Source organism: Pituophis catenifer, unplaced genomic scaffold, assembly GCF_029215685.1.
Source record: "Pituophis catenifer annectens isolate HBS135680 unplaced genomic scaffold, rPitCat1.0.hap2 SCAF_4, whole genome shotgun sequence".
Classification (NCBI taxonomy): Eukaryota; Metazoa; Chordata; class Lepidosauria; order Squamata; family Colubridae; genus Pituophis; species Pituophis catenifer.
The window spans coordinates 131,870,239-131,936,412 of record NW_027256884.1 but is presented as its reverse complement, the minus strand read 5'-3'; the positions used below and the strand labels follow the sequence as shown (position 1 = coordinate 131,936,412).

General features: G+C 51.8%; 3 protein-coding genes across 3 annotated transcripts; 2 read left to right on the top strand and 1 right to left on the bottom strand.

Annotated features, from left to right (window-relative positions):
* The first annotated feature begins 5,819 nt into the window (after positions 1-5,819).
* Positions 5,820-9,526, top strand: HPX (hemopexin). The gene is made up of 9 exons (XM_070943093.1): positions 5,820-5,884; positions 6,120-6,196; positions 6,587-6,813; positions 6,977-7,130; positions 7,291-7,503; positions 7,722-7,838; positions 8,156-8,286; positions 8,526-8,670; positions 9,219-9,526. The coding sequence occupies exons 1-9, from the start codon at positions 5,820-5,822 to the stop codon at positions 9,500-9,502; spliced, it is 1,413 nt and encodes a 470-aa protein (XP_070799194.1). The 3' UTR covers positions 9,503-9,526.
* An 8,443-nt stretch (positions 9,527-17,969) lies between these two features.
* Positions 17,970-30,134, top strand: APBB1 (amyloid beta precursor protein binding family B member 1). The gene is given in 16 exon segments (XM_070943092.1): positions 17,970-18,012; positions 19,457-19,547; positions 19,968-20,071; positions 20,073-20,580; positions 22,612-22,793; positions 24,633-24,689; positions 24,771-24,853; positions 25,271-25,334; positions 25,671-25,808; positions 25,958-26,085; positions 27,016-27,130; positions 27,383-27,467; positions 27,986-28,069; positions 28,804-28,919; positions 29,049-29,225; positions 29,516-30,134. Coding segments are annotated over 14 exon segments (1,992 nt in total). The 5' UTR covers positions 17,970-18,012; positions 19,457-19,547; positions 19,968-19,987; the 3' UTR covers positions 29,687-30,134.
* A 348-nt stretch (positions 30,135-30,482) lies between these two features.
* Positions 30,483-38,934, bottom strand: SMPD1 (sphingomyelin phosphodiesterase 1). The gene is made up of 6 exons (XM_070943086.1): positions 38,684-38,934; positions 35,256-36,016; positions 33,230-33,401; positions 32,962-33,038; positions 31,540-31,685; positions 30,483-31,440 (listed from the first exon to the last, which is right to left on the bottom strand). Exons 1-6 carry the CDS (start codon positions 38,876-38,878, stop codon positions 31,037-31,039), a joined length of 1,755 nt encoding a protein of 584 aa, XP_070799187.1. The 5' UTR covers positions 38,879-38,934; the 3' UTR covers positions 30,483-31,036.
* Between the last annotated feature and the right edge of the window lie 27,240 nt (positions 38,935-66,174).

The window sequence follows — 66,174 nt, the reverse complement described above, 5'->3', positions numbered from 1 at the left end:
CTTCTTGAGGAGGGGCCTCACCGCCGCCTCTTTCAAGGCGGGAGGCAAGAAACCCTCACTCAAAGAAGCATTTATAATCCTCTGGAGCCAGCCTCATGTAACCTCCCAGGTAGCCAGCACCAGCCCGGAAGGGCACGGATCCAATAAACATGTGGTTGCATTCAACCTCCCCAGCATCCTGTCCACGTCCTCAGGAGTCACAGGGTCAAACTCATCCCAGATAATATTCTCAAGACCCGCCTCGGACATCCCGCCTGAACCCACCCAGTCAGAGTCCAAGCCTTCCCAGATTCAAGCAATTTTATCATGCAGATAATGTGCAAAATCCTCAGCTCTCCCTTGCAAGGGGTCTTCCAGTGTTCCCAGATGGAGAAGGGAGCGGGTCAGCCTAAACAGGGTGGCTGGGCGATTGCCAATGCGATAAGAGCAGAAAAGTAGTTACACTTTGCTGCTTTTATCGCCACTAAGTAGGTCTTGATATAAGACCTCACTAGTGTTCGGTTGGATTCGGAACGACTAGCCCTCCAACTACTCTCTAGGCGTCTTTTCCGGCGCTTCATCTCCCTCAGCTCTTGGAAAACCAAGGAGCTGGGCAGGTTCGGCGCCGGGTCAGAGGCCGCAAAGGCACGACCCGATCTAAAGCACGAGCGGCCGCCCTATCCCAGGTGGCCACCAGATCTTCTGTCGAGTCGTGAGCCAGAGTCTCAGGGAATGGCCCAAGCTCCATTTGGAATCTGTCAGGATCCATCAGGTGCCTGGGGCGGAACCACCTAGTCGGTTCCGCTTCCCTGCGGTGGGGTGTAGCGGTCAGAAAGTCAAGCCTAAGGAGAGAATGGTCTGACCATGACAAGGGTTCGATGGCTATATCCCCTATATCTAGACCATTCAACCACTGAGCAGAGACGAAAACCAAGTCCAGAATGTGTCCTCCTGTGTGAGTAGGGCCATGAATTAACTGGGTCAGGTCCATGGCTGTCATGGAAGCCATGAACTCCCGAGCCACCTCAGACGTTTCACCGATGGACAGCAGGTTGAAATCCCCCATGACCAAAAGCCTGGGGCTATCAACCGCCACCCTGGCCATAACGTTGAGGAGCTCGGGCAGGGCCGCTGCCACGCAGCAGGGAGCCAGGTACGCAATCAGCAAGCCCACCTGCATCCCATGGCCGCACTTCACAAGGAGAGACTTACATCTGGCTATCTGAGGTACAATGGCCTCCCTAGGATCAAGCCCTTCCTTTACAATAACCGCCAACCCCCCACCCCTACCCTGGGCCCTCAGCTGATGAAATGTGCGGAAACCTGGTGGGCACATCTCAATGAGGGGGACCCCCCCTCCTGGCCCAACCAGGTCTCTGTAATACCCACCAGGTCTGCGTCCCCCCTCCTGAATCAACTCACAGATGAGGGGGGCTTTGTTGACCACGGACCTGGCGGGCTCTGAGGCGCTGGACAACCCAGGGAACGAGGAGAGCATTGGGGGCCGGAGCACGTCACCGCTTGGAGACAGCGGGTGCGTGCCCCCACAACACAATATGGCCCCCTGCTCCCACCATATCTGCCCCTCCCACCCACAGTCCTGATGGAATCGCCCTCCTCCCTACCAACACTAACCCCCTCAACTCCCCCCTCCATACCTCCCCTGACGCGACCGTGTGTCGGGCCTGTCCCCCCTGACAAATCACTCTCCCTCTCCTTTGCCAAACAACCCCCCCCAAAACCCCTTAAAAGATTGGCGAAAGATTTTGAACCAGTTGCATTCCCCCTTGCTATCCCCTTTGCCCCTCCCTTGCAGATCAGACCCGAGTCCAGGCGGGATCCTCTCTTGGCCTGATTCCCCCCCCCCCCGGCGCTCTCCCATCCAAAGCAGCGACGAAAAGCCGCCTGCAGCCAAGCCCCAAAGACGGCGCAGTAACCACCCGAGAAGCCCTGCTCCCTGTCCTCCATCAGTGGGTGACCTGCCCCTTTCGCACAGACCCCTTCTGCCTCCCAGGGGAACCTGACACCCAGTTTGGGGTCCTCTGGGAGAGCTCAAGGGGGATGCACCCCGATCTCCCTGGGACCACGGAAGGAGCTGGCAGATCTCTCCGGGTGGGGGGAGGAGGGCGCGGGGCTGCCTTCTTGCACTAACCCAGCTGGTGTTGGCTGGGGAGAGCTGCTGTCTCGGCATAAAATGGATTGGTCAGAAGTTAAGGCTGAGTGGGTGGTTCTCCAGAGAAGCAGCTGGGAAGAATCAAATCCGCCTCTGGGTACCTGGTGTCTCCTTCCCCGGGAAGAGGAGGCCTTGACAATTTCCCGCTATTGACCGGCATGCCAGAGGAAGGCAAATATTGTCCCTATGTGCAATAGTGGGGGAGGGGGAATCTGGGGCAGCGCCAGCCTGACTCTGGGACTGGCATGGCTCCTGAGGGGGCCATGGGCCGATGGAGCTGCCAGCCTTAAAAGCTGGAATCTCTAAAAGGCCAAGAAATGGGGCTTTACGTTCTGCTGAGCCCCTGCAGAGTCCTCAGTTGAATTGTCACCTGAAATGTCACAGAATAGCCAGTGGGCTTTGGAGGTGTGTGTGTGTGTGTGTGTGTGTGTGTGTGTGTGGGAGGGAGGGAGGGAGAGAGAGAGAGAGAGAGAGAGAGAGAGAGAGAGAGAGAGAAGGGAACTCTTCAGCCCCCCTGCTGGAATAATCCAGAGCACCCCCCAAATCAGCCTGGCAAAGCTGGTGCTCCTGAGAAGGAAACTGCACAAGTGGGCAGAAGTTTCCGTTCCTTGGGAATAGTAAAGGAGCAGAGTGGGCAGCCGTTTGTATCTTTGCCGGGAAATGGGGGGAAGGACCCTCTTTCCCTCTTTTCCCCCTGGACCCCTCCTGACTGAGGACCCAGGGATGGGTGCAGAGAGTCTTGCACAACCTGGGATAGTCCTGGGGATTACCTCATAGTTGGAGGCCCCACTTGGCTGCTGCTGCCTCCTCCACCCACTGACCCCCCCTCCACCCCCCACCTGCCAGTGGTGGTGTTGTGGTGTTTGGCAGCTTCACTCTGCAAGGGGTGTGGAACACAATGTGCTGCTGCCTGGTGTTTCAGAGCTTCTGGGAACCCTGCTCGTCATCTAGAAACAGGAATGTGTTTTACCTTTCACCATTAGTCTGATCTGTGGATGTTTGCACAAATTGGATTAAAAATGCACTGAACTTTAATTCCCCTCTAAATCCGCAGCTTTGGGGCAGCAGTGTCTACAGCGTTTGTGTGGTGGGTCTTTGCCCATTTTTCTGAACACAACAAATGTTTCACAGTGCGTTTAAGACTGCAACAATTAGGGGGGAAATCCTCATTAATGCAGTGGAGGGTGGTCTTTGGATGTACTCCTTCCCCCCAGATGCTTTAGAAAAGTTGCTACAGAAAAGTTATAAGTGCCCAAGAACATCACAGAGCAGCACACTCAAATTATAGGTAGGTCTCGACTTACAACAGTTCATTTAATGACCATCCAAAGTTACAGTGGCATTGAAAAACACGACTTTTGACTTTTTTACACTGATGACCATTGCAGCATCCCCACTATCACATGATCAAAATTCAAACACTTGGAAACCGACTCCTATTTATGACGGTCACAGTGTCCCAGGGTCACGTGATCCCCTTTTGCAATCTTCTGACCAACAAAGTCAATGGGGAAACCAGATTCACTTAACAACCGTGTGACTAACAATTGCAGTGATTCGCTTAACAAGTGTGGCAAGAAAGGGAACCTGCTTTTCTGGATGCAACACCAAACTGTGTTCCACCTTTCTGCAGATCTTTTCTTTTTGCAGATAATTATTATTGAGCCCAAGATGCCCATCCTAGAGTTCTGCCCTGGCCTTTTCTCTTCCAGCCAAAGGCCACCATGCTTGTCTTGGCCAAATTTCATTCCGTCGCTTTCACCTCTTCGGCTTTTATTTCCGTCTTGTAGGCTGTTGGTTTTCTCACCCAAGTGTGTCTCCTCCGCAGGTTTGATAGCTTTGCTTTCTTCCTTCAAGCCGTTTGTAATGATTCTGAAACCCTCGTGGGACCCATTTCATGCCTTGATAGGATGATTGCTGACAAAATATAAAGACATCACGTCCAGGGCTCTGAGAGTGGGGCTGTTTGTAATTTTGGAGGTCATCATTTTTCCTGTAACTAAGGAGTCCCCTTAAATTTGGTAAGCTTTCATCCAGTACTTCTTGTCTTGATCTCCAAAGCACTCAAGGGCAGGACAAGAAGTAACAAGTGGAAGATCATTAAAGAGAGACCCAACCTAGAAGGAAGGGGGAATTTCCTGACAGCCATTCCAATCCAGCAATGGAATGGCTTGCCACCAGAAGTTAGGAGTGCTCCATCACTGGAGGTTTTTAAGAAGAGATTGGACAGCTGGATTTCTGGTTTCGCTCCCATTGAAGGAAAAACTTGCAAGGTTTTAACCATATGGCTGCTTTGGCCTTGGATCATTCCCTGCTTGGAGCAGACAGCCAAACAACCCCCTTCCAGGGAGGGCTTGCCATCCAGAGATTCTGGGGAGGTGCGGGTGGGGGGGTCACTTTCTGGAAGCCTTCAGCTTGGCAGACAGCTTGATAGAGGAGCAAGGGAGGTGGGAGAGGCAGCAGGGGCATTCCTGAGCCTGGGCTCTTGTCCACAGAGTACACAGAGCAGATATGCAGAGCCTGTCCGTCCGGCTCTTGCCCGGGGCCAGCTGGGCCGGTTGGGGAAGGGAGCAGGCAAGGCGTCTTTCCCCTCCTTTAGACCTCCCACTCAATGAGCCCAAGGATACCCCTGGGCCTCCCCCCACAGCTGCCTCCCCCCAAGGTTCTGCATCTGCTTCTGTAGTAGCACTGGGGTGTCTCAGGATGGGGGCGGGGGGGGCGACGGCGGCTGAACTTCACCCAGGCCATTGAGAGATTCCCAGGAGCCAGGCTGATCTTTTTCTGGTGGTGGTGGTGGGAACTGATTCCTGGGGGTGTGGCATTGATTTTAGCAGCAGATCCAACTCAGCTGTTTAGTCTGGAGTGGGGTGAAGGTGTGTGTTTGGGGGGCTGTACTGCCCTCTAGGGCAGTGGTTCCCAACCTTCCTAAAGCTGCGACCCTTTAATACAGTTCCTCATGTTGTGGTGACCCCCAACAATAAAATTATTCCTAAAACCAGGGTGGATAAAAATCAATGATTTTTTTAAAAAAATCAAAAAAATCAATTTTTTTTATTTAAATTGGATTTTTTTGATTTAAATAGGATTTTTTTGATTTTTATCGAATTTATATTAATAAAAAACTTTTGGGGTAAAAATCTATCGTAAGATAGTTTTCTATTTAAGATACATAAATAATTTCGTTTATTCAGCATGAAATGGAGCTTAGTTATGTAGCATGAGGCTGTATATTCTGCCACACTGGGACTATCGGTGAGTCAACAGTGGGTCAAAGGAGTAGCAGAGATGACAGTTGCTCTTTAAAAATTATGATTTAAATCGAGTTGATTTAAATCAAGCCTTTTTATTAGTGATTTAAATTGTGATTTAAATTGTGATTTAAATCAACTCGATTTAAATCAAATCCACCCTGCCTAAAACCATTGAAAATATGTGTTTTCCGATGGTCTTAGGCGACCCCTGTGAAAGGGTCATTCGACCCCCAAAGGGGTCCCGACCCACAGGTTGAGAACCACTGCTCTAGGGAGTAGCAGCCATGACAGGGTGCAAGGGGTTAAAGGGGTGGCCCAGCTTAAGCAACGTGCTGGGTGCTTTCCCCAGTTGGGAAACATCCAGCTGCCCTGATATAAGAGGCCGGGCACCAGGGCTGGCCTGGCAGTGCAGCAACATGGGTGGCCTCTCTGCAGCTCTCTGCCTCAGCTGGGCCCTGGCGCTGGTGGGCACCCACCCCTTGTGAGTGGCTGTGGACCAGGAGGGCACGGGGGAGGGCATGGGGAGGACAAGCCCAGTCCTTGGAAGAGGCTGGAGGCTGGGCTCTCTGCCTTGGTGCTCAGGGGGCCATCCATTTTCTCTGAATAGTGGGGGCCTTAAGACAGATCTAATTGGGGAACCCTTTTGGCCCTTTGATTGTGAGAGGGGATGCCCTGACAAGCCAAATGCTAACAGGAGGGGGGGATTTCTCTGGCAGGGGACACGGCGGCCATGGCAACAAGACAGTCGGCGCCTGGCACCACCTGGGCTCGGAGCCTCCAGCCAACAGCACTGGTAGGTGGGCTGCCCTCTGGGCAGAAGCAGAGCCTGCAAGCTGCTCTTTGCTGGGATCCCACCTGGGAAAGCCTGCTCGCCCCAAATCTCCCTCTCCTTCCCTGAGGGATAGGGGAAGGGCAGAATTTTTCCCTGGGAAGCCCACTGCACCCACCCTGAAGTTTTCAACCAGGAGAGCACTAAGGAATGGCCAGAAGAACTGGGGCTGGGAGGAGGGAGCTTCGGTCCCTCTGACTTTCACCCTCAGCCAGAGAAGTCTCCTGGGGGGGGGGGGGCGCTGCTGTGGAAATGATCCTCCTCAGCAGAACAGGTTGGGAGGGGCTCCTGCTGAGGGGACCATCACTGCAGGGTGGGTGTGTCACTGACTGCTACCTCCACTCTTCCGTCCAGAGTTAATACAGCGCTGTGCGGATGAGGAGGGCTTTGACGCCGTCACGCTGGATGAGATGGGCACCATGGTCTTCTTCAAAGGCTCTTCAGTCTGGAAGGGCTTCACGGGTGCTGCGGAGCCCATAGAGGACTCCTGGCCTGAGATCCAAGGCCCTGTCGACGCAGCCCTGCGGATCCACTACCATGACCATCCAGACGGCCTTCACGACAATGTTTTGCTCTTCCAGGTGCTGCCGACTCGCAGGCGAGCTTTGGAGGGGCAGCTGGGGCAGCCAGGGAGGGAAGGCTGTGACAGGGAGGGGTTGGCTGGCTCGGGCAGAGGTGCGTCCAGGGGCACGGATGGGCGGTTGAGGAGGCTGTGCAAAATGGCAGTCTTGCATCCCCTCGCAGGGCAAGAGGGTCTGGATGTACCATGAAGGGAGGCTGAGACTTGGCTACCCCAAGCTGATTGAGCAGGAGTTCCCGGGCATCCCAGCCGACCTCGACGCAGCTGTGGAATGCCATCCAAAGGAATGCCCGTCTGAGACCATCGTCTTCTTCAAGGGTAAGAAAGGCTCCCTCGCTCGAGGGTCCAAGGCAGGTCTCTGTGCCTTGCCCGGTGGAGGAAGCCGTTTGCTCCTTTGCTCTGGTGGCTGCTGCAGCCCTTCTCCTGGGCTCCCATCCCGGCCTCCTCCTGCACTGACCCACCCACCATTTGCCTGCAGGCCCAAAGGCATTTACCTATGACCTGCGTACAAAGGCAGTGAAGCCACGTGCCTGGCCAGCAGTCTCCAACTGCACCGCGGCTGTGCGCTGGCTGGAGCGCTACTACTGCTTCCAAGGCATCCGCTTCCTGCGCTTTGATCCACTGCGGGGTGATGTGCCACCCCACTACCCGCGGGATGCCCGGGACTACTTCATGCGCTGCCCTGGCAGAGGTAGGTCACCTTGTGGCTGCTGGGAAAGACGCAGCTGAGCCCAGGACAGGCGGCTGGCCTGCAAGAGAGGGACGCAGGAAAACTTTGGTGCCAGGGAGGGCAAAGTCGTGGGGCTCAGCCCTGGTCCCTGAAGGAGGCGGGTGGGGGGGTTGTTGCTCTTCCTGGCTAGGAACCAAGTGGTGGCCTCTGCCTCACTGCCTTCCCCTGCACCCCGACAGGCCACGGGAGGGAGTCCCGGAGGAACGCCACGCTCTGGGGCATCCTCGACGCCTGCAGTGGGCGTCCTTTCCCGGCCTTCTCCTCTGACGATCCTGGTCGCATCTATGCCTTTCGTGGTAAGCAAGCAGGCCAGGGTGGTGGTGGTGGCGGCAGGCAGGGGAAATGTTGTGTGCTGCAAAGGGCAGCTCAGCCAGGGAGTGTAGTGGAGGAGGTGGGTGAATTTGGACTATGGCCCTGAGTTACCTCTAAGCTAAACTGGCTGGGAGTTAAGGGCGCCCCACTGGTCCAGGTGCTGTGTGGTCCGGCCAGAGGGCATGAGGTGGCGTATCTCTGCTTCCAGGGGAGGGTTGGGCTGGGGTGCCTCGTCCTGGGAGCACCTCAGCTGAGGGCTGGTGGGGCCTCCAACTGCTGTCGGCTCTCCTCCTGCACTCAGGCGGTCACTACTTCCGGGTGGACTCTGTGCGAGATGGGCTGCATGCTTGGCTTTTGAACCACACCTGGCCAGGGCTGGAGGGGGTGGTGGACGCTGCCTTCAGCTGGGCAGACAAGCTCTACTTCATCCAGGTGAGCTACCGAGGGAGGCTGGGCTTTGGCATCCTTCAAGAGATCCGGGGCTCTGCCCCATCGCAGGGTGCTCCCTTTGGGGTGGATAAGCAAGCGGTGGGTCACCACCAGAGCCACAGAACAAACCGAAACATGGAGCAGCAAGCAGAGCATCCTGGGGATGTCAGTTTCGGAGGTCAACTGGGATGGGGGGGCATCTGAGGCTCAGCGACTGACCTTTCTCTCCCCCCTCCCTGCAGGACTCCCAGGTTACCATCTATAGATCTGAGCATGGCTACAGCCGGGTGGAGGGCTATCCCCGGCCCCTCATGGAGGAGCTGGGTGTGTCCCAAGCAGACGCTGCCTTCACTTGCCCTCACTCCTCAGTGCTCTACATCATCCAAGGTGTGCAACCAAGAGGGGGTGGATGGTCACTTTTCTTGGTAAGGGGGCTCAGAGGGCAACCCCTCCCAGGGACATGCCTTCTTGCTCTAGCTAGGCCCTGATGCCACTTAAATTCCAAAGCAATCTGAGATTTGTGTTGCAAGTGGCTTAGACCCCTGATGGGCTAGAGAAGGAACACAAAACACAAACACAAAAACAACCTTAACTCTAGTCCTAACCCAAAAGGCAGGTGAAGAGGCCCCCGCTGCCAGGTATTGATCTGAAACTGTTCCCTTCACTCGGGAAACACCTGGCAGTAACAGGGAGGTGCAAGCCCTGGAAATCACTCTTGGGGCTGAGCCAGATCCCATCCATATTTTAGATGGGTATGTGCATTCAAGGAAGTTGTGCAGAGAGGAAACAGATGAGTGAAGGCGGCTTTGGAGACATGGAAGGGGGGCATGAAAGTCAGGGGAAGACAAGAGGACCGTCTCTGTTGATGGCCAACCCCACCCAGCCTGGCATCCCAGATCAAGGCCCCCTCTGACCACATAACCCCTCCCTCCCAGGAAATCGCCTCCAACCGATTGACCTGCAGCAGAGTCCTCGTCGCCCAGGACCACCACGGCTCCTTCCCCATCCCCGCGTGGACAGCGCCATCTGCACCACCAAGGGGGTCTTCCTGTTCGTGGGGGCTGACTTCCACCAGTACCAGGACGTGGCCCAGCTCAGTGCTGCTACCGTCCCGGCGCCAGCCCAGAACACGGCAGCCGCCTTTTTCCGCTGCTCTCCCTCCGGGGCTCCCAAGCCTCCTCCCCGGGGAGGGCACCACCCTGGAGACAACCCTCAATAAACCTCGTCTCAGCCGTGGTGTCAATGCTGCTTCGTTTGTGTGTGTGTGTGTGTGACGGCCCCTCGGCAGGGATCGCTGCAGACCAGCAGGAGTGGGGGAGGAGGGGGGGCTTGACCAAGATGGTGCCGAAGGCCGTCCCTCCCTCCCCTGGGCGCAGCTGTCATCGGCTCAGAGGGGACGGGGGCGCAGGAAGGGCAAAACGAGTCCGGTTCGGTAGAAGAGGCTTTTATTGCAGGCCGTTTAACTCGGCTGTTAGCCAGCCGGGGCCGCTTCGTGGGCTTAGGCGAAAATGCAGACGGTGCCCGAGGCCAGGCGGTGGTGGTACTCATGCAGGAGGCTGGCGGCCAGCGGGAAGCTGCTCTTCATTTCCAGCTTTCCTGGCACCACCAGGAGGGTGACGCCGGGCCCCAGCCCTTCGGCCAGCTTCTGCAGCATGCGGCGGGCCAGGTAGCCGCGGGCGCGGGCCGGCTCGGCCTCCAGACTGGCGTAGACCTCGGGTGGCGGGTTGGGCAGCTTCCACTCCAGCTCGCCGATCAGCTGGTTGGTGCGAGCCCTGTCCAGGGCGGAGGGGCTCTCCCGGTAGCAGGCCACCAGGCGGAGCCCCGCGGCGGCCCGCGCCGTCACGAAGCTGCCCTGGGCCAGCACCTCCCCACTGCCCGCCTCGCCCTCCGCCTCGCCCTCCGCCCGCCAGGCCATCACGGCCCAGCAGAGCCAGTCGTAGTTCTGCTCCAGCTGGCGCAGGAGCGAGGCGGCCAGCTGAGCCGGGTCGGGAGGCGCCGCCTGCTCGAGGGCGCGCTCCACGTCCTCCTGGGCCTGCTGGCGGAAGTAGCCCTTGCACTGGGCCAGCGCCTCCTTCATGAGCTTGTGCAGCGCAGCCACGCGCTGGTCCCAGACGCCCAGCAGCAGCGCCGGATCGCGCTTGGCCAGCCCCGCCTGGCACAGCAGGCACAGCAGCCCGGCGCCCAGCACGGCGTTCAGCTTCTGGCAGAAGAGCGCCATCTGCGGACGGCGCGGGCGGTGACGCTGCACGGCCTGCTCCAGCAGGGGGCGCTGCAGGGTGAGCACGGCGTTGCCCTGCAGGCGGCGCCACACGACCAGCAGGCGGCGCTCCAGCTGGTCCCGCACGCAGCCCTGAGCGAAGAGCTCGGTCTCCAGCGGCGCGGCGGAGGCCGCTGCCCGCACCGCCAGGCACAGCTGTCCGAAGGCGGCGGCCACGCAGTCCTCGCAGGCGTCCAGCCCGCCGTCTTCCAACAGCCCGGGGCCTGCCGCCAGCTCGCGCTCCAGCAGCTCCACCTCTCTGCGCACGAAAGCCAGCTCCTCGGCGGTGGCCGAGCCCTGCAGGTGGGACACGACCCCCAGGGCCAGCGAGCGCAGCGATTGCAGGAAGCCCACCGGCTCCAGGCACTGGGAGAAGAGCGCCATGCCGCGTCCTGCAAGGAGAGGCGGGAGGGCTGAGGGGGCTTGCGAGACGAGGGGTCGGAGCCTGGGACCCCCGCCACCTTCCCGAGGCAGCGTTGCTGACCCTCCAGCCAGGCAGCCAGTACTGCGGGTCTCGCTCCTTCCTGCCCGGCCTCGTGTGGGGAGGGTCTGAGTGGCCCACGGAGGGATTTTCCTGGCTTCTTTGGTTGACTGTGGAAGGCCTGGGCCAAGGGGCTTTGGAGGGGTCCGTGGTGGCAGAGTAACCCTAGACCGGCCCCTGGTCAGAAAGGAGCAGACCAGGTAGTGGATGAGACTAGTTGAAGTTCTGGGAAGTGCGTTAAGAAGTGACCGAATTCTTGGAGGTTTGGCCTCAGGGCCCCATGGGGGATAAGGTGGGGTGGGTGGCTGGGTGGAAAAGAGGCAGAAAGGGAAGAGGTAGGCAAGCCCCCTCCCCCCCCCCCTTCCTGCCTCGTGTGACATATCTCCCAAAAACGTTTAATTTTCTGCATTCAACCCGAAGGGAAGCCTCCCCAGGCTTAAATGGAAACAGGTGGCTAGTTATTACTTCATTGATGAGCCCTACCCCCCAAAGAGCACAAGCCACAGGCAAGTCTAGCTGAATTGAGCTCATTCTCTGGGTGATCCAGGCTGGTGATCCTCACAGCAACTCTGCCTTCTCCAGGGCCAGAGAAGAGGTTGGAGGGGCCCGTCTGGCCCAGGCTGTGGCTCTCTTGGGAAGCTGGGCAGGACTCATCCTCAGGACTCTCTGCCCTTGTGCTGCCCTCCAGTCGGCCGCAAGAGGAGGAGGAGGAGGAGGAGGAGGAGGAGGGGCCCGCCCTCCCAGCCTGTGCTGTGAGATCGCCAAGGGCATCGAGGGCCTGGCTCACCTCCTGAATCCTTGGCCAAGCGCTGCCAGGGGTCAGCCGGGCATGGGGGAAGAGGGGCAGGGCCGGTTCCCAGGGAAGGGGGAGTTCAAAACTTTGTCAAGGTGGCTGAGAAGAAACAGGGTTTTCACCTTGGTCAGCATGTCCGCCCACCAGCATGCAGTCCCATGGATAAATAGTCTGGCCTGGTGGGTCAAGATCTCATTGGGTAGGGGTGGGGGCAATGAACAGTTTGCTCATAACCCAAAGCCCTCTCCTTAAGGGCAAGGGAGCCAAATGTGGATCCCCCTGGGGCAGGGAGCCTCCCCTTTCTGACCTTCCCCCTCTCAGGTCTTTCCCTGGGATTCTGCCTGCCCAGTTCCCTGCTAATGGCCTCAGAGATGCCACAGCTGGGGCTTGGGCTGGGGGGGGGTGTCTGTCTTAGCCTTACCTGTCAGCCTGGCTCTTGCAAGCTTCCACCTGGACTGTGCACCTGCTGGTACCTGTTGCCTCCCTGATAAATCCCCAATTTATCTTGGCCCCGCCCACCTGAGCCACGTGCTCAGAGGTTTTGCCTTGGGCCTCCTGGACCCCCTCCAGATTCTCTGTGTGGGGCGGGTGGATAGGTGGTGTTCTGGAGAGAATGTGGAGGTGACTTTCATGCCTTCTCTTAGGGGTTTCCCACCTGGTTTTCTGCCTGTTGGTGGCTTTGCAGGAGCCGTCAGGTGGAGGCACCTTGAATCCCAACCCTTCAAACAGCCTGTGCTCGATGGGCCTCTGTCCCCTCTCTCTTCCTGGGAGGGAGGAGTCCTATTTATTTGGCTCTGTCTTGTCTCTTTTTAAGGCCCTCTCCCCATCCAAGGAAGGGGGGCCTGCATGCTCTAAAGCAGTGGTTCTCAACCTGTGGGTTGGGACCCCTTTGGGGGTCGAACGACCCTTTCACAGGGGTCGCCTAAGACCATCTGAAAACATTTTCAATGGTTTTAGGAATAATTTTATGGTTGGGGGTTATCACAACATGAGGAACTGTATTAAAGGGTCGCGGCATTAGGAAGGTTGAGAACCACTGCTCTAAAGGCTCCGGAGTTTGCCCTGCTTGGCTGGTCGGTGCCCAGCTGCTTTTGTCCATTTGGCCCTGTTGAAAGGAGATACCCGCCCTGCCTTGCAGCCTTGGCCCTGGCCCTGGCCTGAGCAGAGCCCCAGAGGCAGCCCCTCTGCTCTGGGACAGGTAGCGACTTCTATGCCCCCTCCTTGGAACCTTCAGGGCAGCCCCTGCTTCTCTTTCACTGGACTAGGAGACGCCCAGCCAGAAGAGCAAGGGTTAAACTGCGGGGGGGGGGTGTTTATTGGCAGGCATGGACTCTGGCACAGGAGCCCATGGATGCTGGAGGAGATTGGCAGCTGCACAAGACCTGAGCCCCTTTGCCAGTGCTGGGGAAAGAGGGCGCTGCTGCAGGCTGGGGGTGGGGACCCAGCTATGATCTGGGATGGCAGCCTTGTCTCCCTTCTAGTTCTCTCTTACACATGGCATCGTACTTACACAATCTTGGGGAAGAGGTGGTGCAAAGTGGTATAAGATGGGGGCTGTTGCATTGCTCCTCTTGCTGGTGCCCTGCCCCTGCCCGCCTGTTGAGCCTCTTCCTCGCTGCACTTGGGACCCAGGATGCTTTGATGCTTGCCCTCTTAACCCCTCAGAGCTTCAGAGCATCATAGCAGTCGTGGTTGCAAAGGACTCTGAGTGGCACCCACAGCCACCTCACGTTGACCCAGGATTTGGAGGCCTACCACCTGGGTTAGAGCCTGGCATGCAGACCTCCCAGATGTGTCATGCCTGAGCCCTCCTGCCCAGTCACAGCCTGGCGTCTGAGGCAGAAACCCCACTCTGCTGCTTCTCTTTTGTTTTCCCGTGAAGGACTAAATGAAGGACCAACTTCAGGCCTTTTTATAGATTTTTAATTCAAACATGGTCTTATTCTAAGTATATAAAACATTAACAGTGCTAATAATTTTATTGTTTTTTTCCCATCTTCTGCACAAACTCTTGCTCTTTTAATATTGTATTATTTAAAGTCCATCTAGCTCTTCTTTTTTGTCTTTTCCAAGTTATCATCACCGGGTTATGATCCGCCCATAAATTAGTTTTTATTTCCACATGTTCTATATTCAACAATTCCATTGTTGACCATATCATGTCTAACCTAGACCACGATAAATGTCTGTCTGAATAAAATGTATATTGTTTCTTTCCTTTATTTCTTTCTCTCCATATATCTTTCATATTCATTTCCTCCATCATCTTAAAAAAGGACTTTGGCAATATTTTCCTACTGTGCTTTGTTGCTTTATTCGTTTTGTAGTCCCAATTTTCCTCCACAATTCCATTAAAATCTCCCATCATGCATATGTTGTCATAATCCATTTCAGTTTCTTTATTGTGTAGTCTTCCATAAAAGTCACTTTGGTTTTCATTTGGAGCATAAATTGCTATTTTATTGTTTTATAATTTGCAATATTTCCTCAGCAACTAAACTCCTGCCTTTCTCTGTCGCACACATTTCTTCTCTCCTGCCAAGATGCCCATTTTAAGCCCTAGGTGGGCATTTTCAAAAGTTTCATTGTTTGCTCCATAGTAGTTGCTGTAGGCAGCCTACCTCCCCTTCACCAACGGTGCTCCTTTATTGGTATGTGGCCCCAGGGGAGCCCCCTGGCCTTGTGCAGTAGGCCTCTAGAGACCCTGGGTGATGGGTGGGTGGGCGGGCTGGCTGTCCATCATGTATAGCAGCAGCTAGAGTGGCACAGAACAGGTACCTTCATTGCCTGCAGGAACGAGTGCCACTCCTGTGTCCTTGCCCCAGTGCGACCAGGGACATAACTTGCTTTCCCAAACCTGGAAGGGGGGGGGGCGGCGACCTGAAGCCTTGAATGCATCAGGGTGAGTAATGTATATAGCACAAGCCACCCAACCAGGCAGAGGAAATAGATGGACCTTTTGCTATACGGTTAAATGAGGTGCTGCAAGAAACATGCCACTCCAGCAATGGGGGACTTTGTCCTGACATCAGCTGGGAAACAAACTCTGCAGCAAGTAGGAGACCAAACAGGCTCCTGACCTGCCTGGCTGACAACTCTTGTTACCCAAAAGGTAGAGAGAGGAACCAGGGAGTGAGCTACACTCAACTTAATTCTTACTAACAGAGATGAAATGATAGAAGAGGTGGAAGTCACAAGAACTTTGGGGGAGGGTGACCATGTATACTAGAATTCACCATAATACAGGCACAGGTAACAATGTCAGACTTTAGACATTAAGAGAGCTGACTGACTTCAACAAACTTAAGGGGGGAATAGAAAAGATTCCGTTGACAGAAATCCTAAAGGGTAAAACAATTCCAAGATGCTTGAGAAACTGAAAAATGAGAAATGAAGGCCCAAAAAAAGGACATCAGACAAGATGTCCTGCGCACGTTTCGTCGTGCTCTCAAAACTTTTTTATTTCAGCAGGCTGGCCTGGCCTAACTCTCCTCTTTTAAATTTTTAATTTGTTTGATTTTATAAATTGGGTGTTTTAATCTGTGTTTCGGCCAAAATATTTAATAATTTTAAGGGATTTTTAATATTTGTATTATCTGTATTTTATCTTGGCTGTTCACCGCCCTCCCTGAGTCCTCCGGGAGTAGGGCGATATAGAAATTTGATAAATAAATAAATAAATAAGATCAGAATGGTTGCATAAAGAGTGCTCTGACAAAATGAGGGATAAAAAGGACAAGTGTAAAAACTGGAATGAGGTGTCCATAACTAGAACAAAATATCAGCAGATAGCCCAAATCTACAAAGAGGGTTTCAGGAAAGCTAAAACACACAATGAGCTGAAACTTGCAACAAATGCCCAAAATAATGAAGTTTTTCCACATGTAAGGAATAAGAAGAAAATCAAGGAAATGGTTTGCTACTGGAGGAAGATGGCAAGAAGGTGACAAGCAGCAGGGAGAAAGCAGAACTGCTTAATTTCTTCTTTGAACCTGTTTTTACACAAAAGGAAAAAAATAGCCCAACCTACCAAAATTGTTGGAGACAAAACAGGAAAGCAGGTCAAAATAGGCAAAACGGTAAGAAAACACCTGTGCACTTTAGATGAGTTCCAATCACCAAGATCGGATGGTTTACATCCCAGGATTAGAATTGGGGTTTGCTATCCCTGTGAAAGATGGGCTCAAGATTCACAAGGATCTTGACAGACTTGAGCATTGGCCCTAACCAACAAGATGCAGCTCAGTAGTGAGAGAAGTCAGGTCCTGCCACTTGGGCAAAAAACAAGCAAGCAAGCAAAAAACCAGGCCCTGAAGAGGCACTGCCAGGCTCAACAGCAACTGCGAGAGTCCAAGCACACCACCACTTAAGTATCAGCCAGCAGTGTGCTGCAGCAGCCAAAAAAGCCAACCCAGTCCTGGGCTGCATCAACAGAGGGACAGCCTCAAGTTCATGTGAAGTGACAGTACCCCTTTGTTCCTGCACTGGTGAGGTCACACTTGGAATTCTAATCACGAGGACAGAAAAAAGATCCTAGAGAGAGAGCAGAAAACCAAGATGATGGAGGATCTGGAGGCTAAAACATACAGTGAATGGTTGAAGGCACTGGGTATGTCTAGTGGCTCTAGCCTAAACACAGAAGGATTTTCATTGTCTTAGAATTCTTCTCTAGAGGTTGAGTCTCTGCCTCCAGAGAAAAAGAAAAGATTGTGCCAGCAATGAAGAATTTAGCATGTAGAAAGTTTTGAATTTACTACAGCTCTTGTTGCAGGTTTAACTATTCAAGACAATAGGCTATAAATGCTGGTGCCAAATAAATTCTAAAAATTAATAAAGGGATATTTGAGGAATTTCTATTCATTATGGAATACATATTTGGACACAGTTCTATATATTTACAGCCAAATACCTTTTCATTATAGTTTATTAGATACAATAGATTGACATATATCTTGCTATATCCATTATCCATAGCACATTTAAAACAATGTTTTATGCTGTAATTTTACTTAAAGCTTATCAATAAGAAAAAATATATCAAATAGCATTCCGACGACATGATGGCAATGTTCCAATATTTGAGGGGCTGCCACAGAGAAGAGTGGGGCAACCTATTTTCCAAGGTACCCGAAGCCAGACAAGGAATAAAGGATGGAAACTGAAGGAGGAGAGATTCAACCTTGGAGACATTTTCTGACAGTGAGAGCAATCAACCGATGGAACAGAAGTTGCCTTCAGAAGTTGTGGGTGCTTCATCTCTGGAGGCTTTGAAGAAGAGCCTGGACAGCCACTTGTTAGAAATGATCTAGAGTCTCCTGCTTGAGCAGGGGGTTGGACTAGATGACCTCCCAGGTCCCTTCCAACTCTGTTATTCTGAATGGGTGATATGATGGCAGTCTTCCAGTACTTGAGGGGCTGTCACAGAGAAAAGGGGGTCGACCTAGTCTCCAAAGCACCTGAGGGTGGGACAAGAAGCAACGGGTGGAAGATCCTCAAAGACAAATCCAAAAGGAGGACTTTCCTGACCGAACAATTTGCCTCCCATCGCTGGAGGTTTTTAAAATTCAACATTCATGTGACCAGGATGCTATAAGGGTTGGACTACTAGCCGTCCTCCAAGGTCCTCTGAGTCTAAGCCCAGGATTTCCCCTCCTCCCGCTGCGGCCCTTTCTTTCCTGGGGGTGCAGGGCCCGCAGCGCCCGGCCTTCTGCCTTTGGAAGGTCAGCCCCGCCTGCCTGCTGGCCGAGACCCGGAGCCAGGGAGCTGGCAGCCCCCGAGGGGAAGCAGGCCGACGGGGGCTTGGCGGAGGTTTGCTTATGCGGGCAAAGAAAGCAGGCGTTGGCCTCCGGGGAGGCTCCTCCGGCCCGGCTCTCCGGCCTCGCCCAGGCTCAGCGCCCGGCCCGGGCTGGGCTGGAGATCCGCCTTCGGGCGCCCGCTGCCGGTCCGCAGCCGCCGCCCTCCCTCCGGCCCCGGGCGGCAACGGCGGATCCCGCGGAAGGTGCTGAGGACAGCGGCGCCTCCCTGCCCGGGGCTGCCGGCACCTCGCCCCCGCCGGGCCAGCCGCCCCTCGCCCCCGCCGGGAGGGGCTGCTCGGTCTCGGAAGCGGAAACGACGCCTCCCCCGACCCCCCCCCACCCCCACCCCCACCCCCACCCCGCCGCCATCGCCAGCCTTCCGAGAGCGGCGCTGCAGCTGCAGGTACCCGGGCAGGGAGGCGGGGGCCGCGAAGTCTCCGGAGCGCCCGCCGGGGCTGAGCCTCGAGCCGGCCGAGCTCCGGCAACGTCCTCCCCGCCGCCGGACCAGGCGAGCCGCGGCCAGAGTCTCCCCGGTCCCGCCCGGCCACCTCGCCGCAAGGGGCGGCCTGGCCGGGAGGACGCGATGCCCGCGGCGGCCGCGCTCTTGGCGACCCTGTCAGCGGGGCGGGCAGAGGGTTCCGGGGCTTCGGGTGCCCCTTCACGCAGGCCGGGGGTGGGTGGCCCGGGGGGGGGCTAGGTGGGGCCGGCGAGCGCCCCAGGCCTGTCCAGATGGCCTCTCTGAGCCCCAGGCCCGACGGCGCAAAGGAGCCGGCCAGAGTTCAGGGAGGAGCCCAGCCCTTCCTGGGGGAGCGGGCTGCAGGCCCTCCCAGGGGCTCAAGGAAGCGGCACCTTCTCCAGGGCCAGTCGGGGGCATTGAGGGTGGTTCCGGTTGGCGTGCCTAGAACAGGTTGCAAGGAAGCCGGAGGAAGCCAAGGCAACCCAAATAATCAAAGGGGATCAGCTGCACCGGTGGGGCTGGAATGGGCCAACTCGCCAGAGGACAATTGAACAATTCAATTTAATTATTTAAAATAAATCAAAAAATATTTTAATTTTTGCCATTCACATTTCATTTTTCCATCCTTTTGCACCGTTTCTTTAATGATTCTATTCCACCATTTCTTTGATATTAATGTAAGTCTTGTCCCGCAGCAAGTTGGCCCTGGCGAGTCAGCCGTGGAGGATTGTCATAGACCCCCCTGGGGCATTGACTGCCAAGGGGGTCCATCTCAAAGGCTCCATGTTGCTTCTGGGTCGGAGAGGGAAGCCAGGCTGAGAGGGTCCCTGGCAGCATCTCCTGTCCCCCAAAAGCTTCAGTTTGGCCCTTGGGAGGAGGGGGCCAGCCAGCCAGGGCTGGGCTGATGGGCCACAGCGTAGGATGACGCCACAGCCACTAACCTGAACTGCTTACCCGGGGAACCAGAGTGGCCCAGGGATGACTCGTAGGCTCCCTGCTGCTTCTCTGCTGGGGCCTCCCAGGGGAAAAGGGCAAGACCAGAGCAGGCTTCTGGTTCTGCTGGAAAGCCCCCCTCCCCCACCCGGCCTCCTGTGGGCCACGGCAAGGCAAAATGGGTCTCATCCCCACCCAGGAGGCTGCCCTTAAGAGGTGGCACTTTGGAGGGCCTGGAGTCGGATTGGGTCCATCTAAGAGTTTCCCTCCAACTGCCAGGGGAAGGGAACAAATAAGCCCCCCCACACCAGCCCTCAGCGACATCTGACTGCCCAGAAGAGACTCAGGAGACCAGACCAGGAGGGGCCCAGCCTGGTCCAGCTGAGCCCCTCCAGCCGCTCCTCTGTCCTAGGGCTGCCGGGGTGGACTGACCCCTGCCTTTCTGTGTTGCCCCCAGGAGCTGAATGTTGCCCAGCCTTCCTTGGACTGCCCCCCCCGGGTCCCCCCGAGGCATGTAGCTGCGCTTCTCTTCCTCTGGCCCAGGATTGGTAAGCACCTGGTGAGGTCTTGCAGGAGTCAGGTCTTGACTTGGGGGGCAGGGATGGGGGGCTTGTGAGAAGCAGTCCAGAACTTTGGCACTGAGGACGGGGTGGATGGAGGGGGTTTTCTGGACCTCAAGACTGTTCCTGCCTCTGATCTCTGACCCGCTTCAAAAATCGGTCTCCCGCTTTCATTCCAACAACGGAAGGCCAAGCTGGGCCCACCCAAACACTTTAGTTGGGTGACCAGATTAGATCCTTTCTCTACATGGCAGGCTATACTTACCAATCAAAGCCAGCCCTAACCAGGACCCTGCTGGCCTTGAGGGACCCCTTCCCCCCAAGGAGAGTGGTGAGGGGGTGCATGGGAGTCGGGGACTCATGCGGGTTGCTCTCTCATGACGGGTCGCTTCCTCCCCTGCCCACCAGTCTTCCCCAGCGCCCAGACCATGTCCAGCTCGCTGAGCAAGCGGAGCAGCCTGGCCAACGACAACGGCTGCCTGGGCCTGAGCCTGGCCTTGGTAGCCCCGCCGGGGGGGGGCGGTTCTGCCACACAAGGGGCGGTGCGCCTACAGCTGCGGGGAGCTGCAGAGCATCTTGGGGCTGCCGCCCTCCACGGAGGAGCCCTCCAACAGCAAGTGGAGGAAGGAAGGGCAGAACCAGCTGCGGCAGGCGGTGGAGCGTGGCCGCGACCAGAACCGCAATGAACTGAGCCTTCCCAGCAAGGAGCTGAGCGCGCTACTGGTCCCTCTGACGGGGCAGGAGGGCAAGGGCCGAGCGGAGGACCCAGAGGCTGAGGAGGAAGAAGAAGACGAAGAGGAGGAGGAAGAGGAGGAGGAGGAGGAGGAAGGCTCCACCCCGGTCCAGAGTGAGCCTGTGACTGAGTCAGAGCAGAGCTCGGAGCGGGCACTGCCTCGAGGGGAGCAAGGCCGCAGTGCCAGCCTCCTCTTTGCCACTCGCAACAGCACAGCCAGTGACGAAGATTCCAGCTGGGCCACGCTCAGCCAGGGCAGTCCGACCGGCAGCTCCCTGGATGAAGCCGGTAGGTGACTGGGGTGGGGTGGGTGGGAAAGCACAGCAGATGGTAGGAGGGACCATCAGTGGCTTGCTGGAGGGGAGCCCAAAGGCAGAGAGGCACACTGCCACTTGTCTGTGCCAAGCAGAACCAGGTGGCTTGGACAAGTCACATGGGAGGGAATGTGGGGGGAATCACCTCTGGCCCCCTCTTTCCTGCATGTTGAAACTGATATTTGGGAAATTTTAAGAGGGCAAGCGCAGAGGTTCTGGGTTGGGGGGTGGTGCTAGGCAGCTTGGGGCTGCTTTCTAATATGCTCCCCTTCTCCCCCCCCCCCGTCAATTGGTGGTATTGCTCCTGCGCTGGCTCAGCTAGGCTCCGAAGGCCCCTGGGGGAGCAGTGATGTCAGCAGGTGCCTGGCACAGCTCCCACCCCTCAGCCCCAGGGACTGCCCAGTGCCCAGCAACCAGCCCTGGGATGCTCCTCTCTGATCCTGCCCCCTGCAGCTGTGGCTGTCTCCAGCAGCCTCCCACGGGAGAGGAGGCTTTTTACCCCCTCCCTCCGTTCCTCTTAGCCCTGGGGGAGCCTGGTTGCTGCTGCTTGCCTAGCGAAATGCACTTTGCCTTGGAAGAGGAAAGAGGGCTTTCGGGCTGGACGGGGAGTGGGCTGAGCGACGTGGACTGGCAAGACGCTGGTGGGCCCTGGGGCTGCAGAGGGTGGGGGAGGGCCAGCTATTTTAATTATCCTGGGTTGAAGTCTGTGAAGCATTTATTTATGTCAGGCTGCAAGAATAGCTCCTGTCTGTTGCTACCAGTAAAGGATCACCGGCTGACTGTGCTGCAGCTGGCCTTATTCTTGGGGTGGGGTGGGGGAGCCGCTGAGTAGTGGGGCGGGAGGGCTAGGTGGAACTGGGGAGGCCAGGGGAAGGAGGTAAGGAGCTTGGCAGGTGGGGGGAGTTAAAGGGAAATTAAGGACGACCTAATGGAATGATTGTACTTTTAATTTGTCTTTCTGTCTTATCCTGGGTGCAGAGAGGAAGCAGGGGCTGCGAGGGGAGGTTCCATCAGCAACAGAATGGAGGGGGGCGCTTAGGGGACAAAATCCCTCCCTCCTTCCCTCCCTTTCTTGTGACTCAGCCCCTCTTGCCTTGGTTTTGCCCCTCTCCCAGGGAAACATGACTGTCAGCTGGCCTTTGCCTTTGGGGTGGGAGGGGATTGTGGCTTTTCTGCTGGGGAGGGGAGTGGGGGTGACTAAGGAGGCTGGGGGCTCTTGTCTGCCTGCCCACTGCAGACCAGAGTTGCTGAAGAGGAGGCAGAGTTGGGGAGACTGGCAGGCTCTCGGGCGCCCTTTGGGGGTCAGTATGGAGGGCTGGGCTTGGTGTGGGGAGACCTGGCGGGATTTCCGGCAGGAGCCAGGGGTCCCTCTGCCGCCTGTGGGGATGGACCAGGGCTGGCAGGGGGAGTTGAGAGGGGTCCCCTGCCTGGTTCCTCCCCAGCTGCCCTGGCTGATGGACAGTTTGGGGTCCAGTCACGCTGGGAGTGGGAGGGTTGGGGCAACAGCCACCGAGTCCATGATCCCCGGCCCTGCCTGGGGCAGCAGTGCTTGGAGCACCTTGTGGCCCTGGAAGAGCCTCGTGCCAACGCTGCCTTGGCACAATTAAGCCTGGGCCTTTGACACGGGCAGGCATGTATCCACGTGGGGGGGTGGGGGAGCTGTGTGTCATGGCAAGAAGCAGGGTCCAGGAAGGCTCTTTCATGTCAGTCCCGGGGCCAAGGCAGAATCTCCCGGCCTTGAGGCTCAAGGCTCCCTGCAGGGGTGCCTTGAAACGTTTCTTCCCAGGCTGGGCTGAGCTAAACGGCCAGGAGACTCGCCTTCGCTCCCTCCCTCTGGCCTCCCCACCCCCACCATGGGGTGACAGGAATGGCATCCCCTCCTCCATGGGGTGGCAGGAGTGTCAAGGGATGGTTGCTTTGCAGCCATGCCCGTCCCGGGAGATGCCTTATCGGGGACCCCACTGCGGACCCCCACCCCAGCCTACCTCGCTCCTTCTTTTACCAGATTCCTTCTGGCTGTGTAACTCCCTGGAGACAGACTCTGACCTCCCAGCGGGATGGATGCGGGTTCAAGACACGTCCGGCACCTACTACTGGCACATTCCAACAGGCACCACCCAATGGGAGCCTCCCTTGTGCAGTGGGAGGGGCGACTCGGCAGGAAACACCCCCACCCGGGAGACCCAGGTAAAAGGCTAGGGGGCTTGGCTCCTTTCTGGCACAAGGGCCCCTCATCAGATCCCTGGCCTTGGGTGTCCAAGGGGTTGGGCCAAAGGGGCCAGGAGACATCAAGAAGGGCCTCCAAAGCAGCCAACGGTTTACTTACTTATTTAGTTAGTTTTTATTTTTATCCAGCCCTTATTATTTATTATAAATAACTCAAGGCAGCAAACATACTCCTTCCTCCTTTTATTCCCCCCCCACCACCACCACCTTGTGAGGTGCATTGGGAGAAACTGACTGGCCCAAAGTTACCCAGCTGGTTGACTTTCATGCCTGAGGCGGGACTAGAACTCCCAGTCTCCTGGTGATTGGCCTAGTACCTTAGCCACTAGACCAAACAGGTGACTCTGGGTCATAGCAGCCCCTTCCAGTAGTTGAAAGGTTACCCCAGGACTGGTGCTCAAGAGGGCAGGACTGGGCACCAGATACAGGATGGCAGGCACTGAGTGCCCTGGAGAAGGGGGGTGGGTGGGAGGGGGCTCCCGCCAGCAAGCAGGGCTACCTGTGAGGGCTCTTCCTTTGACTGGGAGGAGGGGCTTTGCCTGGCAGCTGCCAGGGGTGGTTGTGTGAACACAGCCAGGCCATGGGAGCCTGTATTTCCACTCCGGTAGCCTCATTCCAAGGGGAGCCTTTGCTGACCTCTCTGCAAAGGGGGAGGCTCCTGAGAAGCTTTCTACTCTGAGCAGCAGTCGGGCGTGTATGTGTGTGTGTGTGTGTATGCGTGCACGCAGCTAGGAGCCTCTGGTGTCACTCTTCCAAGCCCCCCTCCCCCTCGGTGCCTGTCAGGGCCTCCAGCGGCATTCCCCCCCCCCGCTCCAGCCAAGCAGCTCTGCATATGGCGCTTGGTGGCTATCGGAGGGAAGGAGGGTTTGACTGGGAACCTCCTGCAGAGTCGCTGCGGTTCCTCTAAGCCTTGAAGGTGGGAGAGTGCTTCCCACTCATGGTTGTGTGTGTGTGTGTGTGTGTGTGTGTGCAGTCCTTGTGCTTGTCCACTGCTCCTGGGGAGGCCTGGACTGAGCACAAGAGGGATCTGCCCACACAGGTCTGCTGGGCATGTTCCTTCCGGCAGGGAAAGATGGGTACTTTCCAGACCAGTTGCCCTGAGGCCGGGCGGAGACTCTCTGGGGCAGTGGCTGAAGGGCTCTTCTCTCTCCTGGCAGGGAACGGCCCCAGGGAAGCCCCCACTTCCCCTCTCACTGCAGTTGGTTTAGTGATTAAGGCCCTCCCCCTCCCCGGCTAGAAACCAGGAGATGGGGAGTTCTAGTTCTGCCTTGGGCATGAAAACCGGCCGGGTGGATGGTGACCAGTCCCCTTCTCTCAGCCCAATCCAGCTCGCAGGGTGGTGGTTGTAGGGAAAACAGGAGGAGGAAGGAGTGTTAGGTATGTTCGCTGCCTTGAATTATTTATAATAACTGAAATATATTTATAACAGCAAGGCAGGATAAATACTGTATGAGTAAAATGATAAATAAAAAAAAGAATAAAAGAAATTGGCAGGTTTTTTACACCCTCAGGGCAGAGCAGAGCAGAGCAGAGCAGAGCAGAGCAGCAGGAGGGGGCTGCCAGCAGGACTTTCTTGGAAGCCGGGTGGGGTGGGTGGGGTTGGGGGAAGGGCTGGCGCAAGGGAGATGTGGAGAGCCAGCTTGGTCTGAGCTGGGCTGCCTAGCAGGGGCGGCTGGAGGAGGGCTGCTTGGTCCCAGGAGAGCCACGAGGGCGGGAGTGTCAGGACGTGCACATGGAGGGAAGTAGGAAGGGGTGTCCATGGGCGAAGGGCTCTCTGTTCACCCCGCTCCTTCCCTGCAGCACACCTGGATGGACTTTGGGCAGACAGACCCAGCCCCTAATCCAGACTTCTGGAAGGTGAGTGGCTGCCTGGGCTGTGGGGGTGCAGAGGCACGAGGGAGGGGGCTTCAGCTGCTCCTCATGGCTTTCCTCCCCCAGGAGGTTCCGCCGGAGGGGGCAACCCCCGAGTCTCAGTCGGATGAGGGCCCGCCCAGCTCAGCCTTGGGATCTCCCGTCATGCGGTGAGTGTGTTTGTGGGCATGTCTCGTGGCTGTGGTCCTGGGAGAGGCTCTCCCTCGAGAGTCCAGCATAGCTCAGAGACCCTGTGGAGCCCCAATCTGGGCTGGTCCCCACCCGCCAGCATCCCTGCATCAAAAACCGCCTGGCACCTTCCTGACAAATCACATCAGAGGGAGGGAGAAAGGATGTGAAGGAGGGTTTGGGGCACTGCCAGGCTGGAGAGGGTCCTTTGCGGAGAGCCATCCTGCCTCCAGGTCTCTTTTGTTCCCCCTTAGGGGGCATCAGGCTGTGTCTGCAAAGCTGCAGCATGTGGGGTTTGGCCTGAGGAGACTGGGCTGCGGGTGGCCCCTGGATGGTGCTGGGGGAGCATGTTGAAGAGGCAGCCCAACCGATAGCACCCTGGGCCGTTTGTCTTCCAGGTCTTCCCTGGAAGCAGGAGGGGAGGAAGCAGCCGGGCTACTGGGCCTTTCCCCGGGATCGAAGGTAAAGCTGCCTGGTGCCACGAGGATGGCAGGCTGGCTTCTGACCCCCTTGCAGGAGGAGGCCCTCCTCAGTCCAACTCCCACCCCCGGATGGGGAGGATCCAAGAGCCTCAGGGAGCAGGAATTGGGCCAGATGCTCCAACCTTCACGAATAATGGCACAGCTGCCTGGCAGAGGGTCCTGAGGAGGGGAGGCTCCAGGGAGGGACCCCTGGTGCCCCCTCCTAGGCGATGCCCGGGGCTGCCCCTGGGTTTCCTCTGCCGCCACTTTCACCCGGGGGAGGGGAGATCTTCAGCCTTGCATCCCCAGACACACACGTCTTCACTGCTTCCCACAGTGCTTCTCTGTCCACTCACTGGGCTGGGTGGAGATGGCCGAGGAGGAGCTGGCCCCCGGCAGGAGCGCAGTGGCCGTCAACAACTGCATCCGGCAGCTGGCCGGGCAGGAGCCGGCCCTGGGGGGCTCCTGGATGGAGGTGAGCGGCTGGTGGGGCGGCCAGGGGAGCAGCCAGATGGGCGGGTGGGGTGGGGGCTAGGCTTCTGGGGACTCTGGGCCAGCTGAGGGAGGAGAGCCCTGACGGGCCTGAGGGAGAACCGAGTGGCAGCTCCCCCCCATCCCCCCCAGGGTAAGGCCATGCTGCTGGTGCTGGAGAAGGAACTGCTGAAGCTACTGGAGCCCCAGGAGCGGAGGGAGCTGCACTGCCTGCCCATTGCAGCCATCCGGGTCTGGGGCGTTGGACGGGACAGTGGAAGGTAGGCAGCCGTGGTGCCAGAGGGCTGCTGGGTGGGGGTTTCCCTGGAGGATCCTTTGCCCAGGCCAGGTGAGCTCCCAGCTGGCCCTCCTCCTGGCTGTTGCTGCTCCACAGGAGGCCGGTGGCGGCTGAGCCCCCTGGGAAAGTGCCACCTTTGCACACTTACATCTCTTGCACGCAGGAGAAATGTCCCCTTGTGGGGTGTCTGGGGAAGCCATGCCTACATCGGCTACTAGTTGTGCCAAGACCTCTATTGCCTCTCAGGCTGGCCCAGCAGTGAGGCTGGGGTCTCCTCTCAGCCTGGGGGCTGTGCAGATCTGCAGTCTGAACCAGCTACTTCTTTGGCTACCTCTGCAGGAGAGTTCCACCCCCTCTAGTTTCGGGTGGGGGTAGAGGCTCCCCATGTATGGCCTGGGGACCTCCTGGACACATCCTACTCGATGCAGGGGGAGTGGGGGCAGGTCTTCCCAAAGGCCAATCGAGGTCCAGGGTGTGTGTGTGTGTGTGTGTAGCTGGCCTCTGCTTGGGGCCTTGCTGCTGCCACTGGCTGGCTGCCCCCTCCTCCACTTGGTCAAAGGAAAGCTGAGCGACTGATGGGTGCCCGTGGGGGGGGTGACTGTGGGCTCTATTTGAGAAGAAAGGGGGCTGTCATAATCGGACCAGTGGCCTGGGGAGTGGAGGCTGTCCTGCCCCCTGCTAATCCTCTGGTGCCCGGCCTTCTCTTCCTTTGCTTCGTCTCGGGACCCAGGGAAAGGTAAGCCCTGCACCCCCCCTCCACCCTCAGCTACAGCTTCCTCTGATGGGAGGAACATCGGAATGGCCATCCGTGGCGCCCACTTGGCAGCCTCCCCACCTGCCCGCTGGAGAGGCTTTGCCCAGCACTGACCTGGCATCCCGTGCCCTGCTTTCCGACCCTCTGCCTCCCCTGCAGGGAGTTTGCCTACGTGGCACAAGACCAGTTGGCTCAGATGCTGAAGTGCCATGTCTTCCGGTGCGACAGCCCTGCTAAGAATATTGCCACCAGCCTCCATGAAATCTGCTCCAAGGTCAGGGCCCGCCCCCTCCCCCCCTCCCCTCTTCCTTGGGGATCTCTGGCGCTCGGCCCGCTCCCTCCCGCCTCCTCCGGAGCATCCCACGCAGCTCCTGGGAAGGTGGGCACAAGAGGCAGCCTCCCTCTGGGGTCAGGCACCATCCTCAGACCCACTGCACCCCCGCCCCCCCGTCCTAAGGCCATGGGGCCTGCAGGATTGTGGAGGCGGCCTGATGGCCACTGGGGGTGATCTGCTCCTCTCCTCTAGATTGCGACAGAGCGGCAGAGCGCCCAAAGCTTGCTCAGGGGGCTCTCCCTGGACCCGTCCAAGATGGTGGAAATCCCCTTCCAAGGTAGGGGATGGGAAGGGCAGGAAGGCCGGGAGGGAGGGGTCTTGGGGGTGCTCCTTGCCTTCAGTCCCTGGGCTGCAGGTGGGGTGCGAAGCTCTCGTGTGGAGGGAGGGGGCTCATCAGGGGGTCCCTCAGAGCCTGCACCCACCCTGGGGTTTTTGGCAGGAGGGCAGCCATTCAGGTTCAGGTAAGTCCTCGGCTTACAACCGTTATTGAGCTTGTCAATTAAGGGTGTGAGTTGTGACAGTCACAGAGTGAGCCATCATGCAACTGACCTGATTTTATGACTCATTGTGGCAATCGTAAAATGACTGCAGGGGTCATTAAGTGAACCCACTAGTCACTAGAAGGAAGCGTCCAGAAAGCGCTCGTGTGACCATGGTGGGGGGGGGGGGGGAGATGTGACATTGGAACTTTGAAACGGGGGGGGGTTGTCTCTCATGATTTTGAACGGTTGCTAATCCGTTGTAAATCGAGAACTCCCTGCGGACTGCCCTTTGCTCCCTCTTTCTTTTCTCCAGTTGAGTTTCCGGCACCCAAAAGTGAATCAGTCCAGAAATTCCAGGTTTACTACCTGGGGAGCATTTCCGTGGCCAAGCCTGTGGGTAAGAGAGGCGTGGGGAGAGGTGGGGCAGAGACCCCGAGAGGCGGCATCCCAGGGGACCGGCAGTGGAAAGCAGGAAGGGTGGCAACCTTGACCAATTTCATCTTGACCACCTCCTCATGAGACCCCAAAATGCAGCGGCCCCCAACCTTTCTGGCACTCGGGGCAGCAGCAGGCGGCAGTGGCTTTGCATGCTTGCCCGCTGCTTGCGTGGCCCAGTTCCCAACAGGCTATGGGCCGGTCCCGGTCCACAGCCTGGGGGGGGGGTTGAGGACCCCTGCTCTAAAGGACCTATCCTTTCTTCGACAGTTGTCCTGCTATTATGACCAAGGAGACCCTCCTCGGCTTCCTCCGCCCCTTCCCCGTGTCTGGGCGCTCATCAGCCCCTGGGTTGCATGTCCCTCCCTTCCTCCCACCCTCCCTAGACACGGCCACCTTGGGGAGGGGGGCTCTTTCTGCTGAATTGCCAGGATCTTTGACCTTCTTGGCTTCCCCAAAGGCATGACTCTGAAAGGGAGGGTCAAGGGTGAAGGGCCCAGGCCAGCCCGGGTGGAGATGCTCTGCTTCTCCCTCACCCCCAGCGGATCCCAAAAACCGGAACCATCATCCTGGCTTAGCTGCTGTTGGGGCCCCCGGGACCCTGCCTTGCTGCTTTTCCCATCAGGACCGGGCTTAATCACAAGCTTTGGCCCCTCGCCTGCCCTGGTGACGCCGTTCCTGCCTTTGCTTCTCCAGGCATGGAGGTCATCAACAGCGCCCTGGAGGCGGCCCTGGCATCTGGCAGCAAGGAGCAGTGGGCACCCGCTCAATTCAGCGTGGCACCAGCCACCCTCACCCTCACCCATCAGCAGGTAAGGGCGTGCTTGGCGGGGGCAGCTGGGGATGAGCTCTTGAGAGTCAGGGATGGGGAAGCCCTGGGAGGGGCCAGAGCAGGCAGCTCCTGCTCTGTGGGTCTGTCCCGACTCCCGCCTTCCCTGCAGACTGACACCGTGCTGTGCGAGTGCCGCGTGCGCTTCCTCTCCTTCATGGGCATCGGGAAGGACGCCCGCTCCTTTGCCTTCATTATGGCTGCGGCTGCCAGCAGCTTCTCCTGCCACATGATCTGGTGCGAGCCCAACGCTGCGGGGCTGAGCGAAGCCGTTCAGGCCGCTTGCATGGTGAGTTTGAGGCGCTCCTGTTCCTCCTCCTCCTCCTCCCTCCCCCCCCCCGCTTAGCAGAGGCTCTGCCACGTTGCCAAAAGCTGACTTTGCCAGCTCTGTGAAATCTGCTGGCTGGCCATTCCTGCACCCCCCACCGAGCAGTCCGTCCCACCAGTGCCTAACCTCCCACAGTCCATCCGTGCCCTGCTGTAGAAGGCCAGATCGCAGGGCATGGCTGGGAGGATCCTGTGCCCCAGATGCCCATATTGGCACCGATGCCCTGTCACCCGCTCATCCCTCCTTTTCAGCTTCGCTACCAGAAATGCTTGGATGCGCGACCCCAGTCCACCGGCAGCTCCTGCCTCCCGGCCCCTCCTGCTGACTCCGTGGCTCGCCGCGTGGGCTCCACGGTTAGGAAGGGCATCCAGGCCCTGCTGGGGACTCTCCAACCCAAGCACCAGGGGTCCCAGACGCCATGAGCTCCAGGCAGGAGAGAGGGGCACCTGCCTGCCCACCTGGACCCTCCGTGCCAGCTGTGCCCCTGGCCTCTGCCAGCCTCACAGCGCTTGGCTTGCCCTGGTGCACGGTGCGTGTGTGTTCTGCATGAGTGCAAGGTGTCTATTTATGAGGGATGCGTGGATCTCCGCAGGCGCGTGACCTTCATGCCAGTGGCAGAAGGGAGGGAGGAGGGCTCCTCTTTGGGCAGCTGTACTGCGGCTGCCAGACCTGATCCCTTCCCCCACCAGCCTCTCCCCCACCCCAGGCCCTGGCATTAACTGCCGCAGAGGACCTTGGTGGCATCCGGCCATGCATTGGGGAGGGGTCAGGGTCCCAGCAATCTCCCCATTTGGCCAGGAGCAGAGGGGGTGGGTGGGGGAGCTGCTGCCTCTGCTGTTTGTCTTGTACTAACCCACAAATAAACTCTGTTCCAACGACCCCCCGTCCATCTCTGGCGTGGTCTTGTGATGGGAGGGGGGAACTGCCAACATCCCTCTCCCCACCCCAGAAGCTGCTGGAGTCCATCATCTGGGGATGATGGGTGTCTGGCAGGGCTGGGGAGTGCACTGGTGGTCTGATGGGTGCAGGACAGCCTCCCGTGCCCCTCCCAGGATATGGCATAGGTAAGGCGGAGCTTTCTCCTCCCTCCTGCCATAGGGAAGATGTTGTGCCCATGTCTCCCTGTCCTCTGGCCTTGGGGGCAGCCAGCTGGTCATGCATGGGGGAGCGAGCCCAGAGGATCCAGGCGAGCTGCTGGGTGAAAGAGGAGCCTTCTGCCAGTGGAGGAAGCCGTTTATTGCCGGGGGAGGGAGGGACAAAAGAGAAGAGGGGTGCCCCCTGCCTGCTGAGGAATCTCCTGCTGGCAGAAGCTGGGCCGAAGAGTCTGAGAACGGACCCTGCCTGGTTTAGCAGTGCAGCTCTGCGGAGAGTCCTGGCAACAGCCCCCAGCATCCCCGGCTGTTTGGGCATCTGCTCCTCCTCTGCGGATGGCACTTCAAACATGGGGGCAGCAGGGTGTGCATGTCTTGTAGGCCTGCTTTTCATGCCCACACAAAGGGGTGGAGCAGGGGTGGAAGAGAAGAAGCTGCCAAGCAATAGAGGGAAAGAACAGCCAGGGCACCCCACCCTCTCTTAAGAGTCTTGGGGCCGTGGCCGGGCCTTTTCCACATCTCAGGGGGGTGATTTGGAGGGCTGTGAGGGCTTGTCTGGAACCTGAGCCCCATGGAGTGCCCGAGAGAAGGGCCACCATGTTGTGCCCATGCCCACAGAGCCTGCTGGAGGGCAAGGCCACAGCATCCCTTGGAACTCCGAGGCCTCAACTTGGCCCCCAGCTAGCAGAACCTCTGTTGCCACCACCAGGCCTGGATTTCTGGGAAGGGCAGCTTAAGGGTCTGGCAGAGTTTGGGATCGGCTGCCCGGCCGGTGCGGAGAGCGCAGAGCGTGGCCTTCCTGCAGGCATCCCCGCAGGGCTTGGCAGGCGGGTGGCCCTTGAACCTCAGGTACCAGAAGTGCTGGAAGAGCCGCTCGTCGGCCTGCAGGCGGTCCAGGAGCCGGTTCCAGTCCTCCGGGAAGGCCACAGGCAGCCCATAAGTCTCCCGGGCCCCGTAGAGGCGCTGCCACCGAGCCACGGCACCGGGCTGGTTCGCCTGCGTCAAGTTCAAGATGAACGTCTCGTGGTCAAGGACCATGTAGGAGCTGCCAGAGCGGATCCCGTCCACGTGGTAGATCCGGTACCCTGGAAGGCAGGCAGGGGTTACTGGCTCAGTTCAGGAAGGGCCACTTGCAGCAGACAACATGGGAGGGAGGGAGGGAGCAGAGGACAGCAGCACCTCACCTGGGTTGAGTTTGATGTAGGTGGTAACACTGGGAGCCAGGAAGGCAATGCCCACCGGCCGGGAAATGGTCTCCTCGTCGTAAAAGATCTCAAACCCGTCCAGGTGAGTGTGGCCAAAGAACTGCCCGGCTACCGTGCCCTCAAACCTGCAGGGAGAGACAGGGCTGAGCAGGGGCTGCCCAGTTTTGCCCCGGCTGGGCAGCTAAAACGGGCTGAGCAGGAATCCGGCCTTGTGTTGGGTGCCCTGAAGATTGGGGGGGGGCAGGGGGGAAGAAGAGGCAGCCCCGGGAACCCGAGCACCACAGCTTGGCCTCCCTCTGAGAGAGCTGAAATCACAAGGCTGGCAAGGAGGCAGCCAAGTCTCAGCCCGGGCCCTTAAGGAGACGCCCAGGAGGTCAGCAGGGACCCCCAGACGGGGAGATCCCCATTCAAGGATGCGACTGGCTCCATGGCAAGCGAGCAGAAGCCTTTCCTTGGTGTGCAATTGTGCAGCACTGTTGGTGCCCAGGACATAACCAGCCTGGCATGAGGCCTTATCAAGGGTGGCTGGAGAGAGCTGGCCTTGCCCAACCACGAAAGGCTGAGCAGAGCTGGGCCTGCTGGTGACCAGACTGGAGACCCACCAGGAGCCCCCACATTTGTAGAGTGGAGTACAGAATTGAAAGCCTCCCCAGAAAGCAGTCAAGAGGCCCTGAGTTCCTGGTGATGAGCAAGGAGACAGGGTGGTATAAGGCTCCTGCCTTCAGCAGGGAGTTGGACTAGATGATCTCTAGGGTCCCTTCCAGTCCTAGGATTCTATGTTTTAGGTGCTCAGAGAGTCGTCAGGAGCTGGTCTGGGCCTGGGAAGTCCCCCCCCACCCCCCCCCCCCCCCCGGCAGGCCCTTCTGGGGGTTATCTAGGCTGTGGTGCACATAACCCCCCCCCCCCCCCCAGGAAGAGAGAGCCCCCTGAACCATGAGAACTCAAACTATGGCTGGCATTAAGGAACCTTTCCTCATGATATACACCTAGGTTGTGTGAGAAGGCTCAAATTCCATCCACCCAAAAAATTCCCCAGATACAAAACATTTTCTCATTAGCTTTGGGAATGGAAGCCCCCCCCCCCACTGTTCCCCCCCCCCCCTTCAGGAATCATCCAGGAAACCTTCTGGGGGATTTGATGGGCTGCTCACCCAGCAAATCAGAGCAGCAACAACTGTGACCCACGGCTGAGCAAAGTTAGTGATGGGGGGGGGGGGGCTTAGCCAGCGACCGTCTTTGGAGGGAGGAGACTCATCGAGGCTGGGACGGGGAAGAGGCACTGGCCTGCGGGAGTCTCTGCAGTCAACCTGGCACAAGCACTTGCTGGGGACGCCACTTGCACGGGTGCCACGCTTGGGTGCCGGGCTGGGCAGGGCAGGGCAGGCAGCTGGCACTTCGTACCTGTTGATGATGTGGTAGTAATTCCAGCCCCAGCTCCGCAGGCAGTGGGAGGGCGGGATATGGCCGATGATGTGGACCTGCAGAAGGGGGAGGGGGGGGTTGTCAGCAGGGGCAGCAGCAAGGGCACCCACCGGAGACGGGTGCTTTCCTCAGGCTCCCCGCTCGCTCTTTGCCCTGCTTCTGAGGAGATCACCTCATGCTCTGGGAATGACCTGGCCCAGCCCGGCCCAGTTCCTGCCCAGTGCCACCCCTGCCCGCCCCAGCTCACCTTCTCGCCACTTTCCTCAGCCTTCTGTAGGATGCCTACCAGCCACTGGAGCTGCCCGGCTGGGTCAGTGGAGTTGATCAGGAGCCAGAAGTTGGCCTCAGAGCAGAAGTTCATGTTGAGGGAAACCAGGCGGAGGCCCCGCCAGATGGGGAGGGTGTAGAAACCCCCCAGCCTGCCAGGGTGAATGCAGGAGAGTCTCAGGGACAGACAGCCTCTCAGAAATCCCGCCTCCACCCCCCCCACCCCGGTGGCCCCAGGGCCCTGCCTCTCTCCCGGGAGAATCCAAGGGGACCAGCACCCTTGGGGAGGGTCTCCTTCGTCCCATCGCCATCAGCCAGACCTCAAAACCTTCAGTGATGGAGCCCCCATGTCTCCAGAGCACCTATGGCAACTTCAACTCCCAGAATCTCAGCCAGCAGAGCAAAGCGCAGAATTCTGGGAGTTGAACTCACAGTTCATACAGTTGCCTTAGTCTCCCAGCTCTGTCTGTGCCCCAGGGCAGAGGCCGCCTGACTGGTGCCAAGGGGCTTTGCCACCGCTGACGCCCAGGCCGAAAAATTCTTAACCAAGCAAAGGAGGCGGCCTTCCCTCCGAAGAGGCAGGGCTCCCGTCTCACAAGCAATTTTAACCCTGCGGGCCAGGAGCAACTTGCCTCTCCGATGGAAACATGGCAGAATTAAGCAGCTCTTTGGGCCCCATCCTGACTTCCCCCCCCAAAGAAAGCCAGCTCCCACTGATGAGGCTGCCCAGTTTGGGTCACAAAACGGCTGCAAGGAAACAACCCAGCTCAGGGAGCACCTGGGACCTTTCAAAGGCGGCTTTGCACATTGCAGAAAAGTTTGCAGAAAAGTCAACAGAATGGTCACAAAAACAGCCCAAGCTGCCTCACAGGGCTGCTGTTATGAGGGAAATAGGCAGAGATAATAGATATGTTTGCTGCCTTGAGAGGTTTATAAAAATAATAGGGTGGGATATAAATAAAATAAATAAAAGCTCCCTGTAGGCAACAATGCAAGGGCAGAGGGAAGGGGAAGAAAATACCACGTACACAACAACCCCACAGAAGACCCTGGCTTCAAATCTCTAGTTTCCATAGCATTCAAGGTGGTTTTAAAGCAGGTGCGTCCAACCGTGGCAACTTTTAAGACCTGTGGACTTCAACTCCCAGAATTCCCCAGCTGGGCAGATGAGGAATTCTGGGAGTTGGAGTCCAGGGGTCTTAAAAGTTGCCACGGTTGGACAGCCTTGTTTCAAAGCATCTCCTGAGCCTGGCCACAGAAACGTAGCAGCAGCAGCAGCTGTGAGGCTCTTCCTGGTGAACCCGGCAGCCCTAATTCTCACGCCTGGCTAAGCCAGATGTTTTGCTGAGCACGAAGGAAGGCAACTGCCTGAGCGGCTGGCTGCTTTGCAACAACATCCAGCCCAGGAAGAACCAGGAGAGCAGGTTACACCCAGCCCAGTCAGGACTGCAGCAGAGGCAAAACTTTCTTGCCACGAAAATCAATCAATCAATTTGATTTCTGTGGCCACCCAGCTCAGCCAAGTGACTTGTGGGTGGGGTGGGGGCTTACAATTCTAACATCCAGAATCCTGGAGTTTGGCTCCACCAGCTGGCCTTCCTCCCAGACAGCTGTGGTTATGGGCAGCAAAGAGGGAGGGAGGGAGGAAATGAAATAAACATCAGAGCTGCCAGGGGGAGGGAAAGAAGGCCACTGGAGTCAGGCGGCAGGTGAATTTTATTTATTGTTATTATGTCTTGGTAACACCCAGGGCAGGTCCCTGCCAAGGCCACCTGGAAAATGGGGAAGGGGGAGTGAGGATCTGGTTCCCAGGAAAGGTGGGGGAGAGCCCAGCCTGGACCCCCAGGAGAGTAAATCACCTGGGTCTGCAGGGCAGAGGGCACCCTGGCCAAGGCTGCTCTGCCCCCACTTGAGGAGGCCTCCTGACATCCCTCAGGCAGCCTTCCTTTCCCCCCCACCCTCCTTGCCTTCCTGGTGCCCCCTGTCCGCCAGACCCTTGCTCTTACCTCAGGGTTTGCAAGGCTTCGGGGGGCAGCCACTGCTGCCAGGCATCGGCCATGGCATCGTACAGCCAGGCGGAGGACTGGTTCCCAGGCACGTAGGGCGGGGGGAAGGCATTGACGGGAACCGATTCGTGGTTGCCCACCGCTGGGTAGACGGGCAGCGGCCCCAGGTACTTCTGGATGAGGCTGGTGATGGTGGTGAGAGCGTGCAGTTGGTCTTGGCGCGTCTGCTGCCAGACGTTGTGAGCTGGGATGTCGCCCGTCCAGTAAGCGGCATCGAACGGCCCGGCAGACGCCAAGTGCTGCAGCAAGTTCTCCAGGGTGTGGAGGGGCAGGTCGCATTTGCTGTAGGAGCCCCAGTAGCCGGCCCCGGGGCCCCGCGGCTGCCCCCCCCGGCAGCAGAGGGGGTCCTTGCAGTCGGGGTCGCTGCCCGGGGTGTACTGCCGGTCCCAGTGCAGGTCCGTCAGGAAGAGCAGGCGGGCCGTGGGGGCGCCGGGTGGAGGGGGCACCAGAGGCTGCAAGGGTGGCTTGGGGGTCTTGGGCAGGGTGACATTCCAGCTGGAGTAGATGTCCCAGTGGCCGCACTGAGTGCCCACCAGCAGGCCGCAGATCTCAGCCGGGCGTAGGACGGAGCGGACCCAGGCGGTCACCAAATCTTGCCCAAAGATACGGATGATCTCCTGACACACCTCGGGGGGTGCCAGCTTCAGTGTCACGCAGACCTTGGCCGCCAGCTGCTGGATGTGCTCCACGCTGGTCTCCAGCTGCGAAGCAGAGGGGTGGAGTTAGCATTGGGGGGGGCAGGGGCAGGGGCTGGAGAAGCACCCTTGAAATGCCCCAGAAAAGAGAGGCTGGAAGAATCTCCCTGCCTGACGCCTTAGCTGTCTCTCACCTCCTACGTTCCTGACAGGGTCCTCCTGGCATGGAGTCCCTTGGGGTGGGGGATAGGCTCTGGTGTGGGGAGACCCGCCCCTGTCCCTGAAGTCCACTTCAACCATCAAGAAGCGCAGGAGCAGCCCCCTTGTGTGATAAGAAAAGCCTCCGATAGGCCAGCTGGCTTTTCCCTGCACTTAGCCATGTGCCCTGCCCTGCCAAGGCCGGAAGTGAAGTGAGGGGCCCTCCGCGAGGCCTCAGCTGGAGCCTCTGGACTGCCCAGGCTTCCTCCAAGGCCCCCAGCCCCTCTCAGCAGAAGAGCAGGTCGTACACAGGGGCCGCAGTTCTCCATCCCCTCTGAACAGCCAGCCCCAGCCCCAGCCTTGGTCCTGATGCTTGCTTGGGCCCTGGAGAGCCAGCTGAGCTGCCAGAGCTTCCTGGAAGGGGTCCGAAGGAGACTCAGGAGGCGCCCAAAGCCAGCCTACCAGACAGGGAGGAGGGAAAGTGTCACCCAGCCTGCTGTGCAATCAGAGGCCAGTGCTTTGTGCCACGGCTGCTGCCTCTACAAAGGGCTGTAGGCAAGGGGCAGCCAGGCAGCTGAAAGGAGCTCAGCAGATACTCTGGATCTCCTCTGGGTCTCCTTTTCCTGCAGCAAAGGGAGGGGAAACCAGCTGAATAAGGCCTGCAAGAAGAGAGGTCTGAAGCAGCCCCTCCTCCACTCCACCCTCCTCACTGGATCGCCCTCCCAATTTGGAGCTGTGAAAATATTGCATGTTGTTGTTAGTCAGGAAGTTGTGTCCGACCCATCACAACCCCATGGACAACGTTCCTTCAGGCCTTCCTGTCCTCTACCACCCCCTGGAGACCATTTAAGCTCACGCCGACTACTTCAGTGACTCCATCCAGCCACCTCATTCTCGTTCCCAGCATTAGGCTCTTCTCCAGGAAGTCCTTCTTTCTCATTAGGTGGCTAAAGTATTTGAGTTTCTTCTTCAGGATTTGGCCTTCTGAAGAGCAGTCAGGGTTGATCTCCTCTAGGACTGACCGGTTGGATGGCCTTGCCAGAGTCTCCTCCAGCACCATAGTTCAAAGGCCTCAATTCTTTGGCGCTCAGACTTCCTTATGGTCCAACTTTCACAGCCATCCACTGCGACTGGGAAAACCATAGCCTTGACTATATGCGTTTTTGTTGGCAGGGTGATGTCTCTGCTTTTTAATATGCTGTCTAGATTTGCCATGGCTTTTCTCCCCAGGATCAAGTGTCTTTTCATTTCTTGGCTGCAGTCCCCGTCTGCAGTGATCTTGGAACCCAGGAAAATAAAATTTGTCACTCCTCCATTTCTTCCCCATCTATTTGTCAGGAATTGAGAGGGCTGGACGCCATGATCTTAGTTTCTAATATCATATTTTCTAAGATTACATATTGCATCTAAGAGTTGGCAATTATTTATTTGTATCCCACCTGTATTATTTTTACCAAAAGCTCAAAGTGGCGAACATCCCCATAACAACAGCAGCCCCCTGCGCGTGTTGGGCTAAGAGGCAGTGACTGGCCCAAAGTCACCCGCCTGACTGACCTTATCCCACCAGAGTTTCAGGCACCAACCCTGAAGCCAGGAGAAACTCAAGGGAAACTGAGGAAGGAGGGGTAAGGGAGGAGGGCAGCTCCTGGGAGGGGCCCTCTTTCTCTCTCAGGCACGGCTGATGAGGAAATCTCTGAGCTGTGTGGACACCGGAGCTTCCTGGCTGTCAGCCGCTCCTCCCTCTGCCCTTGCCCAGCCTCCCGCTGGCTTCCACACAGCTCGTGACCCGCTGGAGGTTGGGAATTAGACCGTCAACAAAAGGAGGGGTGTAACCCCAAGGGCAGCCCCCCCCCCCCCCGCTCTTGCTGACTGCAGGGAAGGAGGCGGCAAGTCGGGGGCTACAAGACCCCCCAGGGGGAGACCACGAAGGGCTCCCTTGGCACAGTTGGTCCTGGCAGCGGGAAGGGAAAGTGGCTCTGATCAGGAGCAGGACAGAGAGGCCCCCTCCTTTGTCTTGCAGCCCTTCTGACCCCTTCCAGAAGACGGGGGAGGGGGAGGGGGGACGGGCTGGCACTTGCCAACCTTCTCTGGACATCCTGGGAACGGGGCTTTCGGTCCACGGACGGCGGGTCTTTCTTCAGGATCCCGGACACTGCTAGAACCTTGAGGGGGGGGGAGGCATCTCCCCAGCCCGTCATCAGGGGTGTCCCTGGTCTCCCCACCTGCCCTCCGCCCGGGGTCTCAGGGAAGTCGGCCCTAAGCTTCAGAAGGGGGGGGGCAAGGGCGTCCATCCGGCTCTGCCAACTTCCTTGGCAGGAATCCCCCCCTCGCCCCCCGGCCAGAAGGTGCCCTCCTTCTGGGAAACGTCTGCAAGGGGCCCCTGGGAGCTTCCGCCGAACAGTCCTGGAGGGCCCCGCTGCTCCCTGCCGCCCGGGAAACCACCTCGGCAAGTGGTGGGAAAGCTTTGCCGGAGCGGAAGCGCGGCTGCGGCCTCCGGGGAGGGGTGTCTGGCCGGTGTCCCCGCGTGGAGCTCACCTGCATGCTGGCGTCCAGGGCGGTGAAGACCAGCCTGCAGGCGGGGCAGCTGAGGTTCGTCCAGCCGAAGCGCGCTCCGGCCAAGGGCAGCAGGCTCTCCAGGGCCGGCCGGCTCTCCCGAGGCACGGCCAGCCCCGCCGCCGCCGCCAGCGCCAGCGCCCCGGCCAGCACCAGGCGGAACGCCGCCGCCCGCATCGCCCGGCCCGGCTCGGCTCGGCTGCTCAGCACGCAGAATGGGACGCGCTCCGCCCGGCCTCGCCTCGCCTCGCCACTGCCGCCCGGCCGGGCGCCCAGCAGGGAAGGCGCTGAGGCGGGCGGAGCGAGGCCCGGAGCCGGGAGGAGCGCTGGCAGCCCCCGCCCCGCAAGATGGCCTCCGCCCGGCTGGCCCTCGGGGTCCCGCTCCCTCCTCGCCCGCGGCGCAGCTCCTGCAGGCGGGCCGGGAGACGGGAAGAGCCGTCCGAGCCTCCCTGCCCGGCCAAGAGCCCCGGCTGGCTCGGATCGTGCGGGGGAGGCAGGCAGGAGGCCAGAAGCATCCTTCCTCCGCGGCAGGGAAGCCCCCCCGCCTCCCCCCAAGCCTGCCGTCAAGGAGGACCCCCCGATCCCCGCGGCCCTCCCTCGGCCCGGCTGTCTCGTTCGGCGGGGCGCCTCGCAAGGGGCCCGGAGTCGGAGAGCTTCCCCGCTGCGGGCTCCCTTGCAGAGGTTTCATGAGCAGACTAGCTAACCTGGCTGCTCGGGGGGGGGGGGGGGGAGGGGGGGGCGTTGCGCCCTGCTTATTATCTGCAGCGGGGCTGGTGGGAGGGGGGGAGCTTCTCTTTGGAAGTTCCTTGATTCGGCTGGTGTCGGTCTGTTTTCTGGGCTTCTTTCTTTCTGAGTCTTTTTCTTTCCTCCTCTGAACGGTATGTAAATCTGTCTCTGGGTGGCCCTTTAAGGGCTGATTTATGGGAATGCCAAACTCCCAGGAATTCCCTACCTGGCCTGGGCTTGGTCAAGGATGCTCAGTTTACCAGCCGAAACTGCGGCTGAGCCTGTCCCTGAATTGTGAGATGAAGGAGTTTCTGTTGTGTCCTCTGACTTGGTCTTCGGGGATGCCCTCTGCTAGTCTGAGATGTTGTCTGTGTTTTCCTTTTCGTAGCCTGTGTTGGTTGTGCCCTGGCAGATTGAGTGGTGGGGCGCCTTCTGATAAAGTTGTGTGGGATTCTGCTTTCTTGCAGCGTGTTGTACAGGCAGTCTTATTTCCCTTTTCTGGTGGTGTGGGTTGCTGATGCAATGCATTTGTGTTCATCTGAATAATGTCCTTACGCAGTTCCTTTTATGGGTGGTTGAGTTATTGCTTTGGTGATGGAGCGCTTGGTTAGCGTGGGTGGTTTTTCAGTAGGCATGCCTTTCTAATTTGTTCCCTCTGCTGATGAGGCTATCCAGGAAGGGTTGTGTGTTGTTGTTTCCTTCTTCCTTGTGAATATTCTTCCTTTGAAGATGCTCCTGATTGCTCCATGTGTCTCCTCCAGTTGTTCTTTTTCATTAGGACGAAGGTGCCATCTGCATAACGACCTACATAACTACATATCTGCGTATTTTTGTTTGTGTGTATGGGAGAGCTGTGGTTTCTAGATGCTGAGAGTGGGTGTCCCTCTGATTTGTTGGCAAATATGTCCATCAATCTGAAAGCGGGTAGTGAGGCAGAGGCTGGTCAGGCCCATGATTCTGGGCGTTTCGATCTCAGGAATATTTAATTAGGTCAGGTGTGCTGTGTAGCACTGTGGTTCTACGGAGGTAAAGAGGGCTGTGACATCGAATGAACCGTCTCAACTTCTTCTCTTATTAGGTCTTTTCTGGATGCATTGGTGGTTTTTTTTGTAAACAAGTTTTATTAGAATTTTTCTTTCATCATACTTATTTTATGAACAGAGTGTTGACTGGGTCACATCTTATACATTTTATATATATTAATCTTTATAATCTATTCCAATCTTCCCATTTTTTCCATATCCATCTCTTTTATATAATTCCTTATCACAAATTAATCATTTTTCACCATATCTTGTTTTTTCAGCTTCTGCCATATTGTTCTTTTTTCCCCAAGTCCATTTTACATGTTTTCAATATCAGCCATAATATTCTTTTTCCATACTACTTTATCTTATCTTAATTTCTTCTTAGTACATAATACATAAACAGTATCACTATCCGCTCTTAATTTCTAATCTCTTACAATAACATCAATTATTTATTCATTACAGAATATATTTCTCAAAATCCCCATCCCACTTTTTAACATTTCAACTTTAGTTTAGTTTAGTTTTATTATATTTGTATACCACCCTTCTCCCAAAGGACTCAGGGCGGTGAACAGCCATGATAAAACAACATACAAGACAAAATTTAAAAAACGTATTAAAACAATCTTTGGCCAAAATTAAAACTTCCAATTAAAACCATTTTAAACCACTTTTAAAACCCAATTTAAAATAGTTTATCCCGTCAGACCAGCTTGCTGAAATAATAGGGTCTTCAGAGCACGACGGAAGGCGCAGAGGTCGGGGATCCTTCGTATGTCCGGGGGCAATTCATTCCATAGGGCAGGAGCCCCCACAGAGAAGGCTCTCCCCCTGGGGGTCGCCAGTCGACATTGTTTGGCTGACGGCACCCTGAGGAGGCTCTCTCTGTGGGAGCGTGTCGGTCGGTGGGAGGAAGATGATGGCAGAATGCGGTCCTGTAAGTAACCAGGTCCTAAGCCATGGAGCGCTTTAAAAGTGGTAACCAAAACCTTGAAGCGCACCCGGAAGACCACCGGGAGCCAGTGCAGCTTGCGCAAGAGGGGTGTTACATGGGAGCGATGAGTCGCCCTTGCGGCACCCCACACGTGAGGAACCTCGGAGTCGACCTCTGCCCCCCCCCTCCCCCGTCAACACAGACTGCGTACGGTCAGAGAGGAAGGAGAAGAACTTTGTCTCTTAATTTAAATTATCTTCAAAATTGAACCAAATTGCCATTCACATTTCATCTGCTATTCTGTTTTACTATAAGCAATATACATCATCATATTCAAATCTTACATTAAAACCCTTTAACTTAGTTGATCATCCACTATTAATAATATTAATACAGTTCCCTTAAATCTACTAGTATGTACCTTATTTCCCTTCCTCCTTTCCACTAATCTTCCCTTCTTTAACTATTTTCTCTTGGTCTCTCCAAAATTCCACTTGATAATTTTCTCCTTTTCTCCTAGTCTCTTAACTTCTTTTTCTTCTTGATATATTTGTTATGTCTTTTCTTCTGAATCCTTTTTCTCACTTTTAGATATATTATTCGAGTAGTTCTCCCCAAGCTTTCTCCTAATCTCTTTCCACTCTTTCCCTCTTTACCCTTTGATTGATTCTCCCCACACCGTTGGATGAAAGCCTGTGTTAGCTTTCTGTTTTGGGGGCATCCAGAGAAGGGTGGGAAGACGAGTCCACGGCTTTTCCTCTCTTGCTGTTCTTCTTTTAAGGTTTGACCTTTCTCGGTTAGTCTGCTGTGGGCTCTCTTGATCAGCCTGTTCAGCTTCCATATTGGGTTGCTATTTACTGGGATGAGAGTCTCTTCGTCCTCCATTCATTCTCTGGATTTTCGTAAGCATTGTGTTCTCTTCCCATTGACCCTTGTTCGGCCTTGGTTTGCTGGGAGGACGGTTGAGGCTTTTGAGGACTGCCCTGCCCACTGCTTCGAGTGAGTTCTGCCTCGCTGCCTTAGGTTTTCTATCTGTGGGGACTTTATTTATTTATTTATTTATTTATTTATTTATTTATTTATTTATTTATTTATTTGGTTTGATTTATATGCCGCCCTTTTCCGGAGACTCAGGGCGGCTTACAATGCGTTAATAGCCTTCATACTTTTGTATATACCTGCTTAGTAGGGCTTTGCCCCCCCACCCACCCACCCAAGCGGTGTTCTTTTTATACAAAGTCAGCTTATTGTCCCCACAATCCGGGTCCTCATTTTACCTACTCGAAAGGATGGAAGGCTGAGTCAACCTTGAGCCTGGTGAGATTTGAACTTGCAGTAATTGCAGGCAGCTGGTGTTACTTAACAGCACTTTAGTCTGCTGCGCCACCAAGGCTCATCAATACTTTCAGTATTCTGCGGCAGACGGTTGGCTGTCTGGACACGTTGACCTCCCTCGTGGGTCCAGGTGCCTCTTTGCTTGGGGCTTAGTTTGAGCAATTTGGTTTGGAGTTTGGTTTTTCTCTTGATGGGCTTATCTTTTTGTGTGTTCTGAGGCTGTCCTTTGTTCCAGTTGCTCCCTGGTGTTATCTGTGGTGTGTGGGGGATTTGTTTAGTCTGAGCGTCCACGATCCTTAGCTGTGGATCCTGTTGAGCTGTTCTCCATCCAGCTGTGCAGTTCATGGGAGGTTCGCATCTGACCCTGGTGGGCAGGCTGTGTGGTCGTAGGCCTTTGTGCAGAAGGACTATGGAACCTTGGGGGAGCTTTGTCTACAGGCGGATTCCTTCCACCCTTGTGGTTTCTGAAGCATTGGACACCCTTGTGTGGTTCCCATAGGAGAGAATCTACGTAGCTGGCGGTTGGACTGTGGTCTCCTTGGTGCTCTCTGAGCCGGGTTCTTTTTCTTGCAGGCATTATTTCCCATCAGTGTGAGGAGTGCGGGGTTTGCTCCCTACTTCTGTACTGTGGCTTTCCCTGCCAGTGTTGGTGGAGTTGTGGGTTTCTCCTTGGTAGTTCTTTGATTAGGGGACTGTTTTTCTATACTGTGTCTACACTGTACGGAGCCCTCAACCCCCCAGTGAAGGAAGGCTTTCTAGAGCCTGAGAAACCTGACTGTTGGAAGATCCATATCCCAGTGACCAATAGATAACTGAGCTTCATTTACTTTCTATTGGATACACTGTCCCTAAACACTCTCTGCCTTTGTGGAAGTACAGACTGGACTCTTTCCTGTCTCTGTTTTCTGCTGCCCCACCAAGAACTGGACTCTCTGTCCATCTCAGGAAAAAGGTTGATGGCCACGATTACCTGCCGTGGAGTCGAGATCAACTCTCGGGGGCCACATAGATGGATTTTCCTCAGGAGGACCATCTGTCGCCAACCTGGTCCCGTCACTGCTGTAACCGAGTCCGTCCGTCTTTTTGAAAGTTTTTTTTTTAATCCTGCTTTTATTATTTTTATAAATAACTCAAGGCAGCGAATAAAACTCATACTCCTTCCTACAAGGTCCTTCTCAACTCTGTTATCCTGTATTCCCCCTCCTCCTCCTATTTCTCCCACCACAACCGCCCTGCGTGGTAGGTTGGGCAGAGAGAGTGATTGGCCCAAAGTCACCCAGAGAGACCTTTTGTGTCTCTCGGGATCAACCAGGCCTGGATGATTTACAGTACTGTGCAAAAGTGCCAGGCGGTTGGGCAAAAAGGCCATAAATTAAGAATGCTTTCAGAAATAGAAGGGATAATAGTTCATTTTTATCAATTGACGACAGGAGGATCTGGCACAGGGCCACAGAGGATCTGCGGTTAGTTCTCCGAGATGTTTGGAACCACCTCGAAGAAACCTCACCGTGTCCCTTCAGAAATGGTGTGCAAGTGTAGCTCGAAGAATTGAGGCCGTTTTGAAGGCAAAGGGTGGGCGGGCACACCAAATATTGATTTGATTTGGAGTTCTATTCATTTACTTTCCGTTTTGCCAATTGATAAAAATAAACCATTATCACTTCTATTTCTGAAAGTATTCTTAATTTACAGCATTTTTGCACAATTGTCTAAATCTTTTGCACAATATTGTTTACTGGTTCCTTTCTTGTTGAAGGCCAGTGCTAAAAAGCAGAAGTTCTCCACCTCTTCAGGCTGGCTACTGCTCCTGTTGCCATTCTGTATAGTTAATCACAGTCCCATTTTTTCACTGTGTTCTTTAACTTTCACCGGGAGAGTTTGCACATCCTTTGCAATGGCGTTCCCCAGCCTTTCTGGCCCAGCGGAGACCCGAGAGGGGATGGTCTTGCACATACTGCGTGTGCCATTTTCACGAATACAGCTGTGCACGCGTGCAGGCGCTTGCCCACCACTTCCACACCCCAGTTCCGAACGGGCTGCGGCCCAGCAGAGGGCTATGGACCAGGCCTTGGGGACCCCTGCTTTACAATTATGGTCCTCTCTGTGGCATTCGGGACCACTCGAAGCTCCCAGGAAGACCCAGGACAGCTAACTCCCTGTGAAGCACATTGCAGTGTTCAAACCATGAGGTGAGTGGCTGAACCTCCCCCCCCCACCCCCCCAAATTCAGCACAGAGATTGAATGGAAAGGGAGAGCCCGAACTGCCTTGTTTCGCTCCTTTGCCACCTTCCGCCCATAGAGTGACTTCCTGGCCCGTGGGTAGGTTTTGCATGTGGGCCATGAGATGTACTGGGATTCTGTTTCTCTGAGCTCTTTCCCTCCATAGCTTGGCACGGTTTGCATAACTGAAGGCCTTTCTATAATCATGGAGCCTCCATACAGCACACTCAGATTTTAGGCGGCATAACTAGCATGAGATAAACCCAGGCGCAAAACACAGCACACAGCAAATAGTCTTTAGATCAATAACAGTGGTTTATATACAGCTAAACATATACAGACTTATACGTGGTGAATACCTTATCATACAGCTACTGACACATGGAGCGCAATGAAATACATTACAAGAGAGAACATGAGGAGAAGGGAGACGCCCTCTAAAGGCTTCCCTTATATAGACAGCTTCTTACCCAGCTTCTTAAAGTGGCAGTAACCCTGCTGCCTCATTCCTATTGCATCAGCTTTCAGTTGCCTTCGCTTACAACCTTCCATCAGTTTACAGCTATTACATCTACATACCCTGACAAGCACACAGGCCAGGCGGCTGCAACTCGCAGCTCAGGGCTCCACTTTCTGGCTTTCTCCTCCCCATTTTTCCTAACATCCGGCTTGATGTTTCAAAAGCTACCCACACTGAGTCATCCTAATCCTAATGTAGACATCGTCCAATGTTTGATGCTGATCTTATTAATAATCCAGTCTCGCTTCTGGAAATCCCAAAGTCACCCTAAGTAGAGCTATCTGGCTGCATAAAAAAGAATCGGAAGATTAACAAATGGAAACCTTGAGTTTTCAGTTGGTGCCCTTTCATGGTTCACCAAATCTGACCATCCAACGTTGCTTTTCAAATACCAGATGCCGTGTCTTCCTGAGACATTATTTATGTGTTTGCTTTTTGCCTAACCTGCTACCGTCCAAAGTGCTTTCAGTTCTAGGAAACTGACAGCTGAGCTGATACGTCTACTTCGTGGTAAGAGCTGGTCCCCCTCCTTCCTCCCCCCTCTGCATTCTCAGCCGCAGCCCTGCAAACAGAAGCCGCCACTGGCTTCTCACAACAAGCCCAGCCCGCTCTGAACTCGCTTCCTGGGGCTGCTCTGAATAATCCAAGGGGGCTCCAACTGAAGCAGAGCCCCGCACGCCCAGCCACGCAAATCGCCACGCTGAAGACGCTTCCTGTGAGAGTTCGAAGGAAACTGCCTGAAACTAACACCGTCCTTGTAGTTAAACGTTGAAATATTTAATCAGGCCTGGCTTTGAGTTGGGGGGACGGGAGGGAAGAAGTTTACCTTTGAATGTAAAATAAAAGATCCAAGATTTTAAGTAAATAAAACTCAGTGTCCGGGGCAGATGTTTGGTACAACAATCGATGTGACAGACTCAAAATCTGGTGTGGGTGGCCATAATAAACAAGGACACTTTTGGTTTCTATCTCTGTGATGCAAAGACGCTGAAATGGAGCCAAGAAAATCTGCCGAAGCCTTGACGAAAGACTATTGTAGATACACGTTTGGTGTGGTGGACAAACAATACACCGAGAAACACCCAACCGCCGGAGTGGCTGCATGGGCCTGGGTGCCAATCCCAGAGCTAGCAGGTGCCAGCGTTGAACGGGCAAAGCGGGACCCTCTTGGGCTGGAGGGGAGGCCCGAGAGAGGAGGATCTATCGGGTCAGATAGGAAAAGGGCAACAACAGGTGTGACAACAGTGATCGAGAGAGGATGTGAAAGGCAGCCTTCCAACCGGCATTTATTCAGCTCACTTGGCGACGTAGGAACCGAGTTCCTTCAACGCTGCTAAGGGGGCTGCAGACATTTAGCAGTACCTATGCTGCCTTTTTCTCAAGGTGTAAATGCTGCAACTAATGAGTTACTAACAGGTGCAAATTGGCACAGTCAAGAAAATGTCATTCTCAAGAATCATACAAGAGACAGAACACACACAAACAACGTGTGTAATTCTAAGGGGCAGCGGTCTGCCTCCTCCATAGGAAGCCGTCCCTAGATCCAACTGCAGTGGGCAATTTCCATCCAGTCTCCCCTCCTGGTTAGCGTCCAACATGAAGCCGAGGGATGAGGACATCCAATGACATGGGGTGAAGGTTTTCAACAGAATGCTGATGACCCCCAGCTTCTCCTCCTGGGCTGTGACTCTCTCTCTGCCATTAGGGGCTGTGGGTGTCTGAATGGGGAGCAACAGACTTCAGGTTCAGGTTGAGAGGCTTTGGGCTTTAAGGGCCCCTAGATCTGGGCACTTGCCATCTCTTTTTCTCAGTAGGGTTGCACCACCCCAAGCAGAACCCGTATGGAATTTGGGGCTTCTCCTGGACTTATATGTCCTGTTTGAGGAACATTTGATAGCCATGTTACGTACCAGCCACTGAACCAGGAAAGCTCTCATGGTTCTCCTCATGGTCACTCACATTTTGATCACGTAATATATAGACTGCTGGAATAGACTCTACCCGGGGTTGCCCTTGAAGAGCATCCAGAAGTGTCAACCGATAAGAGACTGCAGCTGCATGGCAAGTCATGGATACTCCTCTTTGGCCACATTACGTCTCTGCTCCGTGAGTTGCCCATGTCCTCCTGGCTTCCATTCAAGGTGCTGATAAGGACCTACAAAGCCCTGTGTGGCACAGGACCCCATTCCCTGGGCCACTGCCTCTCTCTGATGACCTCCCCCCTTCCTACCAGGTCTGGCAGAAGAAGCATGATAAAGGGACCCAGGAGACAGACCCTTTCTGCCAGTGTGATATCATCCCGCTCCCCCCCCCAAGGAAAGTCTTCCAAAAGATCTCTGAATTCAGAAGAAGTTTCAGTCTTGACAATTAACCAGTGGGACGACTTGCCTCCAGACATTTCAGGTGCTTCATCACTGGAAGTTTTCAAGAAGAGATTGGACAGCCACTTGTCTGAAATGGCATAGGGTCTCTTGCCTGAGCAGGGGATTGGACTAGATGACCTCCAAGGTTCCTTCCAACTCTGTCATTCTGTGATTCTGAATCTGGATCCATCTGGCAGCCTCCTCAGAGAAAGTGGACCTGGCTTACAAATACTTTTTATCCACAGTGAGCATCTTCTTAGTAACTTGAAAACAACTTTGCAGTTTGTGAAAGTTAACATGTTAACAAATCTCTACATGTGTTTGTCAGAGTTTTGATAAATGTGCTGGGCAGCCTCACAATTGAGGGAGGGGATGTATTTGCAGACACAAAAATTATCCTTGAACATGGCTTAATGATGGTTCCTGAGTAGGCAGTGATCTGTCCCTCCCCCTGAGTCAGAACTGCCACCTCTCGCCTGCTGTTTCTATATTCCGATCGATCCCCAGATGCACTTTAACATGGCCAAACACCTCTTTCCGGCACCTCTTTCCCTTGGAGGGGATGGATGCAGAGCCCCACTCCCGGTTGTCACTCGCCAACTCCATAGAGCCACTTTCCTCCCGGCCATTGCCTGTCATGGCCATCAGCACCTGAGGTCCTAAATCCTGCTTAGACCTTTCATCCACCCACTTTCTCTGGGCTTCCAGCAGGGGAGGGAACGGAAAGAGACCTCCGACTGGACAAGAAGATGCTTGCTCTTCTAGCAGGACCTGCCTCCTCCTCCTCCTCCTCCAGGGCTTTCCTGGCCTTCTCAGAGGTTTTGTCTTTCCCATCACCTGGGGGATGCCACACAGGCAGATAGAGCTTCTTCAAGAAGCAGAGGCAGAGGCGCTCCCTGTCCCAGGGACGGTTTTCCTGGGAGTGGATGTTTCCTCTCTTGTCTGGGATGTCATGAACTGGGGTGGCTCTCTTGGTTGGAGCCCTGGAGACGTCCTGTGGATGATGCAGGCTGACCAGCTGAAGCCAACAAGAAAGTCCCCTGGAGTTGCAGCCACTGTCTGGCTGCCCTTCTGGCACAGGCCAAGGGCACCGGGGCTGTTGTGTTGTGTCAGCAGCAGGAGAAGAAGACACCATATGAGAAAGCAGCCCTTCTCCAGTCATGAGCCCAAAAGGGCAGGAGCAGAGATGGGGGCCTCTTCTCTCCTTGCTTCTGAGAGCCATGGACCAAAGGAAGAGGAGGGAAGCCAAGTGGCCAGTGGAAATCACTGGGATGCTGGGACATTGTGAGATAAGAGATGGGCTGGGGGGACCCTCTGGGAGGGGACCGGGTCAGCCTGATCTAGGAGACGGTCCAGAAAATAGGGTGACACCAATCCCAGTCACAGAATGAGAAGGCAGCCACTAATGGGCACCTGAGTACAGGAAATGGGTTGCATGCCAAGGCCACCTTGTGGGCACCAGAGTATGGGGAACAAACCAGAAGGACCAGATGTTTCAGTGCAGGAAGTCCAATAAGGTTACATGATCCCGAATTCCGGTGAGATGAAGAGATAAGTGGGTCACAAGGGGTGAAGGGTGGAACTTACTCCAAGGAGGAAGGCGGCCTCATTTGTGGAGGAAGGACAGCCTGGCTCTTCAGCTGAGAGCAGCGAGGTAAGAATCCAAGCAAGGAGCAAGGGGAAAGAAACACGAGTGCTCTCACCAGTGGGTTTTGCCCTCTCCCCCAACCAGATTAAAGGATGTAAGGCTGGAGGGACAAAGGTTTCATGGGAGACATCCACCAGCCAGACATCCACTGGAAGCAGCCACTTGGCCAAGATGTCAAGGTCCTTCCGCTTCCTCATGGGTTTTGCTGACTGTTTCATTCCTTGAAGACTGAAGAAGCGGCAAAAGGCCCTCCTGACACGTTCTGCCTCAACAGCAGAGAACTAAAGCAGGGGAAGCATCAGCCTGAAGTCAACCACTTTGGGCCTAACGTTGGCTGTCCCCACTAGAGCAGAATGGGGCCTCCAGGAGAAGGAGAGTCTTGCTTGGGTTGTGACTCCCCACCCCCCACAGCACCCTCACCCAGCCAGCCAGAGAACAGCCAGTGAAGGCCTCCTCCTCTGGTTCTCTGCTGTCCCCGAACAGAAAAAGGGCTCAGCAGGTGAATCCCGGGGGCTGAGGTGGCCAGTCCCCATCAGGCCTTGGTGTTTCTGTCTCCTGTGAAGGGCAGAAGAGGGTGCCTTGGCTCTGTACTGCCCCCCGGTTTGCTCTGCCTTCCTCCCAAGAGAGACCCTTCTTCTCCCAGGGACGAGGAGATGGGGCTGGAGAGGCCCAGAGCAGCTGCTCCAAGAAGGTCTCAGGACTGGCAGCTGTTGCCCCTGGCATTCCCACTCCATGACCTTACCTGTTCTGTCCCCTTTTTGCCTCTGACATGTAGGCAGATGTGGAAGCAGAGGCTGAGTCCATACAACACACAGACTCTGCCCGTATTTGATTTGATTCAGTGGTACACGACAAATCACTTCTAAAACTAAAATCCTATGGCATTTCTGGACTCCTACATAAATGGATAGCTGCCTTCCTGTCAAACAGACAACAAGTGGTCAAAATAGGAAGCGCTCTATCAAATCCTGTACATGCTAATAGCGGTGTTCCCCAAGGCAGTGTCTTAGGTCCAACACTCTTCAAACTTTACATAAATGACCTTTGTGATCATATTAAAAGCAACTGTGTTCTCTTCGCTGATGATGTTTATTATTTATTTATTAATTCAATTTGTATGCCACCCCTCTCCGAAGACTCAGGGTGGTAGTGTTGAATGTTAAACTATTCAACACCACCAACAATGCAACTACCTTTCAAAAAAACCTTGATTATGTGTCATATTGGTCTAACAAGTGGCAACTTCAAATCTCAACCAAAAAATGCTCTGTCTTACACATTGGCAAAAAAAAATGAAAACATAAAATACAAATTAGATGGACATGACCTTGTAGATGACCCTCACTCTGTCAAGGATCTTGGAGTACTCATTTCTAAAGATCTAAGTGCCCAAGCCCACTGTAACAACATTGCCAAAAAGGCTTTAAGAGTTGTTAACCTAATCTTGCGTAGCTTCTTCTCTGGTAATGTTGTACTACTAACTAGAGCATACAAAACATTTGCTAGACCAATTCTTGAATACAGCTCATCTATCTCGAACCCGCACTGCATATCGGACATAAATATAATCGGGAGAGTTCAGAGATATTTTACGAGAAGAGTCCTCCATTCCTCTAACCGCAATAAAATATCTTATGCCACCAGACTCCAAATTTTGGGTTTAGACAACTTAGAACTATGCCGACTTCAGTCTGACCTAAGCATAGTACATAAAATTATCTGCCACAATGTCCTTCCTGTCAATGATTACTTCAGCTTCAACCACAACAATACATGAGCAAATAATAGATACAAACTCAAGGTAAACCGTTCCAAACTCTATTGCAGAAAATATGACTTCAGTAACAGAGTGGTCAATGCCTGGAATGCACTACCTGACTCTGTAGTTTTTTTCCCCAAACCCCCAAACTTTAACCTTAAACTGTCTACTGTTGACCTCATCCCATTCCTAAGAGGTCTGTAAGGGGCATGCATAAGAGCACCAGCGTGCCTACCATCCCTGTCCTAATATTCCTTTTTTACTTACTCTTTTCATGTATTCAAATTATGTTTATACTTTTTTTTTTTATATTGTGTAAGCTTCTTCAAGGCTTCACCCTTGAGCTGAAAACGCTGGTCCTTGTGGGCCCCCTGCAATACCTGGCATCTCCACTAGAGGGCAGGGCAGGACAGGATCCTGCTGCTTTGGGAGGCTGGGCCATCTCTTCCCTTTGGCTTCCATGTACTGGACAGACAAATTTGAATGCCCCCCCCCCGCTCTCTCCCCCTCCCTCCCCCCTCTGTGTGTGTGTGTGTGTGTGTGTGTGTGTGTGTGTGTGTGTGTGTGTGTAAGGAGTGTTTGCACATAGATAGGGAGGTATGTATCACTTGTAGTCCTTTTAAAAAGCAGGAAAGACCTGGGCCAGAGGTGGGTTTCAGCAGGTTCTGACCAGTTCTGGAGACCGGTAGCGGAAATTTTGAGTAGTTCGGAGAACCGGTAAATACCACCTCTGACTGGCCCCACCCCCATCTATTCTCTGCCTCCCAAGTCCCAGCTGATCGGGAGGAAATGGGGATTTTGCAGTAACCTTCCCCTGGAGTGGGGAGGGAATGGAAATTTTATAGTATCCTTCCCCTGCCACGCCCCACCAAGCCACACCCACAGAAACGGTAGTAAAAATTTTTGAATCCCACCATTGGACCTGGCTTTCTCCCAGGCCCTTGGCAAGAGAGAGCAAGGCTCCTTGCTTCGTTCCTTTGGGTCTGTCGCTCCACTCTAGCCATCTTTGCTGTTTCTTATCGGTTTCGTTGGAACTCCTTTTTTTTTTTATTGAAAAGTTTTAAAAAGTTTACATATATATCCCCCTCTTCCCTCCACCCTCCCCAACCCTTACCCTCCCACCCACCCCCCTCCCTACTTCCCAGAGCAAAATACAGGGTATAACATTCAACAATCATAATCTAACATACTCTAATTAATTATAACCTCTTACATCCCTCTAATACTTTAACTCCCCATTTACCAAACTAAATTTGAATACATAATAACATCTCTCTATCTGTTCGTAAGCTATTTGAAATTTTTTAGTCCGATATTTACTTTGAATATAATCTATCCATCTTCTCCATTCTATCATATATTTCTCATTTGAATAGTCCTTCAAATACACTGAGATCTTTGCCATCTCTCCTAAGTTTGCTACTTTTAATATCCATTCTTGAATAGTAGGCAAATCTTCCTTTTTCCAATACTGCAACAATACTCCAACAATCTTGCTGCAGTTATTAAATTCAGGATCAAATTAGTCTCTATAACCGTACAATCCGTGATTATACCCAACAAAAATAACTGTGGAGTAAAGTTTATCCTCTTTTTAAGAATATTTTGAATAATCCACCAAATTTTTATCCAGAATGCTTTAACCTTTTTACAAGTCCACCATACATGAAAATAAGTAGCGTCATCACAATCACATCTCCAACATTTAGATTGTAAATTCGAATACATACAAGCTAACTTTTTGGGATCTAAATGCCATCTATAAAACATTTTGTAAAAGTTTTCTCTCAAGTTTTGCGCTTGTGTAAATTTTACATTTCTTACTCATATCTTTTCCCATGTTTCCATCATTATTGGTTGTTCAAAGTTTTGTGCCTATTTTATCATACAATCCTTAACTGTTTCCGAGTCTGTTTCTATCAATATACAACTTTTTTATATGCATTTGACTCTGGTCTCTAATTTGTTTTACCAAATTTTCTTCACTTTGTATGATACCAATGTTCTGATCTTTTCTCCATCTAGCTTTTAATTGTACATACTGAAACCAAGTTTGGATTACCCTTTCTTCCCTTAGTACCCTCAAGGGCTTTAACTTTAATATACCTCTCTCTGTATTAAGAATTTCTTTATATGTAATTACATCCTGTCTTTGTTCTATACTTATATTCTCTATCGCGTGTCTGGGTACTGTCCATATAGGTATCTTGTCATTTAATTTATATTTATATTTCTTCCAGACACGCAATAAAGCATTCCTTAATATATGACTTTTAAAAGTCCTATCAACCTTCTTGTCATACCCTAAATAAGCTTGCCAGCCGAAAACCAAATCATATCCTTCTATATTCAATATTCTTTCATTTGTTAAATTAATCCAATCACTAATTGCTGATAAAACAGCTGCTTCATAGTATAATTTTAAGTTGGGCATTTTCAAACCTCCTCTTTCACGTATGTCTTGCATTATTTTTAATTTTACCCTTGGTTTCTTCCCTGCCCAAACAAAATTATTAATGCCCTTCTGCCATTCTTCCAAGTTCGCATCCTTTTTAAGTATTGATATCATTTGAAAAAGGAATAAAAACTTAGGCAAAACATTCATTTTTACTACTGCTATTCTACCCAACAAAGACAGTTGTAATTTTTTCCAATTATCCATCTCTGTCTGTATTTTATGCCATAACAATTCATAGTTATAGTTATATAATTTCCCATTTGAAGTTGTAATATAAACTCCTAAATATTTAACCTTTTTAACTATCTCACATCCTGTTACTCTTTCTAATTCTTCTTTTTGATTTATTGTGATATTTTTAGTTATCATCTTTGTTTTCCCAATGTTCATTTTAAACCCAGATACTTGACCATAGTGATTAATTATCTCCATTAAACCTGTAGCTGATTTCATTGGATGAGTTAAGGTTACAACCAAGTCGTCTGCAAATGCTCGTAATCTATAGTCATGATGCCCAATCTTAATTCCCCGTATCTTATCAGTCACGTATTTTGTTCAACAATAATTCCACGTTAAAATAAACAGTAATGGGGACAGGGGACAACCCTGTCTTGTTCCTTTTTCTATTTTAAAAGTTTCTGTTAAACTACCATGAATTATTATTTGCGCTGTCTGTTCCTGATATATTGCTTTAATAGATTTTGTAAAACATTCTCCAAACTGCAACTTCTGCACCATTTTCAATAAAAATTGCCAGTTCAATCGATCAAACGCTTTTTCTGCATCCAAAAATATAAGCACCGCAGGGACTTGGTTGTTCCTTTCCAAATACTCCAATATATTAACAATTTGCCTTACATTATTTTTCATTTGTCTCCCATATATAAAACCAGATTGATCATTATGGATCATTTGTTGCATAACTGACATTAACCTATTTGCTAATATTTTAGCAAAAATCTTATAGTCTGTATTAAGTAATGATATGGGCCTATAATTTTTTGGCTGGGTATGGTCTTGATCTTCCTTCGGAATCAGAGAAATAAAGGCTGTTTTCCAAGATGGTGGTACCCCTCCTCCCAATTGTATTCTAGTGAATAATTCCCTAAGGGCTTCTACCATTTCCAATTGTAAATTTTTGTAATAAATCGCTGTCAATCCGTCTGTACCAGGGGCCTTACCAACTTTTAACTGCTTAATTGCCAGTAGAATTTCCTCCTCGGATATCGGTTGATTCAATCTTTCCCTTTGCTCATCTGTAACTGTAAGAATATTCTCCTTCTCCAGGTATCTATCTATATCTATACCTTGTATTTTATCATCAGCGTACAATCTCGTATAAAACTCTAAAAAGGCCTTTTTAATCATATTCTGTTGGTACACCTCTTTACCTTTATAGTCTATTTTCTCTACAGTACGAGACTTTTGTTTTTTCCTCAACATATATGCTAACCATCTACCTGGCTTATTTGCATTACAAAAGGTATTAAGTTTAGCATATTGTAAATTAGTTGCAACCTGATCTGATATCAACATATTAAACTGCCCTCGCAGTAAGGTAATTTCTTCTTTTGTTTTCTTATCATCTAGGTTATTTATTAGCACCTGCTCTTTCTTCTTTATTTCCTCCTCTAATTCCCTCCATTTTTTCCCCTGTCTGCGTCTATATGCATTATTCAAATTTATTAAGACACCTCTCATATATGCTTTGCTTGCATCCCAAACCATTTCCATGGATGTTTCCTTATGCATATTTAAAACAAAAAATTCTTTCATTAATTTTTTACATTCTCTCACATTTCCCTCGTATCTAAATAAATTTTTGTTTAATCGCCAAGATCTCCTAGACACCTCTCCATATTCCAATTCCATCCACACCGGATTATGATCTGTTAGAGTTCTTGGACATATCTTCGTCTTCTTCACCCTAGAAAGGAAATCATTTGTAATTAATATAAAATCAATTCTAGAGAAAGATTGGTGCCTATCTGAGAAAAATGTAAAGTCTTTTACTTTAAAATTCCGTTCACGCCAAATGTCTCTCAGCTCCATATCCTCCATCATGTCAAAAAAGGATTTAGGCAATCTTGCTCGCATTTGAGTATTTTGCAAAAGTCTCTTCTTGTCCATTCTAGTATCCAATACTCCATTCCAGTCACCCAACATTATACAAGATTTATAGTCCCAGTTTATCAATTTTGTATGTAGCAACTTGTAAAATTTGTCTTGTTGTTGATTGGGTGCATATACTCCCACTAAAAGTACTTTCTTTCCTTCGATTAATAATTCAATTGTTAAGATGAAAGACAATGATTATAAAATTGATGAAGTTGACAATAAAATGCAGAGAATTGAAGATGAGATTGTTATGATACAATTTCGGGCGATGGAATTTGCCATACGGCTTCGGGGAATTCGAGAGGAGGAGAGACAGGATTTGAGACAAGTTTGCTCTGAAGCCTTGGCTAAGATTTTACAAGCTAATCCTGATTTGGTATTTCATAAAATAGATAAAATTTACAGAGTGAACTCTTGGGTGGCCAGACAAAGACAACTGCCTAGAGATGTGGTGATATATTTTACTGATAGAGAAATTAGAAATCATATCCTGCAAAAATCTTTTCACACTTCTGTACAAGTGGGGGGTTCACGACTTGAAATTTTTAAAGAATTACCTCCTAAAATGCTGAAAGCTAGAAAAGAATTTGGTTTTCTTGTTAAGGAATTGAAAAATTTACAGATACCCTTCCGGTGGGACGCACCAGCTGGGATAATTTTTAGATACAAGGGAGAAGGATATCGGTTGAATACCGTGGAGAAGGCACAACATTTTTATAGTACTATACTTAAGGAAAGAACTCCATCTCCACGTACATCTACAGTTTTGGAGATTAAGGAGAGTGAAGAGAGGCAATTGAAAGAACAGTCTAAGCAGGAATTAGAAACAGTGCAAGGTGCAGAAGGAGGTTTTCTGAGTGAGCCCTTGCTGGATTCTTCTCCAATTTTGGATTTGATTCAGTTGGCTGAAGTTAAAGATCAACGTATAACTAGAGCTCAATCCAAGCTATTTAAACAAAAGCAACAACAACAACAGGAAAGACAAGACAAGAAGGCAGTTAAGAGTACCGTACAAGAGAGTGGCGCTATGGGAGGAGCGAGATCGAAGCTTTCGGAGGAACTTCAAATATATTGCTCCGCGCTCCAGAAAGAGGCTGATGACCTTTAAGTGTCTATCTTGGAATGTCAATGGGTTGAATTCAGCACAGAAAAGGAAGAAATTATTTACATATTTGAAACAATTTAATAATGATATAATATGTTTACAAGAAACGCATATAACTACTCAAGATCAAAAATATTTGATAAACTCAAAACTAGGAGCACATTTTATATCTTCAACTTCGCAGAAAAAGAATGGTGTGGTTATTTATGTAAATAAAAAATTAACAGCGAAAGTTATAGAAGCAGATCAAGATGGTAGATTTGTAGCAATTGAATTGCTTACAGCAAATGGCCAAATTCTTTTGATTGGAATTTATGCTCCCAACCAACAACAGGACTATTTTTATAAGATGTTACATACTAAAATATTGCAATGGGACTATAGATCTATTTTAATTATGGGAGACTGGAATGGAGTAATTGATTCTAAACTAGATAAAAAGAGCTTGGCAAAGTCTAGAATTAGACTACCACAGACTTTTTTTGATATGAAAGAAGATATGGAATTAAAAGATGTTTGGAGAATACATAATTCAAACGTATTGGATTACACTTTTTTTTCTGATAGACATAGATCCTTTTCTAGGATTGATTTTATCCTGTTGTCAAATGATCTACTTGTTAAGACAAAAAGAACAAAGATTTTCCCAAGAACTTTGACTGACCATAGCCCTGTATGGATAGAAATTGAGATGGATAAGGTTGAGAGACGTTCTTGGAGATTAAATGAGAACTTGTTTAGATATGAAAAAAATACAATAGAACTTAAAAAGCATTTGAAAGAATTTTTTGAAATAAATTTGAATAAAGGTACTCCAATTGAAATTGTTTGGGACGCAAGTAAAGCTTATATGAGAGGGGTACTTATCTATATGAACTCTAAACATAGACAGTTTCGACAAAAGAAAAGAATTGAGTTGGAAATGGAAATAAAGAATAAAGAACAGCTATTTATTAAAAATCCAACAGATGAAAGAATTCGAAGTGCTATAAAACTTTTGAAAGACCAATTTCAAATGCTTATGGCGGAACAAGTTGCAACAAGCCTACAATACGCGAAGCATAATACATTTTGCAACGCTAACAAACCGGGCAGATGGTTGGCTTACACATTGAGGAAAAAACAAAGTATACGGACTATCGATAGTATTGTTATTGGCGGGAAAGAAATTTTTCAACAAAAATTAATTAAAGAAGCTTTTGTGGACTATTATACTAAACTATATGCTAAAGAAGAGGTGCAGAATGGACTTATAGAAAAATATTTAAATGATAAGAGAGTTACAAAAATTACTGATCAACAAAAGGAAAGAATGAATTATCCCATAACAGAGGAGGAGATAACAGCAGCAATTAAACAGTTAAAAACAGCCAAAGCTCCTGGCACGGATGGTTTGACTGCAGTGTATTATAAAACTTTACAAGCTGAAATGGTGGGACAACTTAGAGATTTATTTTGTAACATTCAACAAGGGGGTAAAATACCCCCATCTTGGACAACTGCTTATATATCTTTGATACCAAAAGAACAAGTTGGTCCTAAAAAACCAGAGAATTATAGACCAATATCTCTTTTGAATACAGACTATAAAATTTATGCGAAGGTATTAGCCAACAGGTTGATGCCAGTAATCCAAAAGGTGATTCATGAGGACCAAGCGGGATTTATTGAAGGCAGATATATGAAGGACAATGTAAGGCAAGTAATAGATTTATTGGAATATCTTGATAAGAATAAACAGATTCCTGCAGTGCTGGCTTTTTTGGACGCAGAGAAGGCCTTTGATAGAGTGGATTGGAATTTTCTACTAAAGACTTTAAAAAAGATGGACTTTGGGGACCAATTTATACAGGCGATCTCAGCAATTTATCAAGAGCAAAAGGCACAAATTATTATTAATGGAAGTTTGACGACAGAGTTTAAAATTGAAAAAGGAACAAGACAGGGATGTCCGTTGTCCCCACTTTTATTTATTTTAACATTGGAAGTCTTGCTAAACACAATACGGGACTCTAAAATTTTGAAAGGCATAATGATAAGGCAAGAGGATTACAGAATAAAGGCATTTGCAGATGATCTGGTTGTTACCCTATCACAACCAATGGAATCAATAATCTTGATGAATGACATTATACAAGACTATGGTAGAGTCTCAGGCTTTAGACTGAATTCAAAAAAGACTAAAATGATAGTTAAAAATATGACACAAGATCGTAAACATGAGCTTGAAAGGAGGGCAGGTTTTGAAATTGTACCTAAGGTAAAATATCTTGGAGTTCAGGTTGCAGAATCAAATTTGAAATTGTTTCAAAATAATTATGAGGTGTTGTGGTGAGAGGTCCAGAAAGATATGGAGACTTGGAAAAAGCTGCAACTGTCTTTACTTGGAAGAATAGCAGCAGTTAAGATGAACATTTTGCCAAGATTTCTGTTTTTGTTTCAAATGATCCCGGTGCTTAAAAGTGATAAACAACTGAAAGTTTGGCAGTCTGGTGTGAATAAATTTGTCTGGAACGAGAAGAAGCCGAGAGTGAAACTGAAAATTATGCAAGATGTTCCAGAAAGAGGAGGTCTTAAACTCCCAAACCTACAGTTATATTATGATGCGGCAGCTTTAACTCTAACAAGTGATTGGTTTGGAAGTAAAAAGACTGGAATACTGAATGCAGAAAGTTTTGATCTTGAATTTGGATGGCATGCTTATTTATTTTATGACGACAAAGTAGATAAAGTATTTAAAAGTCATATACTTAGAGACTCCTTGATGAGAGTTTGGAAGAAGCACCGACTCAAATGGGATTATAAAATACCGTTATGGCTGGATCTTGGTCATACTTTGTGGAATACAAATATAATGTCACTCGGGGGGTTTTTATACAAAGAGGTTCTTTTTACAGATGCGGGCAGATGGCAGCTGAAGACATTACAGACACTGTTGGATGAAGGGCTTAATCTAACTTGGTTACAATATAATCAATTACAATTGAGATGGAAAGAGGACCAAAAAACTGGTATTATGTTGCATGAGGAAGAATTGGTTAGACATATAAGAGAGAAAGGTCCAATGCATATTAAAAGGCTTTATAATGTTTTGCTAGAAAGGGATTCAGAAACTGAATTAGTTAAAGATTGTATGATTAAGTGGGCACAAAATTTTGAAGAACCAGTGATGTTGGAAACATGGGAAAATATTTGGGTTCAGAATGTTAAATTTACACAGTCCCAGAACTTGAGGGAAAATTTCTATAAAATGTTTTATAGATGGCATTTAGATCCCAAAAAGTTGTCATGTATGTACCCTAATGTTCAGCCAAAATGTTGGAGATGCGAATGTTTGGATGCTACGTATTATCATGTTTGGTGGACCTGTAGGAAAGTTAAGGCTTTTTGGATAAAAATTTGGTGGGTTATGCAGAATGTTTTGAAGAAAAAAATTCAATTTTCTCCACAACTGTTTTTATTGGGTATAGTTAAGGGTTTTACACGGGGTGAAATAAAACTAATATTGTATATGATAACAGCAGCAAGATTGTTGATAGGTAAATATTGGAAGAATGAAGCCTTGCCTACTATCGAGGAATGGACTTTGAAGATGGCTAGTTTTGCAGAGATGGCGAAGATTTCAGCATATTTAAAAGACTGTTCACAAGAGACTTATGAATGGGAATGGAAAAGGTGGATAGAATATGTTCAGAACAAATATCAAACTAGAAAGTATCAAATAGCTTTTATTTGAAAATAATGTATTAGAAATATTTTAATGTAAAGAGATAAAGAGGAAAAATTATATAGGGGGAGGGACGGGTTCAGGCTTATATATTAGTGTTATTAGTTATGAGTATGTAATAGGGAAGTCTGGGGGGGGAGGGTTAGGGAGGGTTAGGGAGGATGGGAAGTTTGGGGAGGGAGGTGGGGGGTGAAAAAGGGGGTGAAAATGTAATTGTAAAACTTTTGCAATAAAAAAAAAATAATAATTCAATTGCAATGTATCTACCTTGCAGGTCTGCTTCAATTAATTTAGCCATTAAGTCTTTCTTTAGATATATAACTATACCATTTTTCTTCTCTGGCGCAGATGCCACAAAATGTATTCCCAGTCTCGCATTTATCAAATATTTTTGGTCATTTTTTTTTTTTTTTAATTTGATTTATATGCCGCCCTTCTCCGAAGACTCAGGGCGGCTTACAATGTGCTCAGCAATAGCCTTCATCCTTTTGTATATTTATACAAAGTCAGCTTATTTGCCTTAATATGTGTTTCTTACAAACAAATTACATCATTTTTAAATTGTTTCAAGTAATGAAATATTTTCTTCCTTTTTTGCAGTGAGTTTAAGCCATTGACATTCCAAGTTAAAAATCTAGTTGCCATCTTTGGCCCCCTGAAGCCTTTAGTTCTTGTTCCTTTCGTTTAGTTGCCGCTCGAGTTTGCCTTTGTTCTTGGGCTTCTTCTGTTTTTTCAAATAGCTCCAAGGCTTGCACAGCCCCCGAAAGTTGCACTAATTCTTCTTGGGTACTCCAAGTCCCTCCCTGGGCTTGTGCTTGCAAGCCTTCATTTCTAGCGACTCCTGCTTCTTTTCTTTTTCTGGTTCCTGGAGATGGTAAGTATCCAGCCTTTAATACATTGACATAAAAATCTCTAGCCTTCCAAATTGTATTGAGACGATATCGTTCTCCTGAATAATTCACCACTAATCCTGCTGGAATCTCCCATCTATACTGTATCTGACAATTTCTCAATTCATCCACTAGAAATGCATAGTCTTTTTTAGCTCTCAACATTTTAGGAGGAATTTCCTTGAATACTGCAACCTCCTGTCCTGCCACTTGTAGTTTGTTTTTGTAAGAAGCTTGTAAGATCCCATTTCTTATCTTCCTGGTAACAAAGTAGATCACAATATCTCTTGGTAGTTGTCTTTGCCTGGCAATCCATGAATTAAAATGATAAATTTTATCAATTTGCCAGTCACACTCTGCTTTGGACTCTCCAGTTAACTGTGCAAGAGCTTCTGCAAAAATCTCTTTCAAATTTTCCTGATTATTTTCTTTCAAGCCTCTTACCCTCAAAACAAATTCCATATTTCCACCTATATTGTATCATTGTAAATTCTGCCTCTGTTTTGTCGATCTTGATTTGAGCTTCATCCACTTTAACCTCCAAATTCACATTAGATTGATTAATTTCTTCAACCTTTTCCTCCAACGATGTAACATGACCCACCAAACCCTGAAATGCTTCCACAATGTCTTCTCTTATTTCTTGATTACGGGTTTGGATTAGGTCCTTAATTGCTGCTATTTCCTCAGAGACATCTTTAAATGCAGATGTGATTTTTTCTTGCAATTCAGAGGCTTGTACCTTTAAGGCACCTTGGAGAGCCTCCAGTGTCAATACTTGTGTTTGCATTTGTGCTTGTCCTTGTGTATCGACTGGGGCCAACAAAGACTGCAATTTTGGGGTTTGAGCAGGAGAACTTCCAGCACTTTTTGGAATGCCTGTTTTTGTCTGCTTTGGAACTCCTTTGTTTGATTGGCCACCCAGAGTCATTGGGAGTTGGACAGCAACCGGTTATTATTAATCACAGCTGCCGGTGATTCTTTAGCTGACATGGGCCTTCATTGGCATCAAATTCCTTCTAAGAACATGGGATGTCACAACGGATTGGCAAAGTCTATGTGTGGATCCGAGCACTTTTGCAATTGACAGATGGAAATTTTGTCAATGCCCAGATTTTCTAAGTGCTGTCCAAGAGTTTTTGGTATGGGACTCAATATGCCAATGACTACAGGGCCACCAGGAGTGCTTCATGTCACAAACACTCCACTTTGATTTCCCCTCCTGCTCCACTTCCATGGTCCCCTGGGGTTACCACATCAATTATCCACACTTTCCGCTTTTCAATCACAGTTAAACCTGGGGTGTTTTGAGCCAAGATTCTAATCAGTTTATATTCAAGAATCCCACAATATTTTAACCTGCTAATTTTGGACTGGTTTTTCTCTATGTTCCCACCAATTTTATTACTGGCACATGATATTGTAGATATTCCAGTGACTCATTTTGGTGACTGTGTTACATCATTCTTTATAATCAGTTTGCACAATTGTTTTGTGCAAGCAGAATTTACAATCTACATTTTTTTCTGTTTCTTTACACAATGTACACTTTGAATCATTAGATGATTTTTCAGTTCTGGCCTTGATTAGATTGGTTTGAATAACTTGCAGCCAAAATCAAGCCTTCATTTTTTTTGGTGTTCCAGTTGTGAGCCATTTCCAGATTTTATCTTTATCCATTTCCCTCCAACCTTTTATAGAAATTGATTGTATAATACTTTTACTTGCCAGCATTCTGTTCGAGTTTTGATTACATTATTTTGATATTCAAGTTTCTTGCCTATTCAGTAAGTTCCAACTTTTAACTTACATCAGTGCTTAAAATAGTTGGCTGTCTTTTACACAGTTATCCAATGGTTTCTTTGATGTGAAGCAAACCTCTGTTTCTGTGGGGCTGGTATAATCTACCCATATCACTACTGAGATGTAACACATAGTGAATCGTCATCGGTTGTCGTATTTTTTTGGTTTGGTTCAGCTTCTGTCTAGTGAATAATCCCAGCAGTGTATCCTATTTGAGAAGTGTCCAGGCATTGGCAGCTCTGATGATGTTTCCACTGTGCATCTTTGTCTTGAGCATTTTTCTCACCCTTTAGATGTATTCTTTACCAGTCACATTTTAAAGTTGTCCATGCTTCACCCAACTGCAAAATGCCCAGATGCTTGTAGCTTCATCCTGATAGCTCGTGACGATGTTATTAGAAATGGTAAGAGACCAGGTGGAAGGCTCCCATCTCGTCAGTCACTGATGCTGGTTTTCTGTTTGATGATCATTGTCAAGAATCAAAGCACAATTGGAAAATTTGGGGAGAATCAAATGAAACATAACAACAAAATGATTAAATGCATACATTGAGGAAGTTCTGTCAAGGAGGCCAGAAGAGGCAGGGAGGACCAAGAAGGACCAAGGAAGAGCTGGTTAAATTTTTCAGATGTTTCCCAAATGAACACCAATATCAGGAAAGTGATGAGGTGTCTGCTCTTCTCCGCTTCAGCAAGAATTGCAGACAGCCTGCGGGCCCCAGAAGGCTCTTCCGGAAATGGCTGGATGTGGCCAGAACATCTCAGCCCCAGACAGGAACCCTGAAGATCAAGTAAAGGAGCCACAGTGCCACATTCCTCCTCCTACAGATTATGAGAAACGGACGAGAAGCCTATTGGACTACCAGAGTCCATAGGTCTTAGAAGGATAGCAGGCCCTGAAAAAGCTACATGAACCAAAGTTTTAGATAGAAAGATTTCAAAGTGTATCAGAACTATTTGTAATCTTGCTGAACTTTTGCTGTGAAATGTGAAAGATGATTTTGCAGAGTACATAGTTTTGAAATATATTTGGAATCAGAATGTTGAAACTGTGAGAAATAGGGAACTGAAAGTAGTCAATGCATAGAGGTTTGAGATGTACACAGGTGTTTGCAGAGGATGACGATCAGTAAGAATGGAAGAAAGAACAAGGAAGTGAAACTATGGAATGCATATTGTCAGTAAAAAAGAAGGTATAAGAAATGTGACTTGAGATGGAATGGTGACCTTTGCCCAATAGCAGTCCTTGTAGGATCTGCTATGTGTCATTGGACCCCATTGCAATGGTTTAATATTGTAAGCTTTGTTGTGAAATTGCATTGCTATGTTGGCTATTCATGTTCAAAATTGTTCATGAAATAAACCTCTGAATCTCAAAGTAAGATTTTTTTAAAAAAATTTGATTTATATGCCGCCCTTCTCTGAAGACTCAGGGCGGCTTACAATGCGTTAAGCAATAGCCTTCATACTTTGGGTATATTTATACAAAGTCAGCTTATTGCCCCCACAATCTGGGTCCTCATTTTACCTACCTTAGAAAGGATGGAAGGCTGAGTCAACCCTGAGCCTGGTGAGATTTGAACTTGCAGGAATTGCAGGCAGCTGATGTTAATAACAGTACTTTAGTCTGCTGCGCCACCAGGCTTATTGCTTGTGTTTTTTTATGACAAGATATTCTTTTGTTGGCAGGAGCAGCAGGCAGGCCGCAAGTGCTCCTGATTTGGATTCACGGGCCCTTTGTTGGAAGATCTTCCCTCTGATGGTTCCAGCCAATCAGGGATCCTGCAGCCACAGTGTCACCCATGGAGGTCAGTGAATGCAGCAAAGACCTCCCAATCCGCCTCCCTTGGACATAAGCGATCAGCAGGGTGCCTCTCAATGGCTTGTGAGGTTTTCCTCAGCTGCTGGTTGGCAAACAAGCTGGTGAAAGGTGCACACATGTTGGGCTCCAGAGCCTCATGAGGAGCAAGAAAACAATGCTTGAAGTGGGAAAGGCTCCTGAGGGCTTGAGTCCAGCCACCATTCAGGGCAGGGAGGCTGATCAAAGTGACCCAGAGAGACGGATGTCTGGGACAAGGGAGCCTCCACCTCATTCTGCCCTTGGCTCTCACGGACTTCCACCTGGACATTCAGCCGACACGCTCCCTTCTTAAGAAGAGTCCCAACCCAGTCAGGGAGATGCTTGGGAGGAGTGGTAAAATAGTGAGTAAGCTTTGGGGTTCTCTGGAATTCCTCACCAGGCTGAATATTAAGGAAGCGTGTGTGAGTGAGTGTGTGTGTGTGTGTATCCATGTGTGTGTTGGGTGTGTGTTTGTGAGTGTAGGTAGGAGAAAGTGTTGGCTTGGCAGTGTACATTATGGATTCAGGGCCCACCACAAGGCAGCTCAGCTCCAACCTTCACTGTTCTTTCAGTTCTCTTTTGTCTCGGTTCACACAAGATGCTTGGTGGGATCATTGAATATATACTGATTTTCTGGCTTCTATAATTCAGCCTGAAGTTGGCTGGGCTGTTAGAAGCCTCTAGGCCAGGAAAGCCTAACGCAGCAGAGCTGCTGTGTGAATGCAACAATAGTGCCTGCATTTGACCTGAGTGTTGGGAGAATGCAAAAATGGCAGAGGATGACTCTGTTCCCGTGGAAGAAATGTCCCAGCCGCAAAGAGAACAGCACAGCTGGAGACTCCCCTTCCAGCCCAGAATAGGGGACCCACGCCCCTGTCTCCCCATTCTGTCCTCAGTGCAGGTGGGTGGATGGCAGCTGGCAGATGGGTCGGTTCCCTGGGAGGTGGAGAGCTTCTCCTGCTCCTCCTCCTCCACCACAGCCAGGATGAAGAGCT

Coding starts and splice junctions, on each gene's coding strand:
- SMPD1 (XM_070943086.1), bottom strand. CDS start 38,878: ATGCGGGCGGCGGCGTTCCGCCTGGTGCTGGCCGGGGCGCTGGCGCTG. Junction 33,402..35,255: donor GAAGCCTTGCAAACCCTGAG/GTAAGAGCAAGG, acceptor TCACCCTGGCAG/GCTGGGGGGTTTCTACACCC. Junction 31,441..31,539: donor CTACATCAAACTCAACCCAG/GTGAGGTGCTGC, acceptor CCTGCCTTCCAG/GGTACCGGATCTACCACGTG.
- HPX (XM_070943093.1), top strand. CDS start 5,820: ATGGGTGGCCTCTCTGCAGCTCTCTGCCTCAGCTGGGCCCTGGCGCTG. Junction 6,197..6,586: donor GCCTCCAGCCAACAGCACTG/GTAGGTGGGCTG, acceptor TCTTCCGTCCAG/AGTTAATACAGCGCTGTGCG. Junction 7,131..7,290: donor GACCATCGTCTTCTTCAAGG/GTAAGAAAGGCT, acceptor ATTTGCCTGCAG/GCCCAAAGGCATTTACCTAT.